The sequence below is a fragment of the Gobio gobio genome (genome assembly GCF_949357685.1).
Source record: "Gobio gobio genome assembly, chromosome: 6".
NCBI classification, from domain to species: Eukaryota; Metazoa; Chordata; class Actinopteri; order Cypriniformes; family Gobionidae; genus Gobio; species Gobio gobio.
The window spans coordinates 54,824,824-54,892,945 of record NC_137102.1 but is presented as its reverse complement, the minus strand read 5'-3'; the positions used below and the strand labels follow the sequence as shown (position 1 = coordinate 54,892,945).

At 38.5% G+C, this 68,122-nt stretch overlaps 2 protein-coding genes and 1 long non-coding RNA gene across 3 annotated transcripts; all 3 read left to right on the top strand.

The window, feature by feature from the left end:
• Positions 1 to 8,579: 8,579 nt before the first annotated feature.
• On the top strand, positions 8,580 to 15,540 carry LOC307127861 (polymeric immunoglobulin receptor-like). Its single transcript, XM_079819332.1, has 7 exons — positions 8,580 to 8,656; positions 8,854 to 9,189; positions 11,390 to 11,698; positions 11,774 to 11,822; positions 12,956 to 13,023; positions 13,688 to 13,737; positions 14,953 to 15,540. The coding sequence occupies exons 1-6, from the start codon at positions 8,620 to 8,622 to the stop codon at positions 13,726 to 13,728; spliced, it is 840 nt and encodes a 279-aa protein (XP_079675458.1). The 5' UTR covers positions 8,580 to 8,619; the 3' UTR covers positions 13,729 to 13,737; positions 14,953 to 15,540.
• Positions 15,541 to 21,850: 6,310 nt separating this feature from the next.
• LOC307127435 (uncharacterized protein) lies at positions 21,851 to 50,137 on the top strand. The gene is made up of 13 exons (XM_079818654.1): positions 21,851 to 21,946; positions 24,817 to 25,140; positions 27,645 to 27,947; positions 28,023 to 28,071; positions 31,172 to 31,239; positions 33,015 to 33,048; positions 33,132 to 33,227; positions 33,356 to 33,456; positions 42,491 to 42,540; positions 42,610 to 42,657; positions 42,737 to 42,796; positions 44,223 to 44,288; positions 48,054 to 50,137. Exons 1-13 carry the CDS (start codon positions 21,877 to 21,879, stop codon positions 48,063 to 48,065), a joined length of 1,281 nt encoding a protein of 426 aa, XP_079674780.1. The 5' UTR covers positions 21,851 to 21,876; the 3' UTR covers positions 48,066 to 50,137.
• On the top strand, positions 38,590 to 39,246 carry LOC307127438. Its single transcript, XR_013816637.1, has 3 exons — positions 38,590 to 38,872; positions 38,993 to 39,047; positions 39,152 to 39,246. It is a non-coding gene; the product is annotated as an uncharacterized lncRNA (long non-coding RNA).
• Positions 50,138 to 68,122: the final 17,985 nt, after the last annotated feature.

Here is a 68,122-nt window from a genome sequence, read left to right as displayed (position 1 = left end):
ATCTATCTATCTATCTATCTATCTATCTATCTATCTATCTATCTATCTATCTATCTATCTATCTATCTATCTATCTATCTATCTATCTATCTATCTATCTATCTATCTATCTATCTATCTATCTATCTATCTATCTATCTATCTATCTATCTATCTATCTATCTATCTATCTATCTATCTATCTATCTATCTATCTATCTATCTATCTATCTATCTATCTATCTATCTATCTATCTATCTATCTATCTATCTATCTATCTATCTATCTATCTATCTATCTATCTATCTATCTATCTATCTATCTATCTATCTATCTATCTATCTATCTATCTATCTATCTATCTATCTATCTATCTATCTATCTATCTATCTATCTATCTATCTATCTATCTATCTATCTATCTATCTATCTATCTATCTATCTATCTATCTATCTATCTATCTATCTATCTATCTATCTATCTATCTATCTATCTATCTATCTATCTATCTATCTATCTATCTATCTATCTATCTATCTATCTATCTATCTATCTATCTATCTATCTATCTATCTATCTATCTATCTATCTATCTATCTATCTATCTATCTATCTATCTATCTATCTATCTATCTATCTATCTATCTATCTATCTATCTATCTATCTATCTATCTATCTATCTATCTATCTATCTATCTATCTATCTATCTATCTATCTATCTATCTATCTATCTATCTATCTATCTATCTATCTATCTATCTATCTATCTATCTATCTATCTATCTATCTATCTATCTATCTATCTATCTATCTATCTATCTATCTATCTATCTATCTATCTATCTATCTATCTATCTATCTATCTATCTATCTATCTATCTATCTATCTATCTATCTATCTATCTATCTATCTATCTATCTATCTATCTATCTATCTATCTATCTATCTATCTATCTATCTATCTATCTATCTATCTATCTATCTATCTATCTATCTATCTATCTATCTATCTATCTATCTATCTATCTATCTATCTATCTATCTATCTATCTATCTATCTATCTATCTATCTATCTATCTATCTATCTATCTATCTATCTATCTATCTATCTATCTATCTATCTATCTATCTATACACAGGTGTCAAATTGTCCAGTTCTCCAACAACCAGTCTCATTGCAAAAAAGGTGATTCATTCAGAAAGTAAAAAAAAGAAGTAGGAACAAACTTTTGGCACTTGAACTAGCACCTGAACTTGAACTTGTGTCTGAACTTGAACTTGTGTAACTGTTACCTGCACCATGTATGGGGCATCGTTTTTTCGCATTGAGCGAAATGCCCTTGCCCTCACAACACAGCCTGACTCACTTTTCCTGACTGTAAACATTAAAAAAAATATTCGAAATGCATTCTAACATAAAATGTCATGCTGATGTTTACTAAAAACAAAATAACATGAGCAAACATACTGCATTTCGATTGTGTTCCAATACTTTTGACAATACAGTGTAACGTTAGTTGTTTGCACTACATAAATTATTATTAATTGTTAACCTTACCTTCAATATCAGTGATGTAACCCTCAATCCAGTTGCTGTATCCTTTTAACAACACAGCTCGTGGGATTCGGCATCCATCCTCTGCCCATTTTTCCACATCAAATAGAGTAAATCGCGGCAGCAGCTTCAGGTTTGTAGTCCAAGTCATTGTTGTTAATCACTACTTCCGGTTTTCTTCCCACCGGAGCCTCGCTTTCGCTTTCAAAATGGCGGCTGCGTGAAATCAGCGTATAATGCAAATCTGATACTTGCATTTCTTGACCGATTGCATGAGATTGTCACAGCATTACACCAAGTGGACCAGATGTGGTACATTGTCGTTTGGGACAATGTCTCATTTCATCGGGCTGCTCTGGTCCAGAACTGGTTCCATGATCACCCTGATTTTGAAGTTTTATACCTTCCCCCATACTCCCCCTTCCTGAATCCTATAGAATAATTTTTTTCAGCGTGGCGGTGGAAGGTATATGACCTGCGGCCTTATGACCGTTTGCCCCTCATTCAGGCCATGGAACTGGCATGTGATCTTATTGAAGCAGCTTCAGTGCAGGGGTGGATTCGTCACACAAGGCGATTCTTCCAACGGTGCCTTGCCAATGAAGACATAGCCTGTGATGTTGATGAAATCTTATGGCCTGATCCAGCCAGACGGAGAGATGATAGTTGCAGTATTCTTGTTGCTTTGAGTTTTCTTTCATTTCTGTTTACTTTTACTTTACTTTTCTTCAGAGTCAAAGTGTATGTACTGTAATTCATGCAGTAATTTATTTGTCTATAGATTTTATTTGTTTACAGTAATTGATATCATTGTTGGTTGATTACTGTAACTTACAATACTGTAAGTATTGAAATAAATACTTGAAATATTCAGTCTGCAGCATCAAGTGTTGTGCAGTGCAGTAAGGTTATAGTAGGCCTACAGTATTTGTCTACATTCTCCTATCTCAAAACAAATCATGAATAATGTTGTGAGTTTCTCACTATTTTTTGTCACCTAAATTATCTCTTACATACAGTAAGAATGTCTGGCTAAAAATCAATTTTTTTTTTTTTTACAAATGTGTTTTTTATTTATCACAGCAGTGTGAAACTGGCTGCAATAGTGTTTGATCATTGATGACTGTGTTGGTTAAATGAAAACAAATAGCATTTTCACATATGTGTATATGTTTTGACTGAAGTGTGTCATTTTGCAAACAATCTAGAAATTTTGCTAATTGAGTGTGGTGTTTGGATAATTGTGATTATATTTTGACAAAAAGAACTGTTTTCAAAATTGCGTGTAAACAATTGAGAAAACTGTAATACCTGACAATTGTAACTAGTTTGAATCACATTTTGAACGCACTAGCTTAAAGGAACTCCAAGGTACAGACAAATGTTACAATGTAAACATTTTACAACCATCCCCGGTCTCTCGCTGGTGCAAATAGCATGTTGCCATTTAATCAGGATATACACAACTTTTTACTTTTGAATGGCTGTCAACAGAGAAGGATGTTTTTGTCTGTCCATAACACACTGTGGTCTGTTGCTGATGCCCATGTGGTTAACACTATAAATGGGTGGAGCAGAAGTCAGTCTCTGCTTGTATGTTTAAGTGTTGCTTCTTTACTTACTCTTGTGTTTTTGTGGGTGAATTCTGTCCAACTGCAGCAGTGCACATTCACACATTATTTTATTTTTTTGCTCAGAGGCACGCTCATTACCGGAACCAATGCAGCCACAAAACATTTACAGCTGTACATGAAATATTCTTAAATACGTTTTTAATATACATAGTTGGGAATTATTTTAAGGCAATATGAGAGACTGGGCATGGTTTTTTTTTTTTTTTTCAAAATTTGATATAATTTCCCATATGTTTATGCTATGAATTGTGTTTTGAAATCTTTCGAATTGTAACATTTGTAAACATGGACAGTTTAGATTTTGTACATGCATTTTTTTTTTTTAATCAAAATTGCTTGATAAATTTTTTTTAAAACCAACGTCCATGAACTCCTTCCAACAAGGAAGTATCAACAAGTTTGTTCATACAAACCCTGATTAAGGTTATTAATTAAGTGTAATCTGTATTTGACTAAAAATGCATGTGTGTATTCAGTTAAATAAGTCAACACGCTATCAGTTTGGTTTTACTGTCAGAAATTGTATTTTCATCACAGAAGAAGGTACAATGCATTCATCACCTGACCCATATAAACACTGCAGATCGAAAGGCCTATAGAACTTTAAGCTGTTGGCTTTTAAATGTTCACCCAACTCACAGTATCTCTGTACTTTAAACGTATGAAGTTCTGAAAAATGTTCTGTGAAAAATTTGTTGACAATAAAAAACAGTGCTGTCAATTTTTTTTGACATTTTCTGAATCTGACTGAAAACAGGAATTGCATAGCATACAATCCCATCTATTTTGACCCAGTTCATGAAATGCATGCTTGTCTGTATATGATTCTGTAGCATTCCTGCCAACTTTTCACCATTGACAACATCATTTCAACAAAATGTTCATTGTTCCACAGTCTACTACTCAACGGTGTTGTTTCCCAAAACTAACCTATTGACATCTGATGACTTTTTGCCAGAGATTTGGTGATGTTTTTTTGGTAAAAGTTCAAAAGCACTCAAAGAGCTGGTTCCAGCGCAAGGGATGAGGTGCTTGTCCACAACGACATAAAAGTGGTCGATCCTACCCTTGATCCTTCCTTGATCCAGTAAGAAAGGCTGGTTGGCCCCTTCCTCCCTATGAGATGGCCTTCAATACTGGTGCAGGACTGAAAAAAAGACAAGAAAAAAACACACCTATATATCAAATGGTACATTTGGACAGTCACATTATGCCAGCGATTTTCAATCCCGGTCCTGTTGACCCACCGCTCTGCACATGTATGTCTCCCTTATTCAACAAACCTGATTCAGATCTTCACCTCATTAGGAAAGAGCTCCATGAACTAATGGGTTAGTTCACTTCAATGAAAATTCTGTTCCAAACCTGTATACATTTCTTTGTTCTGCTGAACACAAAGGAAGAGATTTTGAAGAAAGTTTAACAGGCCGCTATGGGCAGCCATTGACTTCCATGGTAGGAAAAAAAGAAAATACTATGATAGTCAATGGCTGCCCAAAGCGGCCTGTTAAACTTTCTTTAAAATATCTTCCTTTGTGTTCAGCAGTACAAAGAAATGTATACAGGTTTGAAACAACTATCCCTTAACCCTCATGTGCTGTTGGGGATGTTTTCATACTATGGGGGGTTTTTGAGTCTTAATTTGGCTATAACTTTCTCTGTGTTTCAGCAAATGGAATGATTTTTGGTGACAAATCTTATTTTGACATTTTGGGAAAATGTTTTGAAATTTTTCAAAAACTCAACAGTACACTGTGGGCAAATTCACTACCCTTTCGTTATGTTTGTGGATTAAACTGCTGTAATTTTTTAATCCTATTAATAAACCTCAGTCCTGATCAAAGCTACTAAATATTTTTTAAAAACTCAGGTTTTTAACTCCTTAATTGCCAAATTCATAAATGTCACTGATTTGGGGAAAAACACACAAAATGACTTATTTTCAATATAAAATGTGATTGTGGACTGGATTTTTTTTAACCTTTTATCACAGTCTTGGACATGTCAAAGATTAGAAACAATATTGGCTTTGATGCATTGTTCGTTTTTTTGCAGCATCAGATTAAATTTTTTTCTCGCTGCTTGCAGCTGCAGTCAGTGTTCGTAGCTCTGTACAGCTTCGTAGTTCGTAGCTCTGCTTTTGAATCTCTATTTGATATATTTTCTTTGTTTTACTGCTAAATATAACTTACTCATCACCATATATTGTTTAATATTGCCTATCACGTTACATTTTTTGATTTGATTTGATTTGATATCTTTATTTCGAACATGAGAGAAGAAAAAAATAAAAATAAAATAAAATACAATAATGTTCCAACATTTTAAAAGGAAAAAAAGAAAAAAAAAGTAAAGAAGAAAAATAATTTTACAAAGAAAACAGCAAAGTATCTTACTTTCCTGTATAAACATGCTTCTATCTCATGTACGAAAAGGAGTAGGAAGAAGTAAAACTTATGTACTCCTACCCCTTTAATTCTTGCTTTCCTTTAAATAACATACATATGCCTACACCTACGCATATACATATACACATCTACATATACATACACATACACATACACATACACATATACACATCTCTATATATACACATACATATCTATACCCCTATAGCCACATAACACGTACCTACATATAATCATACATACATACATACATACTTTACAATGACCACTAACAAGTATTTCAAGTCATAACAGAGGAGCTCTCCTATTTTCCTACAGTACTTCTTGATACTTCTTACAAATATTTTCTGTATAATTTTTTTAAAAGAGGAATATGTTAGGGCATTGCTTTAATTTTTCATCTAGTTTATTCCACAATTTAACTCCACAAATTGATAAACATAATATTTTCCTTGTTGTTCTAAATCTATTAGTCTTAAAGCTTCCCCTTCTCCTTAAGTTGTACCCTCCCTCCCTCTCAGAGAACATCTTTTGTATATTCCCAGGCAATAACCTATTTCTTACTTAAACATAAATACTGCAGTTTGATATTCAATTTGATCGTAGTATTTTAATAATCTCGACTGCAAAAATAATGAATTTATGCTCACAGAATCCTGCATTATGAATGATTCTCATAGCTCTTTTTTGCATTATGACTAACGGCTGTAGTGAATGTCGGTAAGTGCTTCCCCAAACTTCTAGAATATAAAATGTTTTGTAACTTCTGGATAATGATTTCATTTAAGCGCTTTACTCCATTAATGAGAATGCCATGTTTAATCTAAATGTGTATAGCAGATGTAAAACAGAGTTTACTCATTCTTTTTATTCATTTAAACTGTTATTGTGAACATACACTGTGTTTATGATTAGAATTTAAAGTGGTTTTCCTTCATCTGCCGTCAGTCCCTAAAGTCACCATCGGTGTCGCCAAACAGCTCAGTTTCAAAAATGTTCGTACGCATGGTTTAGAGTTTGCGTACAAGTGCGCAGATTTTCCCGTCAAGTTTGTTATTATAAATCACAATTTATGCATATGAACATGGGCGTGGTAGTGGGGGGGGAAAGTGGACCTGACTACCCAGGGCCCCGTCTAGGGAGAGGGCCCTTTGAAAAGTCTGGAATATATTTTAACATGGAACATGGGGGCCCATCAGGACTGCCTATGCATAGGGCCCAGGATTTTGTGCTACACCCCTGCATATGAACTAGGGGTGTAACGGTACACAAAACTGACGGTTTGGTACAAACTGTCATGATCCTGTCTCTTTCTCTTTTCCCCCCCTGCTGGTCATTTTCATACTCACGCTCTCCTCTGGGCACTTGCTCACTTTCACTTTGTCGCAGCTGTTCCTCGTTACTACTGAGAGGCTCGTTCATTCTGCACCTGTCCCTCCTTTCCCCTCTGATTAGTGTCTCTATTTCTAGTTCTTGTCTTTCCTTTGTTTTCTGCCAGAGTATTATTTCTGTGTGCAGATGTGTTACCAGTACTATTTTCTGTTTAGTCTTGTCCTGTCTAGGTACACGCTGTTCGTACCGATCTAACCAGTTGCTGGTGCTTATGCTGAATCTATGCTCTACCCAGCTCGCCTGCCGCTGACTGCTCCTGACGGGACGTCCACCTGTGTTACTTTTTGAGAAAGACTTTATGTTTGACGGCTCAGCGGCCGACTTGCCAATGTATAATTAAAGAACTGTTGACTTGCCTTCGCCTTTGGATCCTTTCTCTCACCTCCTGACACAAACCTCGGTTTTGAAGTTATGGTTCGGTACGGGTTCTGTACAACACTTTTAGAAAATTGCTTTTTATTTATTTTTATTAAACAGTGGTTTATTGAACAAATTGTGTCTGTCCTTAAATGAATCCAATTATAACTAAAAGTTTCCTTAAAAATTATGCAGTAAACTTTATAGGGAGCCCTTACTTACACATTACTAAAATATTATAGGTTAACAACAGAGCCCAAACTATTAGCCTAAATCAGTGAGTCGAATGAGCAGTTTGGATTGCCAAATTTCAGCAGTTTGGCGGTTTGACACGCGATCCGAATCATGATTCGACTCACTGATTCATAACGCTTCGAAGCTTCATGAGGCCGTGTTTTGAAATCGTCATCACTATATAAGTCGTTATTTAGGGGTTTTTTTTGCGCACAAAAACTATTCTCGTCGATTCATAAAGTTATTGTAGAACCACTGTAGTGAGATGGACTTTGTAACGACGTCTTTAGTACCTTTTAAGGGTCTTGAGAGTGAACCGTGCATTGTGCCAATGGAGGCCTTTCAGAGCCATCAGATTTCAACTAAAATATCTTCATTTGTGTTCCGAAGATGAAACGGAGGTCTTACGGGTGTCGAACGACATGAGGGTAAGTAATTAATGACAGAATTTTCATTTTTGGGTGAAATAACCCTTTAACTCCAAGTCTTCCGGAGTCGCGGCCAAAGCCATTTCAAAAGACAGCTGTTCGCCAGCTTCTTTGTTTACGAGAAGAACAGAGAACTTCTGCAACTCTGCCGTTACGTGCCGTCATTATGTTAAGCCCGCCCACCGACTTTACACACGCTGTGATTGGCCTTACCAGAGTTTGGGTTTTCCAGCTCTCAGGTCTACCGAGAGTTGCTAGACTACAAAATAAATTTTCTGCCCCTAGGGTGCGTCTAGATTTCTAGGCTACATGTAGGGCTTGTTACACTTGCATTAACATGCGACCTGTATCCAGACGTTGCACACGTACACATTGACAAGACAAGTGTAAACGCACTTCTAATTGGAATGTTATCCAATCAGCGTGTCCTGGTCCGGAGGTAGTCAAGGACGCATTGTGATCAGATCTCAGTGTAATGTAAACACAATCCAGTGTCAGAATCAGTCTGCTCAGACCATTTCCTCTCCTCTGTATAGTGAAGAACTGAGAAAACAAGAGGAAGTTGATTATTTTAGACTTCAGAGATGTGTAGAGAACAAACATTTTACAAGTGGATCCTCACCGTCATGCAGTCCATTTGGATTTTTCTTTTGCTCATAAGAGGCAAGTGTTCTGTCTTTCTGTTTTTAATTTATTCATATTCTTCATGAATGTGTAGGTTCTTAAAAATATAAACATAAATGTTAGAGGCATGCAAACATAATCTCAGCATCATCCATTCGTAAGCTTTGACAAAAAGTAAAACTTGCAATGCCTCTATATTGTGTTTAGTCATGATTGTTGATCTTTTCTTCGCTCAGGTCCTGAATGCACATCAGGATCAGTGAGCAGATTGTTAACGGTTCAGACTGGAGGATCTGTCGTTATTCCATGTTATTATGAGAGGAAATACACAGAACACAAGAAATACTGGTGCTTTGATGACTCGGCAGCGTTCAATTTCTGCTCTATTCTGGCGTATGCTAATGAAACCAAAGGAAAAGTGTCAGTAATCGATCATCAAGATCAGAGTTTCTTTACTGTGACTATGAGAAACCTGCAGAATGATGACACTGGATCTTACTGGTGTGCCGTTGAGATTGAAGGAATACTTCAAAAAGATGAAACAGAGCAGCTTCATCTCACAGTTCAATCAGGTATGAGATGAGTTTCAAATAAACTTTCAATTAAAAATGAAAAATTCTCATAATTAGGGCCCGAGCACCGATGGTGTGAGGACCCTATAGTATTTGCTCAGCCTATTATTCTTCTTCTTCCAAATGAATTGCATTTTTGGGGGCCTAAACATGCTCAAAAACTCATGAAACTTTGCACACGCGTCAGAAGTGGCGAAAATTTACGTCTGATATGGTTTTCAGAATTAGGTGTGGCAAAATGGCTTGATAGCGCCACCTACAAAATTTCAATTAAGTGCCATTCAAGCTATGTTTCACGTACGAGTATGAAATTCGGTAGACACATGTAACAGCCCAATAACTACAAAAAAGACCCCGGGTGCAAAATCTAGGAACCCAACAGGAAGTCAGATATTTTGAATTTTCTCTGCAAAATTTGTGCAGTTTTTGCCATTTCCAGACGTTGTACTTTAACGAACTCCTAGAGATTTGATCTTATCAACATCATATTAGGTCAGTCTAATCTAGAGGCCTTAGCGATGTTAAATTGCGAAGATCTTGAGTTTTCCCTGGAGGGCGTGTCCGTGGCGACCTCACAAAGTTCGATGTTTCGCTATAAAACAGGAAGTTATTGTAACTCGGACATACAATGTCCGATCTGCCCCAAACGTCACATGTTTTATTAGAGTTCTGATATGAAGACATCTACATGCCAATATTCAGTTACAGTCATAGCGCCACCTGTGGGCAACAGGAAATGCCATGTTTTACACTGGGATTAACTCCTCATTGAGATGTAACCAGAACAACATCATATTTGGTCAGTCTAATCTAAAGGCCTTGGTGATGTTAAATTATGAAGATCTGGAGTTTTCACTGAAGGGCGTGTCCGTGGCGGCCTCACAAAGTCTGATGTTTGGCCATGACACAGGAAGCTGTTGTAACTCAGGCATACAATGTCCGACCTGCCCCAAACTTCACATGTGTGATAAGAGTCCTGGTCTGAAGACATCCACATGCCAATATTCAGTTAGTCATAGCGCCACCTGCTGGCAGAAGGAAGTGTGGCACATTGAAGTGAGTTTGCCATATTTCTCCTATATTTACCCACTTAAATGCATGTCGCCCACTATTCCCAGTTTTCCTGAGGCCACCGGGTGGCGGTGCATGTGCGAGGGCCCTTTCATCGCTGCTTGCAGCTTTAATTTCTATTAAATTGCAATCTCAGATGACTCATGTCTGTGTGTTCAGCTCCTGGTGTGTCTGTGGTGAGCAGCAGTGTATCTGGACATGAAGGTGGTAATGTCAGAGTCCAGTGTTTGAATATCTGAAGAAACTCAAACAGTGGTGCAGATATAAAGATCAGAGCTGTTACACAGTGGGGAGGACTGACACATCCCATAATCCATCAGTCCAGATCAGTGATGATGGGAGAAGCTCCTTCACTGTGCTGATGACTGGACTGAGACTCAGTGATTCTGGATGGTACTGGTGCTCTGCTGGAGATCTGCAGGTTCCTGTTCAACTCACTGAACCAAAGCCAGGTAATACAGACTCTTGTTGGTGGTTATGGCAAACTCATGAATTATTTGAATCTTTCCCTCTTTGACAGCAGTTGTGACCACATAGGTATTTGAGAAAAACAGGTTAGCTAAGTAAAATATTAATCAGGATTAATATTTTCTGTCATGGGCTTGGTTAGATGTTAATAAATTGGTTACACTTTTCGACATTCTACTCTAACTTTGCAACTCCATGTCAACTAGCAGTAAAGTTTGCAAGTACTTTATTTTCTCACTCTAACCCTAATCATAACCCTAACCTTAAAAAGTTAATGTATGATATGTATACAGGTTTGTATTGAAGCTATTTCATGTAATAAAAACTTATTTGAAAAAATATTGAAATAATATAAACATAACGCATCCCATTAACTGGTATCAGTACAAGAGACATTTTTTTTTATTATACAGAAATGGAAATTATGTTATTTTTTATTTAGCTGCGGTCAGAATATTTGTTCCCTGTGCATCATTGAAAGAATGTTCGATATAATGTAATCTTTATTCATAACTGTTTAAAACAAGAAACGGTTTTGAATAAAGTGTTACCGACCGTAACAGTAAACACTTTATAATATCAAGGAAATTTAGATATTTACATTATATAGCCAATAAGACAATTGACTGACAAATCTGATTGTCTTTTTGACTGTGTTCAGCTCCTGATGTGTCTGTGGTGAGCAGCAGTGTATCTGGACATGAAGGTGGTAATGTCAGAGTCCAGTGTTTCTACAGTTCTGGATATCAGAATAAAACCAAACAGTGGTGCAGATATAAAGATCAGGGCTGTTACACTGAGAAGAGGACTGACACATCCCAGAATCCATCAGTCCAGATCAGTGATGATGGGAGAAGCTCCTTCACTGTGCTGATGACTGGACTGAGACTCAGTGATTCTGGATGGTACTGGTGCTCTGCTGGAGATCTGCAGGTTCCTGTTCAACTCATGGTCAATGAACCCAAACATGGTAAGATCACAAATCAATTCAGCAATAAAAAGGGTGACACTCTTAAAACTAACCTCATGTTTTTCTCCTTTCAAGCAGTGACAAATGTCCCAACAGCGACACCATCTGACGCTGAGACAGACATGTCGGTGTAATTTGACATTTTTTTTGACCATTTAATAGAATCAAACACATTTGAGTTAACCCTAGAGTTGTAATAGGGTTCAGTTTTTGCTGGGACATTATTACTGTATGATTCTCAAATGATGTACGGTATTATTGATTAATAATTAATTAAAACATGCAATTCATGGCCTTTTATTTGATGTAATCACTGTTCAAAGGCATTAATACTGGATCTGGCTGCAACATATTAATGTCTGTATGTGAGAGAATAACTCAGTCAGATTTTAGTTTGATTAAATTTAACATATGACTTTCCTTTACTGTTCTGTCTTTTACACACAATAACAATAAATGGGATCTACTTTCAAGCATCAACAAATGTCACAAAACCACCATAAAGGTTTTATAGAATGACATGACTGGAGTGTTCTTTATTTTCTGAGTTATCATGTTTGTCTGTAAGATGTCGGTGTATCAGGCAACACACACAAGAAGGGAATAATCAAAATTGACTTTAATGGCAAACGAATGAGAATAGACTGGAGATAAACACATTACAATAACCGTCAGAGGACTGAACAGAACAGGGAGTATATATGAATGAGATTGCAATGAACTAAATAAGACACAGATGATAATTATAAGCAACCATAGAAACTAACAGGGACTTGTTCAGAAACCAAAACTAAACAGCAGGGAAACAGGAACTTAAAGGGATAGTTCAAAAATATCCGGGGCTCTTCCAAGCTGTAAAATGGCAGCCCAAAATTTGAAGCCCAAAAAAGTGCATACGTCCATTATAAAAGTGCTCCACACAGCTCGGGGGGTCAATAAAGGCCTTCTGAAGCAAATCGATGGGTTTTTGTAAGAAAAATATCCATATTTAAAACTCCGGCGGACAACTTACTGAAAAACTGGCGCAAAGATGACATAGGATGTGGTGTAAGCATTTTTAACTTTGAGAGACGCTACACTTTCTTCACGGAAGGTGGTCCGCCGGACTCTATATATTTTAGTTTATAACGTGTTGAGAGTGAGTAAATTATGGGATCATTTAAATTTTTGGGTGAACTATCCCTTTAAGAGAAAACACAATATCAAAATAAGAGTCTGAGACGTGACATTTTGTCTTTCTCTTTTTACATTTTGCAGGTACACAACTCCGACATCTGCTGAGGATTTCAACAGGAATCCTACAAGTATGAATAAAATAATACACAGTAAGGAGCAGCTGAACTGGGTTGATCAGATTATTAATTTTTTTCTTCTTCAGAATTACTCAGGAACAATGATAATGTGTTTTAATAACTAATTATGATATAAAATGTGTAAAATCATTTATGCATCAGAAAAGACAACGCAGAATAATTTGGAGACAATTGTTGATAAAATGGAAGCCCATTTCAGACTATAATAATTTTTCTTTTTTGAAGATAAAAAGTCAAAATTGTTACATAAAAAGTTGAAATTATGACATAAAAGTCAAACATCATAACATAAAATGTCAATTGTGACAAAAAGTTTACATTTTGAGATAAAAGTCATAATTATGACATAAAAAGCTGAGACTGACAAGTCAAAATTATAATATAAAAAGTGAATTATAAAATTGAAATTTCATACTTTTTAATATTTTTTAAAAGTATGAAAAAGTATCAAATTTTGTAAATCATAATTATGACCAAAAATATATATATAAAATATAAACTCATATAAAAACATAACATAAAAAGTCAGTTATGACAAAAAAAATCAAGATTATTAGATTAAAGTCATAACTATGACAATAATTGAAATTATGACATATATGAAAAAGTATATAATATAAAAAAATAATGACACTCTTGCACTAAAACTAACCTTATTTTTTCTCCTTTCATGCAGTGACAGCAGCAAATATTTCAACAGCTACACCATCTGACTGAGACAGACAAGTAGGTGTCATTTTTGACCATTTAAAAGAATCAAACGCAAACTTTTGTAGCCAGAAAATTTGGACTGAGGGCTGTAAAAAGGTCAAAACTGTATGATATTAGTAAATGTAAGGTCCACCCAATGGCCCAATGATGGAATCCAAAAGCATGGGCGAAAGTGGGCAACCAGATGTCACACAGATTCTCCCGTCATAAAGTTCAGGCCGATCATGGAAAAAGTGTTGAAAGTGCCTCTGCAGTTCAAAATGCTTACGCTACCAGTTACGCTTGTCAGACAAGCATTTTGAACTGCAAGAGGTACTTTCAACACCTTTTCTATTAGCTGAATACGGAAGGCGATCGGCCAGAACTTTACTTTATAAAGTCTTAAATATGGATATTTTTTCTTACACAAACACATCACTTCACTTCAGAAGGCTTTTATTAACCCCCGGAGCCGTGTGGAGCAGTTATATGACGGACAGATGCATTTTTATGGACTTCAAAAACATAACAACAATTACTGCCAATATAAAGCTTGGATTAGTCAGGACTTTTTTTTAATATAACTCTGATTGTGTTCGTCTGAAAGAAGAATGTCATTTACACCTAGGATGGCTGGAGGGTGAGTAAATCATGGGCCAATTTTCACTTTTGGGTGAACTAGGTTAAAGGTTTAGTTCACCCAAAAATGAAAATTCTGTCATTAATTACTTACCCTTCATTCATCTTTGAAACACAGATGAAGATATTATTTAATGAAATCTGAGCGATTTCTGTCCCTCCATTGACAGCTATGCAACTGACACTTTGATGCTTCAAAAAGTTCATAAAGAGATCGTAAAACAAATCCATATGAATTGAGCGTTTTAGTCAAAAGTTTCTGTAGATGAGGTTCATTCTTGTGTTACACACCACGTTTGAGCTTCAGCAAGAACCAATGAGGTAGTTGCGTAGCTGTCAATGGAGGGACAGAAATCACTCAGATTTCATCAAAAAGATCTTAATTTGTGTTCCGAAGATGAACCAAAGTCTTACAGGTTTTAGAACTTTGTCTTTAACACATACTCATTATTGTGATTTATTCTTTAGCAACATCTAAACTTAACATGTCTTTAATGTTGCATAATATATTTCCTCTAGTCTTTCTTCTGACAATATATGTGAATATAAATATTGTGTCAGAGAAACATGTTCAGTTGTAATATTTGATATGTATTATCTTTTATCTTTCAGATTCCATGTCTGTCTGTCACAGAACTAGTTTTCTCCACATCGACCAGGAAGATCAGCTGATTAGAACATTTCTGATTCTGCTTTACACTCAGTCAGCAGACTAAAGATCTGTGTGTAGAAGGTATTAGACATCTACGCAGAGGACGTCTAACCAATTTTCTTCAAATGATAATTTTTTCTTTTATCCAAAATGACAACATACTAAATAAAACTACATAATTTAAAAAGTGTTCATTATGCATCTTAAAGATTTTTTTTATTGCCCCTGGCCTCACAGAATAGTGCCAGTTATGTTTAGTTTGTTTTAGTGTTCATGGACATTCAGTTTGTTTTCATTGGTCACATGTCTTCCTTTGTTCCGTTTACCCGCCACCTTTTAGTTGTCATGGTAATTCATTTGATCATCACCATAATGTTCACCATTATCTCCCTCATTTACCATGCATTTAAGTTTCTGTCTGTTAACACTTCCATTGTCTGTGCACGAGCACACTGTTTTGTATGTCGGCTGTTATTTTTGGAGTTATCTATTACTCTTTGTAGTATGTTCTCATCTTCGTCTTCATTGAATTAAAGGGGCTACATGTCAATTCTTTCATGTGAAGTCATATATAGTGAACCGAAGAATTTCCACAAAATGACATTCAAAGGAAGCTCCAAGCATATGCTTCTGAACTTGACTATTTGATTGGTAAAACAGAATCCCATTTTATTAAAACTATGTAGTTTAAAATGTTAAATAGTTGTGAATACTATTTGACTGAGAATCAAGCAAGCTTAAGCATTCTGTTGTTGTGCAAATTACTTAGGCCTATAGGCCTACTCTTTTGCACACATTTGCCAAAACATGTTAAATTCTGGTTAACATTGGTTAGCAAATTATACGATCCACACGTGTCATTAAAGGGGTACTTCAGCGCTGGGAAGATGAATGTGTATAAACTGTCATTTATGTAGTAGAAATGTGAAATTATTTTTTTAATTTGGTGCCTTTTAGACGAAGAAATGACAGAACAAAAAGAGAGGGAAAGGATTAAAGAGTTCACCGTACACCATCTCATGGGACCAGGTCATCTGAGTCATCTGTTCTCATGGCAGACACAATAAAGGCGATCTGTGAAAGGCATCAGTTGGTGGTGTCATCTGAAAACCCAAGTTTCTCTCATTCCCCTCTTACCTTAGTTGAATCCCTCACTCACCATGAGGATGCTCTGCCAAATGAGTTCCAACATGAAGATAAACATGGTCTTCCAGATCTTCTCTTAGAAGCTTCCTTGGCAGACCTGCAGAGGAAAGATCAAGAAATAAGAATTGTTATTGAATGGTTTGAAAAAGGCGTGACAACCTCATAACCTGAGTGACCAGCCACCTACAATGAGTCTGTGGTTTAACCCTTTGCGTGCCCCCCCCCACACCCTCTTTGGCAAGTGTGGCATTTTGCCATACCCATAGTAAAAGGGCTGCTGCTCACAAGTTATTCTGAATAGACACATGAACAATATATTTCTAGAAAGCCAGCACTTGAGAGTTTATAGCTGAATACTCAGAATTACTCAGTTATTAATATGGAGATATATAGGCTCAAACATAAAAACAAAAAATAAAAATATTAAGAATATATTTTTAAATGTTTAAAAATATTATGTGAATGAAGTATAACAACTTTTATACTACGGGGCTGTTGAATGATTGAATATGATTGGCTGATGAATGTTCTGAGGTGTGCAATTATTCTGGGAAACGCACAGCGAACGTAGTTCCAGGCAGCTCTCTTGACCGCATTACAGTTCCATATCACTTCGCATATGTGAAGGACTGGAAATGTGATGGTGAAAGATAAAAGTGTCGGGTAATAATAGGTACCCCAAAATTATTATTAATTTTCAGTCTTCAGTTTTAAGTCATTAAGAGAGTCTCTTAAAAAATGGTGTTCTAATGTTACATGGAGTGTAATTTAAGTGTCTTCTGTAAAATGCCTGTAGAGGGCGCATTGCGCAGGGGTGTCCAACCCTGGTCCTGGAGGGCTACCACCCTGCATATTTTAGCTCCAACCCCAATCAAACACACCTGAACCAGCTAATCATGGTGTTCAGGGCTGCTTGATAATTACCGACAGGTGTGTTGGAGCAGGGTTGGAACTGAAATCTGCAGGACGGTAGCCCTCCAGGAGCAGCGTTGGACACCCCTGCACTAAAGTGATGAGGGATTTACGTTCTGGGCAAAGGGCAAAGTCATTAAAGAAAGCGCCAGAATGCTGCAGACTTTAATCTGTGTTTCTCATCATTTCCTACAGGTTTGTTTATATGGGGCAATATTCATCAATAGTGAGACTTGAGAGATTCATAAATGTTTCAAGATAATGTTTGTTCAGTTTAAAAGTGATTGTCGAGTTTTCAAATGAATATATTATTTGCGATGTAAACAGTTCAAAATTGATGATGCTCTTAAAAGTGTAATGTTTTAGTAAGAGATGTGAAACAATCAACTAAATTTCCTCTGTAATCTTGATAGATTTCTCAGATTGAGCTGTATAGTGTGATGTATTATATATACTCACTCCATTTTGTTTATGTGGAAAAGTTGAACGTAACATGGTGGTCTTCTCTTAAAATGTACATTCATAAGGGTTAAAACGTACTCAGTTACTTATGTAACCTCGGTTCCCTGAGATAAGGGAAGGAGTACTGCGTCGAAGACGCATTATGATATATAGGTTTTCCTATTCTCGAATACTGAAGCATTTATAAAATCATGCAGTGCTACTGCACAGTCAAAACTGAGTCGAGACTTCTCGCGCGCTATTGGCTGGCCAGTGGTAACTGCATGAACCAATGGCAGAACAGCGTATCTGAGCGTACCTATGGGCGCTGCCCGTGGCGCTGAACACAGAAGCCCGCGAACTGAACGTAAAAGGCGAAGGGCTCCCTTAAAATACATTGTAATGCCCCAAAAACGTCAGGTTAATTCGACTGAAGCGAAGGTCACCCGTTGTTTTAGCGCCATTGCACGCAGTACTCCTTCCCTTATCTCAGGGAGCCGAGGTTACATAAGTAACCGAGTACGTTCCCTTTCGAACGGTCAGTCATACTGCGTCGAAGACGCATAATGGGAGCCTATTTAATCCCGCCGTGCTATGAAGCGCAATGGTATGTACTCCCTCAGCTTGAGCACTATAAGGGGGCCCAAGACTAGAGTTATTGACAGAAAATGATATGAGAACAGGGCTGTATGTTTTTTTGCACATAGCACTGGTGCTACAGAGGTTGAAAGTTTTTTAGCACAGCCCACAGAATTGTAGCACATGTATTAAATGTCTGTTACCATGTCTGAAAAATGCAAATAGTGCTATACAATAAAAATATTTAAGAATAAAAATAATAATAATAACAATTATTATTATTATATTTTACAGAAAACATAAATCATTAGAAAGGTCTAAGGTTTTATAATAAAATATTAAATTATGATAAAAAAAAGGTGTGACTGTAATGTCTTAATTTTTGTCTTATTTTATCTTATGTATTCACTGAGAAAGAAAAAAAGTACTGTACACGTTTCAACACAGCGAATCTATCACTGTACTACCGAATATTATAAAATAATATAATTTCTGCCTCATTCTGTGATGTGAAGCCTGTCAGATTACAAAAGAAGGTTATTTCAAACACTCGATTAAATGTTCTCTTTTGTTGGACAACAGGTTTGTAAACGCTTCTCATTACAAGTTTGGAGAGAGGTTGTTGCTTTTTTCTAATGCACATTAATGGAGCTTTAACACTGGGCATGTTTGCTGTGGTCATGTCCAAACGCGATTGTTCCCGGCGCCCCCCGCAGCGCTGGTCTGGTTTCACACTCAACTTGATTCTATCGAAACCCTTGTGCACTTATTCATCTTACGTCAACAAAAATGTGCACGGCGGATGATAGAAACACAGTGCTGTAAATATATTGTGTTTTTATTAATATGGTGCTATTATGCGCAGCTGAGTAAACGACACTTAGGTTTACTGTATGTGGGTCGCATGAAGTTAATTTGTTGCCCTGATTACACGCATATGCGCGAATACACTCGTATCCAAGGTAAATCATCAACACCATCATCCCTTACATGTGTTTTATTGAACTAAATATTCAATATGCTAAACTAATATGCTAAAACACATATGCAGGTTACGTTTCTTCCTGAACAAATATGCACCAGAGTCTGTGTTGCTTTCACATTCACGGGATTCGCGGGACAGTTCGAGTGCCACCTCCTTCAGAGTCTCGGGTTCGGTACCCCGGTGTGCACCGAGCCCGCGATTGACAGCTTTTACATTAGCATTTTTTCATGCAAACCGTGCCCCTTTTCCTAAAATGCCAATGACTCCATCTCAGTGCATGCAGAGATAGAGCAGCATTTATTGCGAACCTAATCGCCCTGAACAGTGCTGCACATCATCTACAGATATATTGATTTATTTAAAAATGTAAGCGATTTTCATAATTTCACAAAGACAAATCTCGATTTTGGTTTAATTTCAGTCAATCGTGCAGCCCTAGATTAACCTCACACGAGCACAAAACAAATTCTCCCTTCACTCAAACGAGCTCTGTCTCACATGCTAAACTGTATCGCACATGTGCTACTGGGGTAAATATATTCATCGCACAGACCGATTTTTTTGTAGCACGTGCGACATATATGTTGCACTGTACAGCCCTGGAGAATGTCGTCAATGTATATGATGACCCACTTGTTGAGCATATCCCGGAAGACGACGTTGATGAAAGCCTGAAAGACGGAGGGACTATTGACCAGCCCGAACGGCATGACCCGGTATTTATAGTGCCCTGTAGTGGTAGAGAAAGCGATCTTCCATTCGTCTCCCTCTCGAATGCGGATCAGGTTGTAAGCACTTTGAAGGTGTAGCTTGGTAAAATATTTGGCTGTACGAGTTGTTCAAAGGCGGCAGGGACCAATGGTAGTGGGTAATGAAACTTTACCGTGATCTCGTTGAGGGCCCGGTAGTCAATGCAGGGCCTTAGACCTCCATCTTTTTTCTTTACAAAGAAGAAACCAGCAGATGCAGGCTGCCCTAGATTATGGCTTGAACATTCACAGGCTTATTCTTTACTTTGAGTCTGGCAGGAATAGCAATATTGAGAGAGGTAGGTGGGGAACTCACCGCAGCGCCATTTCTGCTTGTGGGTTGTGTGGGGCATGAAGCTCTCAGATGGCCGGGTTGGCCTCAATAAAGGCAAAGATGGTGCTGAATACGTCTAGATGTTTAGGTCAGGACTATTATCCAACATGTGAAGTTTGGGGCAGATCGGACATTGTATGTCTGAGTTACAACAACTTCCTGTTTCGTGGTGTAAATCACATACATTATCACTTAGCCAAGTTTTGCTTGATTTAATGTTTCTAGCATGTTTGGGACTTTCTGGGAGTTTCTGGGAGTGAATTACAGTGTAAAGCATGCCATTTCAACAACTTTCTGTTTCATGGCGAAACATCGAACTTCGCCAGGCCCCCACGGACACGCCCTTCAGGGAAAACTCAAGATCTTCACATGCAATTTAACATCGCAAAGGCCTTTAGATTAGACTGTGCAAATATTATGTTGATCTGATTAAATCTCTAGGAGGAGTTTGTTAAAGTACAACGTCTGTAAATGGCAGAGAAAATTCGAAATATCTCTCTTCCTGTTGGGTTTTCTGATTTTGCAGCCAGGATGTTTTTTGTAGGTATTGAGCTTTTACATGTGTGTACCGAATTTCATACCTGTACGTGAAACGTAGCTCGAACAGCGCTTGATTGAAATTTTATATGTGGCGCTATTGAGCCATTTTGCCACGCCTAATTCTGAAACCCATTTCAGGCATAAATTTTCACCCCTTTTGACACGTGTGCAAAGTTTCATAAGTTTTCGAGCGTAATTAGGCCCTCAAAAATGCCATTCATTTGGGAGAAGAAGAAGAATAGGCTGAGCAATTACAATAGGGTCCTCACACCATCGGTGCTCGGGCCCTAATTACCAAAATGGTCAAAGTCATGCATTTCAACTTACAGTTGTCTGCTTTAATTAATCATTAGCTGATGATTTGCAAAGGTGTCATTATGTTATGACTTTACTTGTTGAGGCACATGACTAAACTATGGGGGGGTAAACATATACACTTACATGTTTATCTCTTTTAGTAGTGGTTTATGAAATTTCAAAGGGTTCCTGTAAAATGACACCAACATTTGGAATTTAGACCACTGTATGTGGGTATGGGAAGCTTTTCAATTTGGGTAGGCCAAATCCAGGCAGAAATCCCAAAAATGGTCCCAGAGCTTAAGCAGTTAAATAATTGTTAAGTAATATGCCATTGTGGTTATGGGTTTTGAATTAATTTTGAAAGAGTTAATAGTCATGTGCCTCAACAAGTAAAGTCATAACATAATAATACCTTTGCAAATCATCAGCTAATGATTAATTAAAGAGGACAACTGGAAGCTGAACTGCAACTTCGACCCGTTGTGGTAATTAACACATTAATTTACACTATTGGTTAATAAAATGTTATTATAGAATTACCACATTATGACACATTTAACTAATACAAATTCATATATTATTTAATCTATTAATCATATAGAATCTGCATTGGTTGCTGATGCAGTAATCATTAATAAATGGTTTAGTTCTTCATGAGTCATACATTAACTATTGATTATCTGTGCATTAGTTAAGCATGAATTAATGCATATTAGTGCAGCCGTATTGTAAAGTGTTACCAGTAAAATGTTAATTTGTGTGGTGTTGTGGCTAGTTTGAGCTGCTGCTGAAAATAGACTACTCTCCTCACTTGCTGATGATTGTGTGGTTTCAGGTGATATTTAAAGCTCGAAACAGAAGGAAACAGAGACACTGCAAGAAGTGAGCAGCTTCTCTCATGCACACGCACTGCACTACAGTCATGATTTACCCTCTGATTCTCTCTGGGATTTTACTTTACATCTCAGGTAAAACAAAATTATAATTCTGTTTAAAAAGCATTATTAAATCGTAAGGGTGGTTTGCCTACAGTGCTTCAGGCTACAGGGTGGCCGAATGACTAAAGAAACGTTATCAGCAAGATGGTATAGAAACCTGTACATTTCCTGTCTCCTACCACCCACTGCTACTTATACCAACAATGGAAATAAGCGATAGTTACAATAGAAATTTGAATACAAAATATGTGAGAGAGTGTTGCTATAGTGCTGTAGCAACTATGAGTCAGATAAAATAATAACTCAATGGGGAATTTGAATTAAAATGAAAGAGACTCGAATGACACTATAATTTATAAATAATTCAAAATTAATGTTTACACCTTAACTTATTCGTCCACCGATATGTAAGAACTTAAAGGGGACTCTGTTAAAGGGAAACAGGTCTATTCAGCTCAAATGAATGAATTAATGAATTCATAGGGAATTTTGAGAGTCTATTTTACAGTCGAGCAAATGACTCGTCCAGCGTTCATTTGAACGGGCCGTAAATACCAACTCTGCAGCGGATATTAATATCGAACAATAGTGAAACACTATTTAACAGCCAGGTAACTTAGATCGGCAGTTCAAGACATTAAATTCATAAGCACATAACACAAGAACAGTTATCTTTGAATACAAACGGAACTTTACTGATTACTCTAACACATCAAACTAATATCTAACATAAACACACGCACTCGCACATTCACACACGTTGCAGAAAGAAGGTAAGGAAAAGAATACGTTTTAAGAGAGAGAAAATATGAAATCCCAAGCAATATATGCATTTATGACACATGACCTGAAGAAACCATTGATCAGTAATTTAACCTCCTATCGTTTCTTAGGCAGGGTTATTGCATTTGATCTAATGCACCAGTTCAGCTCGGAATCTAGATGTATTACTTGCGTTTGTGTGTCGTCTCAGACAGGGGATTCTCTTTCCCCGCTGGGGAGGGGTTTTCCCGGGTCTTTGATTCACTGAAGGACTGTTCATGTCTTTTGATAGTCGTCTTGGGAAGCCAATCACGTGGCGTGTTGGCGGCTGGATGAAGTCTTGTGGGCCTTGTTTGAAGTTGAAACGCGCTTTTGGAGACTCGTCGTTGAGAAACTTTTGCAGCGGAACTTAACAGAACCCGAGACTTAACGGAAAGAAAATAAACTTTAAGTAAAAGAAAGGAAAGTGAGAGAAGAGCAGATCGCCTGAATTAAATCGTTGTTTAACCCATTTTCTCTGATCTTGGTCCGCCACGACTGTCAGATCGTCTCCTGGGAGCTCCCCGTTCAGAACTCAACTCTGGTCAAACTGCTAGGACTCAACTCATCTCTGAATGAACAGGCCTTGAACCAGCTCGAACTGCTGGCTCTGAACAGGCTGTGAACAGGCGTGAACAGAACTGTGAACTGAATTCTTTGTTCGTGTTCTGAGATTAAATTCAAATATTTGCCCATCCCCTGGATGGGTTCTGGCCAATTAGGGTTCAGGGGTGACTGTGTCTCCACCCCTCCCATAAAATTGGGTTATCTATAGTAATTTAGTTTCCTGCTCTTAAGCATAGAGTAAATTTAGACCTAATTTCTAACTATAAGGACATGATCAATTCTATAAAGATTTCATTCAGCTCATCTGTTGGATTATACCCATACGAACACAAAGGTATCAAACACGATGCCTTTTCATCCACTCATTCAATAGTTACATAATTGTATGCATTGGGAGTGATACACATGCATAATAGTCACGTGTATCAGGTGTAAACACACTAACAAGCTATGTCGAAGGCTATTTGAATGAAAGTCCAATAATCAGTGATTTGATGCACTCCATATGTAACAGTTTCTGTGAGTTTGCTTGGAGTTTTAGCTGTGTCACGTGGAGTTCATTTACCGGTCATTGAAAAGACAGAGATCTGGTTTGTTTCTTTGTCTTGTGATCACAACGAGTCCTCTGTCCTCTTTGTCTAAGTTTTGGACAAAAGTCCATAGGAAGTCGGTTAATTATTATCTACAACTAGTAGCTCCGGGCAGAATCGAGCCTCCGTCTCTCTGGTGATAAATGGTCGATTTCCTGGGGTCTGGAGCTGAATTTGGGCTTTGTGAAAGGGATGTTCATTTGATCGAATCATTTGGAAGATTCATTCATCTATATGTCTGCGCCCACAATCACTACAGTGTGATGATATTGTACTGCAATAGGTAGCACTTCAAAGTTAATACCGAATCAAAACTCGTTACTGTAGCACATTATTTGTAATTGATAGGGTTTAATGACAATATCTGGTTATGGTTACATTTAAACAGAAATGGATGTATGAGATGATAAAAACTTATACCATTAATCACACCCAGAATGTATGTAAAGTTACCTGAGGGATAGAAAGAGAGAGCGAGAAAGTGTAGAGAGAAAGAGACAAAGAAAAGAGGAGGCAAAGAAAAAGTGCCCAAAGAACAGGGCACAGAGTCTTCTTCTATCCCTTCCTTGGCCATGTGACTGAAACCCAAAGTGAGACATTCAAACTGACCAATCAGATAATTACAACTTCCCCCACTATACTAAAGGTGTGACAATTAGACCCCTGATGTACACACATCTTGACCTACAGGCCTTGATCACTATTAGGGTTAGGGTTAGGCCCTTGTGCCAAGAAAGAGAGGGTTGAAACAGTAAAGCAAATGTCTTTGTTCATTTTTGAATATCTTTGATAATCTTCAATCCTACACAATCATTGTACGGTTTGTTGTTAAATTGTTAAAATGTTTTGACTTGAATATTAAGCTATAATTTTACTAAATCAGTACATGTGCAGTTTGTGAGTGTTTTCTGTTTTCTCCCCTACATTTATACTTGTCTACAGGTGGTGCTGGAGTTAATACACTGTCACTTAATATAGCAGTGAAATCTGGATCATCTGGAATTATGCCATGTGTGTATGATAAACAACATAAAGAAAACCGCAAATATTTGTGTCAGGGGAGATATTGGAGCACTTGCAGTATATTGACAGATGCAAATAAGACAGGAAAATATTCCATCACTGATTATCCAGACCAGAGTATTTTTACAGTGCATTGGGACAATCTGCAGACCTCAGACTATGGATATTACTGGTGCGCTGTGGAGATTGGTGAATATGGCACCACAGATGCTGGTTATTATTGGTATCTGACGGTACAATCAGGTAAAGAACTTCTTTCCAAATTACCTTTTTTTCTGAGAAACATGATATATTATATAATATAAATATGAATTAATGAAGCTATAAGTAACGTTATATATGATTTAAAAGGTTAGAGTTGTTGTTGGGTTAGATGTGATAGATATTTATTTCTGTACACACAAGTAAAACGAACTGAAAAGGAAGAATGTGTTAACTGAAGGCGGTGACTAATGAAGAACCCATGTGACAGCAACTATTTTTAATTGCTAAGATATCATGATTGTTCTTCATTTACTGACGAATCAACACTAATTCTGTTACGCTAGTTCTGATTCTGATTCCTGTTTAAGATTCCGGTTCCTTGGAGTTTAGAAAGTGAATCTGATCAGAAACTGCTGCGAATGGTGTTTTGATTCATTAAAATATGGGCTGGCTCTTAATATTTCATTTGGAAATTGGAAAAGTCTCACAGCGCTGAATGGTTTAGACTCATAAAAAATAACCGACTTATAGGAGACATTTGTTTGGGAATCAGACTACTGGGGTGTGTTTCTCAAAAATACTTTTAGAAAAAATATCTTTATCGATATGCGCCCTCAATGAACACTTGCTGATCCCGCACTGGTGAGAGCTCCACTGCAGACTTCTTCCCGACAGTCAAAGCACTGTTATGTCACGAAAGTGCGGACTCGTAGGAAGACAGCAAGTGTTAAAGGTGACATTTGTGACGGGGCCTATTTTTTAATGCACTGAAAAGAACCGTTTTATAAGAGTAATTTGTTCTGTATTTGGATCACTCTCATCGCTGAATGTAGATTAAAAAAGCAGTTAACCCTCTATAGTGCACCATTGCCATATGGCAACAATTATTTACTCATTTCATTGTTATTCAGAAGAAAATACAATAAATTGCACTATGGGAATTAAAAGGGCAGGCCTTAAAGTATTAGTTCACCCAAAAATGAAAATTAGCCCATGATTTACTCACCCTCAAGTCATCCTAGGTGAAAATGACATTCTTCTTTCAGACGAATAAAATCTGAGTTATATAAAAAATGTCCTGGCTCTTCCAAGCTTTATAATAGCAGTGAATAGTTGGGTCATTTTTGAAGTCCATAAAAGTGCATATATCCATCATAACTGCTCGATATAAGAGCTCTTCATCATATGACTGCTCTACTCTGGGGAGTTCTGAAGAGAAGTGGCACGTTTGTGTATGAAAAATATCCATATTTAAAACTTTATAGACTAAAATAACTAGCTTCCTGCGGTCAGCGGTGCGCTTCTGTATTCGTCAATACGCATGCGTCAAGGGTTCAAGGGTCAAGGGTTACTCTTTCACCGTAACTTTTTACTCTTTCACTTGTGTACCGCTGACCCTTTAAGGCAGCCAAAGATGTGCTGTTTTTAAGTGAAATTACATTTGAATGTTCCTCCAAAACTCTCTTTTCCCCGGTCACCCTCACATGGAAGACACCGGTTGAAGTGCTACAGAAATTGCTCTGTTAACCTCATTTGTAAACAACTCTTCTCAAGGGGGATTTTTTTGCAGCATCTTTGATAAGTAAATTAGCTATATTTATTCACAAAACTTTGTCTAACATAGTTTTACTGTAAATTGAGAAAATGTCAATGTTGCCAGATGGCAACGCTGTACCAAGTGGAGTTGCAGTAATGTATTTCCCCATTGGGATTTTTTTGTAGCATCAACAATACAATTGCAGTTATTTATTTAAAGTGTTTATTGCAGTATAGTTGTGTTTATGTATAAGTAACAAAATAATTTCTTCTTTTCAGAAAATTAATACAGCAATATTTTAAAGAAAGGGCAATAGGAAGTGGTGGAAGTAGTGCAGAGTTAGCTCTTCATGTGATGAGAGTGAGGATGAGTTAGCCAAATTATAGGGATGAAATTATGAGGATCTACTTATTTTTGGTTTCCATGAGTCCCAAGTATATACATCTATCAAATTCTAAAATAAATGTGCATTTAAATATTTAAAAAATCATAATTTTATAGAAAAACTACTTTTTTGACCATTTACAGCAGTGCCATTTGGCAACTTTGACATTTTCTTAATTTACAGTAAAACTATGTTAGACAAAGTTGATTTGGCAACGTTTCCCTATTTTTCTTTTTCAAAAATCTTATTTGGTTTGTATTGAAGCCATTTCATGTAATAAAAACTTATTTTAAAAAATATTGAAACAATATTAACATAACGCATCCCATTAACTGGTATCAGTACAAGATACATTTTTTTTAAATCCAGAAATGGAAATTGTTATTTTTTATTTAGCTGCAGTCAGAGTATTTGTTCCCTGTGCATCAGTGAAAGAATACATGTTCGATAAAATGTCATCTTTATTCCTAACTGTTTAAAACAAGAAACGGTTTTGAATAAAGTGTTACCGACCGGAGAAGTATAAACACTTTATAATATCAAGGTAATTTAGATATTTACATTATATAGCCAATAAGACAATTGACTGACAAATCTGATTGTCTTTTTGACTGTGTTCAGCTCCTGATGTGTCTGTGGTGAACAGCAGTGTATCTGGACATGAAGGTGGTAATGTCAGTGTCCAGTGTTTCTACAGTTCTGGATATCAGAAGAAACTCAAACAGTGGTGCAGATATAAAGATCAGAGCTGTTACACAGTGACTGACACATCCCAGAATCCATCAGTCCGGATCAGTGATGATGGGAGAAGCTCCTTCACTGTGCTGATGACTGGACTGAGACTCAGTGATTCTGGATGGTACCTGTGCTCTGCTGGAGATCGGCAGGTTCCTGTTCAAATCATTGTCAATAAACCCAAACATGGTAAGATCACAAATCAATTCAGCTATAAAAATGGTGACACTCTTAAAACTAACCTCATGTTTTTCTCCTTTCAAGCAGTGACAAATGTCCCAACAGCCACACCATCTGAGGCTGAGACAGACATGTAGGTGTAATTTGACATTTTTTTTTGACCATTTAACCCTCAAAAGACCTTCATATTACAGCCCTTAATTGGTCCTTCGTGGACACTTTTGGGCACAGGGTCTGAGGTGTGACCTCAATTTTTTTTTTAAATAAATGTTATATCAATATCTTCAATAATATAAAAACTATCAATTTATGCAGATTTTTTTGTTGTTGTTGAATTTGTTGTTTGTTGAATTTATTTACCACTAAAAGTACCATATTTTTATGTAAAATATGTATATTTTATATATATTTTTTATATATATTTAATATTAATTTAACTTAAGTTGAAAAAAAAAATTCAGGTATATTCAGAGAGCCAAAACCTAAAAATGTGATGACTTTGGTGACATCTGGTGACCTATGTTGGTATAAAATTACATCTTTTCAGTAGCCACTAGATGGCAATAATAGTACCCAATGGCAACATTAAGCATAGCTGCATAAAGGCTGAACTTTATAAATGTTTTTATGAATTTTAACCTCTTAAGTTTTACATTTTATCACAAGTTAAAATTGTAAATAAAAATAAAAAAAACATCTTTGTTGTTTTAGACTATACAAACATGCCAAAACATGCTTTGACAAATCTGACCGTGCAATGAGAAAAAGACAAAGTAATTAATAATAATAATTTGTTACATTTATATAGCGCTTTTCTAGGCACTCAAAGCGCTTTACATAGAAGGGGGGAATCTCCTCAACCACCACCAATGTGCAGCATCCACCTGGATGATGCGACGGCAGCCATATTGCGCCAGTACGCCCACCACACACCAGCTGATTGGTGGAGAGGAGACTGAGGGATGATACCAATCGTATATATACATATGGGGATGATTAGGAGGCCATGATGGACAGGGGCCAATGGGCAGATTTGGCCAGGATGCCGGGGTTACAGCCCTACTCTTTATCGAAGGACATCCTGGGATTTTTAATGACCACAGAGAGTCAGGACCTCGGTTTAACGTCTCATCCGAAGGACGGTGCTTGTTACAGTATAGTGTCCCGATCACTATACTGGGGTGTTAGGACCCACACAGACTACAGGGTGAGCGCCCCCTGCTGGCCTCACTAACACCTCTACCAGCAGCTACCTAGTTTTCCCAGTTGGTCTCCCATCCAGGTACTAACCAGGCTCAGCCCTGCTTGGCTTCAGTGGGAAACCAGTCTTGAAGTAGGAAAGTAGGAAATCATGTATAATTTTTTTTTTTTTAACAAAATCATTACATTTAAATAACTCAAAATTAACAATAAACCTAACAATAACAACAAAAAAAGTAAGCGTTAACTTTCTGGTAAGTGTAAACAATGTGAACCTGACAAATATGCTTACATGCACTTGTGGCAGCAGGTAATTGTAACAGAGTGTTCTTTGCAAATAAATTCTTTGCATTTTTTGAAGACAATGCTGTTTTTTTTCTTGTGCTGTACTAAAACTCTTTGCCATTGTGCTGCTTCAGAATGAACTGAAAAAGCAACTGCCACTGAGGTTTAGGCAGCATGCAGCAGACATGTTTTGTTTGTAAGCAACAACAAATCTTGCAGCAGTGCTTTGATCTGACTTTGAAGTGTGTGTGTATGTGTGTGTGGGCATGTTTTTGTGAAATATCAGGACACAAATGTGTATAATGACCTGGGTATTACAAAAAGAGGGTGAAATATGAGGACGTTCCCCATGTCCTCACTTTTCAAAATGCTTATAAATCATACAAGGTTTTTTTCACAGAAAGTAAACTGTGCAGTTTCCTGTGATGGGTAGGTTTAGGGGCAGGGGCAGTGTAAGGGGATAGAAAATACGGTTTGTACGGTATAAAAACCATTACGCCTATGGAATGTCCTCACATTTCACAAAAACAAACGTGTGTGTGTGTGTGTGTGTGTGTGTGTGTGTGTGTGTGTGTGTGTGTGCGCGCACGCTCGCAGTGGCTAATTGGCACATTAAAAAAATGCTCTCTGTCATTCGCTCATTCAATTCTTTGTTTTTGAATGTGTGAGTGACACAGTGGATAAAAAAAAGCCTTGTTATAGGCTCATTGAATGCTTTGTGTGTGTGTGTGTGTGTGTGTGTGTGTGTGTGTGTGTGTGTGCATGTGTGAGTGTTTGCCACATTCAGAATGTTATACAGACTTGCCTCATCATTTATGTGTATGTATGATCTGCATTGTGTTGGATTTATTAAATTTTTTTGGACAAATGGAAAAAAAAAGCTCTGAAATCTATTAAATTCCCATTAATTCCTATGGGTGCCCATTTTTGTCCACAAAGGCCCAATTAAGGAGTTTTTTTTTTCAACCACTTAACATTATAAAATCGAGTCAATTTAGTGTGTTCAGGTGGCAAACTTGGAACAAGTAGCCAAGTCTTGTACCGCTCAGATTAAGGGAAGTATTTTTAAAATTAAATAAAAAAAAGATTTTGCCCACTTTTGTCCCGAAGGTCTTTTGAGAGTTAAAAGAACCAAACACATACAAATTGTGTAGCCAGAAAATTTGAGTTAACCCTAGAGTTGTAAAAAGGTCAGAGCGTCCAGTTTTTGCTGTGACATTATTACTGTATGATTCTCTAGTTAAAGTGATGTACTGTATTATTGATTATAATTATTTATTAATTAAAACATGCAATTCATGGCCTTTTATTTGATGAAACTTTCCTTTACTGTTCGCTCTTTTACACACAATAGCAATTAATGGGATCTACTTTCAAGCATCAACAAAGGTCACAGATAATAAATAAATAATAAAGGCCTTCTGAAGCAAACTGATGGGTTTTTGTAAGAAAAATATCCATATTTAAAACCTTCCGTATTCAACTTACGAAAAAAGCGTAACTGGCGCGACGATGACATGTGCGTAAGCATTTTGAACTGTGAGAGGCGCTACACTTTCTTCAAAAGTTGAATACGGAAGGTGGTCCACCGGACTCTAGATGTTTCACTTTATAACGTGTTGAGGGTGAGTAAATTATGGGATAATTTTCATCTTTGGGTGAACTATCCCTTTAAGAGAAAACACAACACAATATCAAAGAGTCCGAAACGTGACATTTTGTCTTTCTCTTTTTACATTGTTTTGCAGGCTCACAACTCAGACATCTGCTGAGGATTTCAACAGGAATCCTACAAGTATAAATAAAATAATACACAGTAAGGAGCAGCTGAACTGGGTTGATCAGATTAAAAAAAAAAAATCTTCAAAATTACTCAGGAACAATAATGTGTTTTAATAACTAATTATGATATGAAATGTGTAAAATCATTTATCCATCAGAAAAGACAATGTAGAATAATTTGGAGACAATTGTTGATTAGATGCACCTCATAAAATGGAAGCCCATTTCAGACACATAAGATCGATTTTTTATTTTTTTACTTTAATAATTATTATTTACTAAAGAATGATTTATGAGATAAAAAGTCATTATTGTAACATAAAAATTGAAATTAGGACATAAAAGTCAATTGTGACAAAAGTTTCAATTTTGAGATAAAAGTCATAATTATGAGTTTTATGACATAAAAAAAGCTGCAGATTGACATAAATCAAAATTAAAGCATAAAAAGTCTTATTTATGCCAAAAATTTAAATTTCATAAGTATCAAATTTAGTAAATCATAATTATGACCAAAAAACTGACATGAAATATAAACTCAAATAATAAAGATTATTAGATTAAAGTCATAACTATGACTAGCCTGGCGTGGCCATACTCAATTCTAGTCAGAATTTGAGTCTGGTACCGCTCCATTGAGCTTTGATTATGGGGCGTGTTTCAACCGAGCCAGGAAAGACCTCAATTGGATAGACCCACAACCAATCAGAGCAACGGAGCGACGCGTAACGTTAGTTGTCAAATGTCAACAGAACTCAACTGCACTGTTACCAAGTCCGTGTTTTTCTCCATGTCTGCGGGTTGAAGCGACCCCAATTATGTGATTATATAAACCCAGGAATGCGAATTTTAGCAGGCAACCTTGCCAAAATAACATATTTTGCCAACCAAACGTTTTGAGTAGCAATTGTGCGCGACATTGCAAAAACACTTGGAAACCCTGTCTGCACGCACGCATGATTAAGTAACGTTACAAGAAAAACATGAGTGTAAACGATCTTTGGCAGTAATAAAATAATTTAAGGATACACAGAATACTTACCAACACGATCATCGTTTCTGAGAGAAATAGTAAAGGTGAACGCATATACGAACAAGTTCTCCGTTTAGGATAAGAGCAAATTCAACCCAAGAGCCTTCGATGACGTGGATGATTACGTTACTGTTGATCATCTGTCCATCATCGTCTAAAGCCCGCCCTGACAATTTATTTGGTCCGAACAGTTTCTGTTCGGGCATAATTCCTCCTCTATGGAGCGAGTCCAGACCGAATTGCCCGAGCAAAACATTTTGTGGGCGGGGCTAAATTCGGCTGGCATCCAGGCTAAACTATGACAATAATTGAAATGACATATATGAAAAAGTATAAAATCTTCCTTTAGTATATTATAATTATGACATAAAACGTCTAAATTATAAGATAAAAAGTCATAATTATGACAGTCAAATTTTTGGCCCGGTTTATCAGACAAGGCTTAGACTAAGCCAGGATTAGGCCTTAGTTCAATTAAGGACATTTAAGTATCTTTTATAAACATGCCTTAGAAAAAAACATTACTGGTGTGCATCTTGAGACAAAAATTGCACTGACATTTTAAGATTGCTTTCAATAAAAACAGCTCAAACTTTCACTTTATTCTGGGACTAGTTTAAGCCTGGTCTGTGAAACCGGGGGTATATGTCATAATTATGATTTACCAAAGCATTTTTTTTTCTTGTGTGGTGGAAATGGGCTTTTATAACAAACAGCTTCTTTCATTAATGATAACATTTTGATCAAACTAATAAACTTGTTTCTGTTTTTGGCAGCAATGATTACTGATTTAAGATCTGAGACACACATGTAAGTGTGAATATTGTTATTCAGTCATTCATAACAACTGATATCAAACTATTACATGTCACCAATTATATTTTTAATTGCAGTTATGAAACCAACCCATCTCTAACAGAAACTTCAGGGACTATTAAAGCAGAAACACACAGCAAGGATGAGCAAAACAAGGATGTAAGGCATGTAAAGTAAGGCATTTGCTTTTATTGTTTCTCTAAATTAGAAATGAAGCTTAAACATATTAATTTGCTAGTACACATTAAAAGTGAGACCAGTTCTGTATGATAAACACAAATATGTCTCTCTGTCACTACAGGCATGATGTGACTCTGCTCGTGTTTCTTGTAGCGACGCTTGTGCTGTCCCTGTTTCTTTCTCTTGTTGTAATAGTAACCTGGAGGCTGGGAAAGAAGCCAGGTGAGTTTTCTATTGTTTCATTTACAGCTACTTAACAAATAAATTGAGTAAATGGACATATATATATATATATATAGATTTGAGTTGAATTTATTTCATTACAGTATGTGAGACGAAAGAGACTGTAAAGTGACTCGAGGGTATGAAACTAGCACAATTACAAAAACAGGGACAAAAACTGCATCATGACACAAATACATTTGACAACAGAATGATACGACTGACCAATCAGAATCAAGTATATCAAGTAAATGATTTTTTATACCTTTTGTATATTTCACTCATAAACCCCTGTCAACTTTAATTGTATCATCTTAAAAATAAAAGTTCCAAAAGGGGGTTTTCGCAATGATACCATAGAAGTACTTCAGTCACAGTGCATCCGGTAGTATTCTCAGCACTTCACTTTTTCCACATTTTGTTATGTTACTTACAGCCTTATTCCAAAATAGATTAAATTCATTATTGTTTTCCTCAATTCTACAAACAATACCCCATAATGACAACGTGAAAGAAGTTTGTTTGAATTCTTTGCAAGTTTATAAAAAATAAAAAACGAAAAAGTATTCACAGCCTTTGCCATGACACTCAAAATTGAGCTCAGGTGCGTGTTTGAGTAAACTCCACAAACAGCGATTGAAGTTCACCCAACTCAAAAATGTACGTTAAAATCATAAGTTGTCACAACATAAATAGTCGTGTTTACTTAATGAATTACAGAACAAAGTATTTTTTGTTTGCAAAATTATCTATAGGCCTATATTGATTCATTATACATTATTAAAATAATCTAATTAAATAAAAGACACATTTTTTAAAATTTATTTATTGAAAAAGTTTGTGTCCGATGCACAACAATGACAACATAGCACCAAGTCTCATAATTTAATAAATGCCAAATTAATTAACATACCAATGTATATTAAAGAAAAAAAGCCTGCAGGTTTAGTTCATAAAAAAATGAAAAGTCAGTCATCATTTATTTACCCTTATAGGTTGAATGCAAAGAACATTTTTGAAGAATGCTGGCAACTAAAACAGTTGAAGGTAGCCATAAAATACTATGGCAGTTCTTTTTTGTTCAGCAGAAGAAAGAAACAGTTTTGGAACAACTTGAGGTTAGATGTAGTAGATGACAGAATTTTCATTTTTGGGTGAATTAAACTTTTAAAGCAAAGGTTGAAACCAATAAATACTTAACATGAATCTAAACATTGACATAAAACAGTATTATTTTAGTCATTAACTATGAAAGTATATTATAAACAGTTTCCAGTGGAAGAATGTCATTAAAATGTTGCCATGACATTTGCAAAAAGGCTTTGTCCATTTAACAAAATTTAGACTTTAGTGACTGCACTCTTGCAGAAACAGTACCACCAAGATCCATGAAAATCTTCTGAATCAATTTGAAAGTTCAGTTCTCCTGGATATTCCATATTCAGTGCATACATTAGTCTGAACAAGTAAGCGAATGCTGCTGGTTGATTAGTAATGTCCTCAAGAACAATGGCCTCTTCCAGGATTATGGCTAAATTGGTCACAGTTGGTAGTGATGTAACAGGCAACATCATCTTCGACCAGTTTCTGATCTTTACACCTTTACACCGTTCCTGCATGTCTTGAGACACCATTTTGAATGAATGCAAAAAGGCCTTGAACACATGTCAAATCTCACTGCATGTACATGACTGAAAGGTCCCTAAAGGCCAAGTCCAAGTCAAGTCTCAATATTTGTGTTTATTTTTAACAAGAATTCTTTCAGCTAGTTATTGTAATTAACACATGTCTTGAAATATCAAAACTGATTTCTACTTTTAAAAAAATGTCTAATAAGGCAAGGCATTTTATTTCTTAAGCACATTTAAAACAGCTACTGCTGACCAAAGTGCTGTACAATCTACCACTTTGGACAATGAAGTACATAAACGTCATCTTCCATAAAAAAGATAATATAATATAATAAAATACATAAAACTGACAGGAAGACAAATTAATAAGCTTAAATCAATTACTTAAATAATTAATTATTCGCTATAAAAACTATTACTTATTACTTTTAAAATATATAACATTATACCATTTGGAATGCAGAGTCACTACGAGAAAAAAAACGCGCTGTGTTTTTTGAGCTTTGAGTTACCATAGTTTGCTGTAGTTCTTAAGCCGTGATGGGTAATGTAGTCTTCCAGTGAGCGCCGGCGGTAAAATATCTGTGTATAGACAAGCGTTACAGTAAACAATACAAATAACATTCCCGTCAGTGTGTCGTTAATACATACCAGTGACTCTGCAGAAACGCTGGATTGACTAGGCAGGATGCCGCTCGTCAGCATTGGAAAGCAATCAAAAGTGCACGAAATCGGCAACACTGGTAAATTAGATCAGGCCATCAGTTTGGGAAGAGCACAATATACATCATATATGACAAATAACATACAGTCAAATATAGAAATGATTAATGCATAACAGTGATTCTGCAGAAGCATTGTGAGCACACCACCACCGACCAGCATCAACCCTCCTTCTTCTTCTTCTTCCTTATTTTGGCGATTCCTATCAATTTAGCGCATTACCGCCACCTACTGTGAACTTGATCTAGAGAATGTGTTCAAACTGCGCATGCGTTCTGGGTTCAAACTGCGCATGCGCTCTGGGTTCAAACTGCGCATGTGCTAACAAACTTCTTTGAAAACTAAAATTAACACTGCATGAAAAGTGGGATTTTCGTCAGTATGTGGCACTGTAGATTGCCGTGGAACTTCAGGTTTACGACTGTGCACGGCAATTTGCAGGCAACACCGAAAACTGCCGTAAATTGTTGGAAATTGACGTGGACCTTGCTTGGCAGTTGTCCCCCCATGACCCCCCCTCCCCTTCATTCTAGGGGAGGCTTTATCATGTAAATGAACATGCTGTGAGCTACACAAATGCAAATCAGAGTAGCAGCAGGGGGAGTTTTATCTAGGTTCTGAATTTTTTTAACTAAAACAAGTTTAAAGTTTAAGTTAAAATGTTAACTTAAATTTAAGTTAAATGTACTCGTTTTAGTTCACATTACTACATTTTTAGGGCAACCAGTTTGCTCCAATTTTTTAAGTAGATTCAACTTGTCCGGGCTCACAGTGTAGATTTAATTACTCTGTATGTCATTAGCAATAACCAATGTTATGTAAAAAAAAAAAAAAAAATACAGGACAGCAGTTCATGTCTTCAACCTTTAGAGAGGTTATTTGATGCAACAAGACAATGAACCAAAGCACACAAATAAATCAAGTAAAGCATACAGTTTACATACCAAAATAAAATTTTCCACCCTGCACTGTGAATAATTTTTTAAATGGCTATTAATCATAAATGTGAAAAGTACAAGTTTGTGTGTTTTTCTGTAATTGTCATTTAAATTGAGCTCACACCACATTTTATGAATTATCAATGCAGATTTTCAAGAGGTGGTTTCCTGGACAGGGTTTAAATTATGCCAAGAGTAGGCCTTAATCTAGTTAATCGCGAGTTAAAAAATTGTTGCCTGGAGCAAAGATTAAGCACAGATTACTAATGCTGCCTTCACGTGCTATCGGAATTATCGTAAATACGAGTTTACTAGGTAAAAATTGCACATGAACACCCTCTGATGTCGTGTTTACCACTGGGAAGTTCGGAAATAATTTTGATACCCCAATTCCTGAGATGGCCGTGTCATAAGCTTTAAACATGGTGGCGGGGAGAACTAGACTGCTGTGGCAGGTGTGGTTTTATTGTTTTTTTTCCAAAACAGCTTGGTCGTCTTGTCTTGACATTAACGTAGTACATATTTACATGTAAGAGTAATCATATGAAGTGTATTGTATGTTTGGTACACAGCGAAAATAGCCTGCATTTGACTGAAATTACAGAATCAGCAGAAAGCGGACTATGTGGAATGTTTATGGTTGTCGGTGCATGGGAGACTACAAATGATGATGGTTTTAATAAGATTTTCCCAATAAGGCAAGAATAACCTGGTGTCCACCATGATTCCTGTTCACTCCGACAACAAAGCACTTGAATGCAACAAGCTCGTAATCACGACTTCTAAAGTGGGAATTAGGAAATTTCCGATAGCACGTGAAGGCAGCATAACACCTGGACTATGAGTCCTGAACTAAAATAAACTGGATTCATTTACAGTTTTATCTAATTGCTTACACACAATTTCTGAAAATATGGCTCCATTTCTTGTAACTCTACACACAAAACACACAACATGCAAAACATCAGACATCGCTTGCAAAAGCAACACTTTGTGCAAAACTATTTTAACTCTTCCAGAAATGTTGTTTTTGCATATATCTAACTACACACAAATATGCACAACTGAGGAATTTTCAGTTGAACTGAATCAACACTGAAGTCACTTGAGCTGAATATTGACACTATTTTGGCTTGTTAGAGCCGGTTTACAGCAGAATTTGTTTTGAACTTGTTACTGAAGCTGCTATGAAACAATATATTTTGTTGTATGCATATTCTTTCTTTCTCAAACCTTAGTTTTGATTTCTAAGTGATCAATTTATGTATGTGTTTTCACACATGATCATTGGCTGTATGGGTCCTCAGTAAATTAATGTGGCATTTAAATGGCAAAAGTTATTCTTGTCTCTATAACTTATGGCTTCCTAAAGACACGTTTATGGGTAAATAAAATATTAATAATATAAATAAAATGTATATCAAAACATATTTTAAATATAATGAAGTCATTTTATTATAGCACTCATCAGATGTTCCTGGAAACAAAACAGAGACAGAACAGTATAAACAAACTATACAACAAACTAAAGACCAAATTACAAAAACATTATTATGTGAAAGTGAATAAAGTTGTGTGTGTGTGTGTGTCACACCGTGTTGATATCACAGAGTTTATGCACACCGCTTGCTCATTTGTATGCGCGCACATCTCGCGAGATATTCCTCATAACAATGACCTCGCATGTGATTGGAGGAGCCCGACGAGCTTCTCGCCCTCGTCCAATCACGTGCGAGTTCAAGGCCATGATGCGTACAAGACGTGTTTTAAACAGACGTGTTTTGGACTTTTTTTTTTTACATTTTCTGTGTTTTTGCTGCTTTGCGTGATCAACATGACAGGACGCCGCCTCGCCTTCAGCTCTCCTTCAACTCCTCTGAATGGACGCGACCAACCCCTTTCAGCCAGTCCGCTGACCGATGAGAAGAAACTGCTGAATACTATGAGTGGCCTGTCTCGTCAGCTTACTCTACTTACGAACAACTGAATGAGAAGTTTGATGTAATAAACTCCAGGTTGCTGTCCATGGAGGATAAGTGGGCTGCTTTTGAGTCGAAAAACCGCTGTGCTGTGGAAGAAAATAACTCCAAGAAGAGAAGACGAGTGCACAATCCCAAGATTGCGGTAAGAATATTTTTATGTATAACGGTAATATTATTTTTAAAGTACCCCACGCTAAAAGTAACGTTTGCAGAACCAGTTTGCGTTTTTATATATAAGCGTATTTTGTCTTGTATTTTTCAGGAGGCTGTCCGGCGTCTACACAACTCTGAGGCAAACTTTAGGCGCCAGAGCATGGGTTATGTAACGTTACGATTGAAAGAATATGCTTTTATTCAGCTGTATAAGGAAATGGATGCGTTAATAGATCCGAGCTTATAACTGCACATTTTGTTTACACAGACTATCCTCGCCTCATAACGAAGCCGTGAGCTCTTATCTGCTTGGAGCGATTTCCGCGAGTCCAGATTTAACCGCTGAACATGAGGACATTGTGTGTAAGTATGACTAATGTTTTTCTCATTCCTTGTTTAATTTTACCGTGACTGTTTTTATTAATACCAGTCTCATGTAATTGTTTTCCAGCTGCCTGTAAGACGTATTATGAATCGACACGCCGGAGCTTCAGATACAAACAACCTGAACTTACATCGCAGGCGGAAACTGCGAAGAGTTTAGCTCGGAGTCGATCAAGAAGAAAAAGGGTAAGATTTATTATATTAGATCCGTTTTTTGTCAATGTGAGTATTTTTCAGGTTGCTTATTGTCTTTATGGATTGTATTACAGTTGCTGGAAGCAAGACGAAGTGTGCTGGCTCCGGATGAGGTGGACATTTGGAAGTCCGCGACCATTGAACTCATGTCTGACGAGGAAGACGGCGTTGTTGACGGTGTGTCTGGATGGATTGTGCGGCCACCGCCCTCTCGCAGCCCGGAGCTCACCGAATTTTGTAACACTTTGCAATCCAGATTAGAGGCCACACCGAAGTACAGGGCGACTCACCATATACGCCTGTGTTCCCCTAATGTGTTGGGCGCTTCTTTTTGACGTTTTTGGAGGACAACATAAAAGCTGCACTGTACTATTTGTGTTTGACAATAAAGCTCTTTCTTTGAATGAACAGCTGTGTGTGTTTATATATTAAGCTCTTTCATTGAATAAACGGCACGGTCCGTATAATTGTCCCATATATTCTTTGATGGTATGAATAGTGTACTTCATAGCACTAATATAAAACATAAATTATATATTTATTTTATATTATTATTATTATTGGGGTTTACATTTATAATGAGCCAGGGGGGCCAATCATGATTGGTTTGCAGTGATCTGCCAACCAATCACGAGGGTTTATTCTTGTTTAAAAGTTGTGGCCTCAGCCAATACTGAGTGAGTAAATTCAAGTCTGGCCGTTGACTCTCTGGTTTCGCTGCTATTCATATGCAAATTAGAGGCGTCGCACCTCTGCGCGGTCTCTCAGCGGGGGCTCTCCACCTTCCGCGCGGTCTCAGCGGGGGGCTCTCCACCTACGTCATGGTTCGTTTACGACAATTTGTGGCACAGACAAACGCGACGTTCGCTGCCTCTAAATTGTCGAAAACTGCCGAAAATTAGGGAGATTTCCGGGAGTATACAGGCGTTTATGGGGTCGAAAATCCCACTTTTCATGCAGTGTAATTAGTAGGATCAACAAAACATTGCACGTTTTTAACATTTAAGAGACGAATTTGTTGAATGAACTTAATATCAGGGCATGAACACTTCCAATCAAAATATCTCAGTTCAATGTACTGTTTTATGTTTATTTGGCTTTTTTACAGTGCACACAAGCACGGTTTAAAAAAAATCTCACACAAAACAAAACCGCGCTATGATTGGCTGCCTGGTTTCCACATGGGTCCCATCCACGGCACCAATGCACTGAAGGATGCCATGGGTTCAGACCCTGGGTTCAGACCCAAACCCTTCTGCAAGTTTACTTTGGACTCAGTGACAGGTAACTGTACACAGGGGCAGGGCCCAAGTTGACTGAAGCTTCACACATTTGCCTTACTATGTTGTATTATTGCATTCTGGCGCCTCTGTTCTGCAATACAATGAGATAACTGTGCATGTATCTGTATACATGTCATAAGCTCTGCAGAGTTATTAAAAGCTACGTCCGCCATTGCATAGACTCCACTCATGTAAACAAAAGCGATAACAGCACACAATCTGACGTCAAACAAAGGAGAGAACGGCGCACACTTCGACTTAACAAGCCGAAAGTTTTAAAAAAAGTCCGGTTTCAGTAACCGGATACTGCGTTTGCGTGTGGACGAAAAAGCTGCGGTTGTGAAAATACCCATGTTTCGGTGGACAGGGCCTCAGAGAAAGGATTGTAGGCACCTGAGCTCAATCTGTGGAAGGGTACAGAAACATTTCTGCAGCATTGAAGGTCCCATTGAGCACAGTGGCCTCCATCATCCGTAAATGGAAGAAGTTTGGAACCACCAGGACTCTTCATAGAGCTGGCCACCGGCCAAACTGAGCGATCGAGGGAGAAGGTGACCTAAAACCTAATGGTCAAACTGACCTCAGTGTTTCTCTGTGGAGAGAGGAGAACCTTCCAGAAGAACAACCATCTCTGCAGCACTCCACCAATCAGGCCTGTATGGTAGAGTGGCAGACGGCACATGACAGCCTGCCTGGAGTTTGCCAAAAGGCACCTAAAGGACTCTCAGACCATGAGAAATAACATTTTCTGGTCCGATGAAACAAAGATTGAACTTTTTGGCCTGAATGGCAAGCGCCATGTCTGGAGGAAACCAGGCATCACCTGGCCAATACCATCCGTACAGTGAAACATGGTGGTGGCAGCATCATGCTGTGGGGATGTTTTTCAGCGACAGGAACTGGGACACTCGACAGGATTGAGGGAAAGATGAATGCAGCAATGTACAGAGACATTCTTGATGAAAACCTGCTCCAGATTGCTCTGGACCTCAGACTGGTGCGAAGGTTCATCTTTCAACAGGACAACGACCCTAAGCACACAGACAAGATAACAAAGGAGTGGCTACGGGACAACTCTGTGAATGTCCTTGAGTGGCCCAGCCAGAGCCCAGACTTGAATCCGATTGAACATCTCTGGGGAGATCTGAAAATGGCTGTGCACCAACGCTCCCCATCCAACCTGATGACACTTGAGGTCCTGCAAAGAAGAATGGGAGAAACTGCCCAAAAATAGGTTGGCCAAGCTTGTAGCATCATACACAAAAAGACTTTAGGCTGTAATTGGCGCCAAAGGTGGTTCAACAAAGTATTGAGCAAATGCTGTTAATACTTATGTACTTTATGTGATTTTTGTTTTGTTTTTATTTTTTATAAATTTGCAAGATTTCAAACAAACTACTTTCACGTTGTCATTATGGGGTATTGTTTGTACTGTAGAATTGAAGAAATTAATAATGAATTTAATACATTCTGGAATAAGGCTGTAACATAACAAAATGTGGAAAAAGGGAAGCGCTGTGAATACTTTCCGGATGCACTGTATATTTGGTTCCTCAAAGAACCTTTCAGTGATCATTTCTTTAAATAATCATTTTGTGTACTTAGTGTAAAGAACATTTTTCAAAATCTAAAGAACCCTTTTCCACTATAAAGAACCTTTTGTGCAATGGAAAGATTCCATAAAGATTTTTTAAGAGTGTCTATGGAAAATATTATGTGATTTAATCTTCATATCTCGCTGACAGAGAGGGGTCATATTGGAGAAGAAGAACATATTAACACCACCAGTAATACAGTAAGTATTTAACATACTGATGGAATTCAGAAATCATCCGAAAAGAATCTAAATCTATGTTTGATGCAGACGTCCTCTGAAAACCAAATGACGTCCAGCAGTCCAGCAGCTGCTACTGTAAGTCATCGGTCCTCTGTAGACATTTAATGAGATGCTGATTAAAGCAAATTAATGATCATCAGTTGTTTATTTACAGTCTTCTGCCTCAGTGGATGACGCTTCAGTGATTTACAGTTCTGTGATCTTCCAGAAGGCAGTAAGTGTCGTCTTTGAATGATTTGAATATGTCACACAGTCTTTTTTGTCCAATTCAAAAGGGAAACTCGTAAATGATCACACTTTTTTTTTTCTGTTATGTGACATCGAAAAACAGACTTGAGATTCTCAGCGCTGCAGGCGGTCGATCCTTTTCCTATTTAGCACCTAAACTCTGGAACTCCTATCATTGTTTGGGAAGCAGACACACTCTTGTCAGTTTAAATCTAGACTAAAAACACATCTCTTTACTATGGTATGCACATAAAACATTTTTTATTTATATTATTCAAATCAGTTAAATGATTGTTTTAGGCTGCATTAACTAGGTCAGCCGGAACCAGAAACACTTCTCATTACACCTGATGTACTCGTTACATCATAAAAAGAATGGCATCTACGCTAATGTTAGTCTCTCTGTTTATCCCGAGGTTTACTACAGTTAGCGGGATCCGGGCTGTATACAGATCAGATGGTGGACCTGCGCCTAGACATGACCAACAAATCAATTTGAAAAATGTCAATTTGATTCCCCCTGAAATTGCTTCATCGACACGGCATCCTCAATAAACCCGTCCCCGGCATGATGACTCTGATCTTTCGAATATTCCTATCTAATAATTGCCTTACCGACACGACATCTTCAATAAACCCGTCTCCGGGCATGATAACTCCGATCTTTCGAATATTCCTATCTAATAATTGCCTCATTGACACGACATCCTCAATAAACCCGTCTCCGGTGTGATGACTCTGATCTTTCGAATATTCCTATCTAATAATTGCCTCATTGACACGACATCCTCAATAAACCCGTCTCCGGTGTGATGACTCTGATCTTTCGAATATTCCTATCTAATAATTGCCTCATCGACACGAAATCCCCAATAAACCCTACTCCGGTGTGATGACTCCGATCTTTTTGATTATTCCTATCTAATAATTGCCTCATCGACACGACATCCTCAATAAACACGTCTCCGGTGTGATGACGCCGATCTTTAGAATATTCCCGTCTAATAATTGCCTCACCGACACGACATGATGGAGAGAGGAGAACTGGCACCCCGGCTGAGCCTGGTTTCACCCAAGGTTTATTTGTCTCCATTATGCCACCTGATGGAGTTTTGGTTCCTTGCCACTTTCGCCTTTGGTTTGGCTTGCTCAGTTGGGGACACTAAATTTTCAACTAAATATTCAAATCAATTTTCAACTAAATTACGGATCTGCTTGCATTGTCACTATATGATAATTGAAATGAGCTGGATAACATCACCGTTTTCCCAGAGCGGCTGTACAGCCGAATCAAATTTTATTGCATTATTTTCCTGTTTAACTCTGTGAAGCTGCTTTGAAACAATCGGTGTTGTAAAAAGCGCTATATAAATAAAGGTGACCTGACTTGACTTGATCATGTTTGTTCACAGGGTTTATCGTCAGTGGATCCCGAGGGTGACGTGATCTACAGCTCTGTAAAAAAAACCTGCAAGCCTGTGAGTTCATGACATACACACCCTGCTTCTTAATGACGTTATGAGCAAATGACAGTAAATCATTGTAAATTAATAATAATTAATAATACATCTATTTCTACCATTTCAGTTTTAGTTTGTGTAAACCTGTTAACTGTCACCCCCTTTTTGAACATAGACATGTACCATCCAAACTCAATGAAAAAAAAGTTTAAATTTACTGTAAAGCAAATGTACTGTACTAAAAAAATTTTTTTTAATTTTGTACAAAATATATATTTTACAAAACAAGATTGCTACAAAATCAAAGTCACAATTCTAACCAAGTTGTGTTCCAAATTTGAATAATATCACAAAAATGGAGGTTCTTGAGAATGTGTTTAGGTGCTCATACAAAATAGCCACAAGTGACACCACATTCCATTGAATATTTTGTATGCTTTCTCCTGTCACAAATTAATATTAACATATTTCACTTTTATTACAAAACAGTCGGCAATATGAACATTGAGTCTCAGACCTTTCCAACAATGTTTTGACACCGCTCATTAGGGGGAGGAGCTTGCTAAAAGGATAGTTCACCCAAAAATGAAAATTCTGTCTTCATTTACTCACCATCAAATCCTGTATAAGTTTCTTACTTCTGTTGAACACAAAAGCAGATATTTTGAAGAATGTTTGTAACCAAACAGTTGTGGGACACCATTAACTTGCACAGTATTTTTTTCTTCTTCTCCATATACTATGGAAGACAATGGGACCCATCAACTGTTTGGTTACAAACATTCTTCAAAATATCATCTTTTGTGTTGTCTTGACCAGAAGAAATAAACTTATACAGGTTTGGAACAACTTGAGGGTGAGTTAATGATGACAAAATTTTCATTTTTGGGTGAACTATCCCTTTAAAGTCCCGTATTCATTGTAACGGAATGTCCGTTATGAACAAGGTGAATACTGAGGGTTAAGCTTTCGAATGATACCTAATTTATGATGATTAATTAAAGTCAAGAGGAACCAAAATGGTTCTATTACAGTTTTTTTCAACTGCTTAGACACAAAATCTGTTCATTTCACACGATTTTTGAAACCCCTCACTCAAAGTGCAAAACTACACACCAAATCTCCAAAACCATAAGCTATTTCTCAGCCTTTGAGTCAGTTTTCAATTGCATGAAACACTTTTTTCAAAACGATACATACAATTCTCTACCTAAAACACAAAAATCTAACAGGAAATTACTTGCTTTCCTTTTCCAAACACAAGCAATCAAAATGATACACTTATTCACCAGGTCACACACACAATTGTGTTCTTTATTGCATTCTAAAGAATATATTTTTGGTTTACGTATGTATATGGTTTTGTTGTATGCTACTGTATACAACAGTAATGTTTGACCTAATAAATATTTTCTGTTTCTACATCGCATTGGTGTTTACAGTGTACTTGTTACCCCTCTCAGCAGATTACTTTCACTGTAGAACATTGTATTGAAATTTTGATATAAGCCTATGAAAGACCAAAGATGTGTTTACATGGTATATCCAAAAATACTATTATGAAAGAAGTGTTTGCCATTTGATACAAAAGTTTAATTCTGACATGCGTTCATGGCATTTTGAATGCAGTGTTACATTTTGAAGGAGATGTGAGGCATTTTGCATTTTGTGTGTGTAAGAGTCGGTTTTGGTGCTAAGACAAAAGCTGAGATACACACCTCAGTAATTGAACAATAAAAGTCACTAATCTTGAGGAAAAGATCTCACAGAAACTGTGACAACACCCTGACAAACATTCCTCCCCCCTCCCCATTTTGCCCTCTCCTTGTCCTGGTTTCAAGTCACCAAATGCAGATATATCAGTGATGATGTATTTTGTAAATCTATTGTTTTATCCCTTTCATGTTTGATGTCTTTTTAAAGGTCTCAGTGCGAATGGTAAAATGGTCTCAGTTTCACTGCAGTCACTGGTAGTATTAGAAAGATTGGAAAACTAATGAGAATTCAGTTCTCCTTTGAGTAGTCTCTTCAAAGATATGTGATCCACTCCCCCAAAACCAGGTGGGGGTGTTGCAAATATTTACAGCCCTTTTGTTCTAGTTGGAGTATTTAAGGCTGGATGTTCTAACTCTCTGGGGGAATATTCTGCAATCAGACCCCCCGTGCAAACTGCATGTAGATGTGCCAGACATGATGACTCTTTTAAATTATTTTCATATTGCTTTGCAATTGTGTTTTATGTTTTTACGCTGATCAGTTGTGTACCATGGATTCTTGTTTACGTATTTACTTTTCCTGTCTGGCCAAAATAAATGTTAACCTTGATTTCTCTTGTATGGTTCCGAAATCGTTATTCTAGTATGGATCGATGTAGAGTCCTTTATTACCGCAAAATCTAGGGTTATGATAGATCAAACCGATGACGCCACGACTGAAGCATGGAGCGCAGCGTGCGCGATATTCCGATTTCTGACTATCGCTGGGTTAGCAAGTTGTAGTCCGTGAATATTGCTAAAATTACACTTTTTGTTGAGTGAGCATGTGCAACCACTTAAAGGTAAAATATTCACTCTGCACCCTCTGACTAATCACAAAAGTAACCGTTTTGTGCCCGTGAGCGCGCGAAATCCGGACGCGTCATGTCTCTGTGCGATTTAGGGTCTCTCGATGAACGAATATAAAAACTAGGAAGATATAAAGAAAATCAACGATCTAAATTAAATCGCAACTAATCGTAAAATCAGCTGATAAACTCTAAATGTAGCACACTTTATGGAGTCACTTAGAATTGGAGTCAGATAAAATTATTAATGGAGTCAGATTTAAAATGAGATATCAATAAATTAAAAGAACTTCACCGAAAGGCTGAAAAGGCTTACACGCAGAATTCCTTTTGACCACGTCATTAGTTTTCGGTTTTTGGGCTAATGGATGGAGATTTACATGTGTGCAGTTTTGGGTATTGTGTGTAGAGTTTTAAAAAAGGAGACATGGTTTTGAAAACGTGTGTAAGCAGTTGGAAAAAACTGTAATATATTCAAAAATATCTATCATTATTTGTTCCTGTCTTAGCCCTATTTAATCATTTATTTTTAATTTAAGGCCCTAACCCTAGCAAAAACATTCCCAGGAGAATGCCCATTGTGGGCCGCATGGGCTGGATTTATCCAGAGCAGAATTGTAGCCACAGTCCTGTATGTGTGTGTGTGTGTGTGTGTGTGTGTGTGTGTGTGTGTGTGTGTGTGTGTGTGTGTGTGTGTGTGTGTGTGTGTGTGTGTGTGTGTGTGTGTGTGTGTGTGTGTGTGTGTGTGTGTGTGTGTGTGTGTGTGTGTGTGTGTGTGTGTGGGCATGTTTTCGTGAAATATCAGGACACAAATGTGTATAATGACATGGGTATGACATAGGTATTACAAAAAGAGGGTGAAATATGAGGACGTTCCCCATGTCCTCACTTTTCAAAATGCTTATAAATCACACAGAATGAGGTTTTTTTTACAGAAAGTGAACTGCACAGTCTCCTGTGAGGGTTAGGTTTAGGGACAGGGGCAGTGTAAGGGGATAGAAAATACGGTTTGTACGGTATAAAAACCATTACGCCTATGGAATGTCCTCACATTTCACAAAAACAAACGTGTGTGTGTGTGTGTGTGTGTGTGTGTGTGTGTGTGTGTGTGTGTGTGTGTGTGTGTGTGTGTGTGTGTGTGTATAGTTGCCATTATAGTTGAAACATAATGAGTAATTCCAGTCTTGCATAACTTCATTTCTCTGCATCTTGCATCACAGAAACATTCCTAAATGGATTCTTGACCAAATGGAGGACAAAGGCGACACATCAACAATTTAGAAAGAGCTGAAACCTTCATTTTTCTTTTCATGCAAGTCCAAATTATGCCTATACTACATTTTGTTAGTTGTAATTACAGTTTTTTACAATCGCTATGACAATTTTTTCAATACTTTTAACAATTATCACTCTTAACGCAGTTAGCACAACATCTGTTTGTGTAGGCTATACTATTAACACATTTATTGTTGCTTTTAAACAAAATGCATACAGTTTACACAAATTTAAAATGCTTGAACTAATTTTACACACAAGCTCAACCAAGACCAAAACACTGGATTTTTACTGCCAAATTTACCAATGCTTTAACACTGTATGTCAGAACAGATAACATCATGTTCTAAACATATCCTTATAGGCTAAAGTCAAGGTAAACAGTGGTTTATATTGTGAAGTGAAACATAAATATATCCCCTGTATTTTATTCCATTGGTACTGAGAAACAGCTGATTGAAGGTATGAAGTTATGGAAATATATAAATCCCAGCTGATTCCCATCTAGGAATTGTTCAGGTGTTGATGTTCTTTCAATCACATGACCATATGGTATACAGTAAAAGAGGACATCTTTGGGCTTATCTTGTGTGAAAAAGGAACAATGTAGAGCAACACAAAGAAAGTAAGAAAAATGCCTGCAAGAGGGAGAGGAACAGGGTACCAGGACAAGGGAGAGGGAGAATTTCTGCAGCAAAAGAAAAACTAAACCCAACAAAACAACAATGTGGAGGGTCTTCAAAAGACACACAATCTATGATCAATAAAATATACTGTCTATTGTATAAGGGCAGACCTGACACATACAATAATGCAGTTTCTGTAATTCCATCTTGTGTTAGTGTTTTTATGACATTGTGCTATGATTGACTAAACGTTCCTGTTGGAAGAGAACGTGTTAGTGTTTTGGTAGAAATAGTGTGTTAGTGTATTATTGTATTTTGAAAATTAGTGTTGGAGTTTAGTTTACAATGTGTGATTTTGAGCATGAAATTAACCGTTTTGGCAATTGTGTGATGTAGGTGTGTTAAGAGTTTAGGAAAATTGTTAAAAGTATTTCAAAAATTGTCATAGCGATTGTAAAAAAACTGTAAGTTACAGTTTATTCAAAAAGCGGTGTTATTTTACTTTTTTTTAAATGAATTTTATTTTACAATAAATAAGGACATTATATTCTCTGCATTAAATTGCTCATATTATACACATTTGTCCTGTATTTGTGATGCCATCTGCTGGCAAATTGTATCAGTTTTACCATGTACCTCTTCATCTGCTCAAATTCATACCAACAATTTTTTTTGTAAGCATTTTTTTGTTCTTTTAGTTCTCATGTAAAATTTCCTGAACTTTTTAAAGGAATAGTTCACCCAAAAATGAATTGTAATGAATTACCCTCATGTCGTTCCAAACCCGTAAGACATTCCTTCATCTTTGGAACACAAATGAAGATCTTTTTAATGAAATCTGAGAGCTTTCTCTCCCTCCATTGACAGCTATGTAACTATCAAAGCCCCTTTAAAGCCCATTCATAAAATCGAGGTTAAAGATCCACATGGGTTACTTTAAAGATGTCTTTACTACTGTAAGATTACAAATTTAAGAAAGTACATTGTATTTAGCATTTAAGGTAAAAATGATGATATCAGATGAATTAGTCTGGTATGCAAATCTTCCAAGCCAGTTCCTGTTCTCTTCATTGTAAGTAAAATGAGCACCATTTGTCTTTAATGGCTCTTGGAGCCCCTGAGTGATTGAATTATCATCTATGCATTTGAATGACACTGTTATGCTGATTGAATCTGGACGGGTGACACCGTTATGTCTGAGGTGTGTCCTTTTACCTATACAATCACCTATACAATGTTTGCATTCTTTTGCATGAATGTCTCCTCCCCTGCGGTATAATCCCTCCCCCTGAAATGTAGATAAAATACAATGTACAACTCCTTTAGTTAGACTTGTTGGAAGACTTGATAACCTCAGCCGAAAGACAGCACATTTTCTCAATAAAGAATCCTGCTGAAGAACCTATCTAACGTCTCCTGGTCTCTTCTTCAAACGAGGAAAAGGAAGTTCCCAACACTACCTTGCTGGGGCTTGAAAGTGGTAGTTGTGCAATGGAGGGACAGAAAGCTCTCAAAGAGCTTCATTTGTGCTCCGAAGATGAACAAAAGTCTTAAAGGTTTGGAATTACATGAGAGTGAGTAATTCATGACCAAATTTCAATTTTGGGTTAACTATTAAATATGTGTCATTAGTTGCTATAGTGACCATTCAATGCAAGTTCTCTGTAAATTCATACACTTATGTACATTAAATAGGTTAAATGGTCCGATGAGTTCAGTCTTGTGCATATAATATGATCTTTATCTTTATATTGTTACAGACCAGCATAGTTTAGCAGTTTAATGATGGGTTAGTGGGTATACTTGTAATTCAGGCATTTTTGGAGTGTTTTGTTCTAGGGCTGTATTCAATTTCTCTGTAGAGTCTCTGTCTCCCTCATCTGGTGATGTTCGGCACCTACAGGCCTCTAATGGGTCAATGATGTGGGTTGAGATCATTAGTGGAGGCAGGTGTTTCAGGTTAATGAGAAGCCTTAAAAACCCTCAGATTGTGCCGTTCCGGGGAAGAGAAGGAGGTGGTGAAGAGATTTGATGTGTTTAGTTGACCTTGTGTGGCTGTTGAAGGAATGAGTGTGATTTTGTTGAAAGGTGTGTTGCCAAGAAAAGAAAAAAAAGGGCTGGAAAAATGCTTCCCTCTGGGCATTATTTTATTTTCAAAGAATAAGTAAAGAATGACTCTTTAGAGTTACGTCTTTTTGCTCATCTTAAAGGCACAATGTGTAAGCTATTTTGATAAAAATATCCAAAAACCGTTAGAACAATGTTATATATTTTGTTTGTGTACTTACATTATCCCAAATGTTTCCAAACAGTGCTTAAATCCAGGGAAATAATAATAAAAATTAATTTGCTACATTTACAGTTTTCAAATTATGGTGGAAAATAAGTATTTGGTCACCTACAGAAAAGCAAGATTTCTGGCTCTCACAGACCTGTTACTTCTTCTTTAAGAGGCTCCTCTGTCGTTACCTGTATTACAGTTTTTTACTATCGCTATGACAATCTTTTCAATACTTTTAACACATTTCCTAAATTTTTGATACAGTTTGCACAACATCTGTCTGTGTAGGCTATACAATTAACACAATTTGTGTTGCTTTTATACAAAATGCATATAGTAACACAAATTTAAAATGCGTGAACTTTACACACAAGCTCAACCAAGACCAAAACAATGGATTTTTACTGCCAAATTTACCAATGCTTGAACACCGTATGTCAGAACAGATAACATCATGTTCTAAACCTAACCTTATAGGCTAAAGTCAAGGTAAACTGTGGTTTATATTGAGAATTGAAACACAAATATATACCCTGTATTTTATTCCATTGGTACTGATAAATAGCTGATTGAATTTGTGCAAATATATAAATCACAGCTGATTCCCTTCTAGGAATTGTTCAGGTGTTGATGTTCTTTCAATCACATGACCATATACAGTAAAAGAGGGCCTATTTGGGCTGCTCTTGTGTGAAAAAGGAACAATATAGAGCAACAAAAAGAAAATCAGAAAAAGGCCTGCATGAGGGAGAGGAAGATGATTACCAGGACAAGGGAGAGGAGTGGGACAAGGGCAAGGGAGAGATTGAGGAGTTAGAATGCATGGTGGTGCTCAAAAAAGGGCCAGAATTAGGGTAACTGATGAAATAAGAGCTACTATCATAGACCATGCTGTAGACCATGGGTTATCATACAGATAGGCTGGTGAACGAGTACAGCCAAATCTCAGCCGGGACACATTGGCATCCATTATCTAGATTTTTTAAGAAACCAACAGGTAGGATATTGTATAAGGGCTTCTCCTACTATATGCATCTGGGGCCAGTTGCATAAACTAAGCAATTATGTTAAGACAGTGTCTTAAGATCTAGTATGAGCCACTAGCACTTAAGTTTGGAACATACTCTGCAAGAATAAAAAAATTTGTTCGTTTTCTCGAGGTGGCAAGAGCAAGAACAAAGTTCTTTCTGGCCAGGACATTCCATACCTCACGAGAAAAGCAGGTGCCGAACATCTCCGTTTCTCCGCATTAACCCCGCTCACTATAAAATTCTGACCAATCACACAATAGTTCTCGGACACCCACAAGAAAAAAGTTCTGCTCAGACGATGTGTCGAGAACGAGCTGCAAGAACTCCCAAACCAGGGCTCCGAGAACAAAATGACGTCATTTTGTTCTCGCAGCCCAGGGAGCGAGAACTTTTTTCTCTGTTCTCGCGGAGTATGTTGCAGCCTTTAGGCAAGTGGCATTCAGTCTTACTTTTCGTATCAAATTAGGCCAGTCTATGTTTTTATGTAACTGATTTTAAAAAGTTATGAACAGTCTTTAAGGAAAAAAGATGTATGTCTAACTTGTAAGACTAGTCTTAACGGTTTATGCAACCGCCCCAAAAATATGTCTCTAATATGTATAACTGTATTTTGTCTATCTAAGGGTTCCACATCTAGGGAGGCCTCAGGGGACAGAGGAAAGCTCCTAAATGAAGAACAGGAACTTGCTATTGTCAACATGGTGATTGCTGATAATGAAATAAAACTGAAGGGCATTCTATAAAGCTACTCTGAGATGTGTCATTAATTTTTTGTTTCGAATTTCTGCAGCAAAAGAAACAAAATGCATGCATTTACTAAACCCAACAAAACACAAATGTGGAGAGGCTTCAAAAGACACACAATCTATAATCAATAAAATATACTGTCTATTGTATAAGGGCAGACCTGACACAAAAAATAATGCAGTTTCTGTAATTCGATCTAGTGTTAGTGTTTTTATGACATTGTGCTATGATTGACTAAATGTTCCTGTTGGAAGACAACATGTGTTAGTGTTTCGGTAGACATAGTGTGTTGTGTTAGTGTATTATTGTATTTTGAAAATTAGTTTTGGAGTTTAGTTTACAATGTGTGATTTTTAGCATGAAATTAAACTTTTTGGCAATTGCGTGATGTAGGTGTGTTGGTGCGTTAAGAGTTTAGGAAATTTGTTAAAAGTATTGAAAAAATTGTCATTGCGATTGTAAAAAAAACTGTAATGGCACCTGTTTGAACTCGTTATCAGTATAAAAGACACCTGTCCACAACCTCAAACAGTCAGACTCCAAACTCTCATAGTTGAATTGTACCTATGATGAACATGACAGGCCTCTCTCATCTTTTTAAGTGGGAGAACTTGCACAATTGGTGGCTGACTAAATACTTTTTTGCCCCACTGTACGTGGCCTGGTGCACCAAGGCAGAAAAACGGTCCATCTTGTTTGGAAGGACCGGCTTAAGGGGGGCGAGCAGTCCTCCCTGGACTGGGTTGAGGTGCCTGGCGATCGAGGGCTCAATGGCAGGCGGTTCACCAATGCCGAGAACCGCCATATCCTTAACCTCCAGACCCGCGAGACCATGTTTAAAGTCGAGCGGGTTGCTCCAGTAGTGCCTCATGTGCACGCAGGAAGGACGGGAAAGAGTTGTTTCCTCAGGCCGGGGGGAGCTCCCAGCACTTTCCCATCATAAATATCCCTCTCCTGGTCGGTGGCGCTCTGTGGAACCAGCCACTCGATGTTGAGATGAGCGGCCGCTTGCTCGCACACATCCAGGAGGATGGATTGAGGCAAGACCGCGAGTGCGCTAGCCTGGGGAATAACAGAGGGCGGGATGGCCTCCTCGTCCTCTAAGACCCCAAGGAGGCCAGCGTCGTTGTCGTCACCAGACCCGGCCGGATCGTCGGCAAGCGGGGAGTTGCCCGGAAAAGATGTCCTCTTTGGGGAACTCAGGTTTGGGCTGGTCAGCCCAGAAAAAAGCAGTCGCACCCCGGAAGATCCCTGGTGTCAGTCGAGCCAGTCGAGCTCGCCACACTGGGTAGCAGCAACTTTAAGGCGGCGTCGCAGGAGTTTCTTAGGCAGCACTAGACAGTGACTGCAGTTCTCCGGATTCTCTATGGCTTCTTATGCGTGCTTGAGGCCCAAGCAAACCACGCAGAAAGGGTGAAGATCCTTAGTGCCAGAAGAATAAAACCGTCACACCCGGCGGAGGCTGATCTTTAAGATATTTCCTCCTGCAGACAATAAGTGAGCAGCACTAATTCGACGGAACTGTGTTAGTGCAGAGATCGCGAGGAGAGAATGTCAACTGATGTACAGTAGCGCATGCAGGCTATATATGCCCGGTGGGTAAGAGCCTTACCGGGCATTGGCTGCGCGCTTCTGCCTGTCTTGTCAGACTTGGTGCAATTGGATGCTTCTACAGAGGTCAGGTACGGATGCCCTTCCCATAGGTGGATCCGAATACGAGATGATGGAAGAGAACCTAACGTGCGTGCGTGTGTGTGTGTGTGTGTTTTGTTTTGTCTTGTCAGCATTTGGTTTCATGTTCTATTGTCCTGTCTTGTTTTCTAATGAGTAGGAGAGACCAGTGATGGTTGTAACACAGTTTCATTGTAACATTTCCAATTTTTCCAATCAGGAACAAGTTATAAATCACCTGATTCACTTCACACATGCTCGTTTTAGTTCTTATTCCACATAATTCAGAAAGTATATTTTAGAGCAGAAAAACGAATTCTGATGTAAAAAATTCAAGGAACACTCCACTTTTTTTGAAAATAGGCTCATTTTACAAGTCCCCTAGAGTTAAATAGTTGAGTTTTACCGTTTTTGAATCCATTCAGCCGATCTTTGTATCTGGCGGTAGCACTTTTAGCATAGCTTAGCATACATCATTGATTCTGATCAGTCCATTAGCATCTCATTCAAAAAATGACCAAAGACACTTTCAATATTTTTCCTATTTAAAACTTGACTCTTCTACAGTTACATCGTGTGCTAAGACCAACTGAAAATGAAAAGTTGCGATTTTCTACACCTATATGGCTAAGAACTACGTTCTCAGTCCTGCGTAATAGTCGCGGATCTTCGCGGCCGTACCATGGCTGCAGCGGCGCAATGATTCGTTGGTATTCTTTAAAAAACATGGTGGTAGTATACACCTTCGACTTACTATCACAGCCCTTTACAACACACAGAACCATGGCTAATCACACAGGTAAATCCACAACACAATTTGTCGGCTGCAAGCCTGAAACTTTCTCTGCAACTACACGAACTTAGTGCCGGTCACAGTGAAAGTTACCAAGCTGGGGGCTACTTTCAGGCGCTGTGTAATATCTGAATGTGCTGCTGAAGCCATGGTACGGCCGCGAAGATCCGCGACTATTACGCAGGAATGAGAAAGTAGTTGCTAGCCATATAGGTGTAGAAAATCGCAACTTTTGCACACGATGTAACTGTAGAAGAGTCAAGTTTTCAATAGGAAAAGTATTGAAAGTGTCTTTGGTCATTTTTTGAATGAGATGCTAATGGACTGATCAGAATCAATGATGTATGCTAAGTGTTGTATTTTTATACCGCTGTAACTCCCTAATACTCTACACCCGATAAGCCCTTTATTTCATATATTAATAAGAGGGCGATCTCACCGGTTTCCTGGACATATCTGATGGAGTATCAAAAGTCCTCAGCGGTGTCCTGAGCTCACTCAGTCTCGGAATCCGTTGCACTAGACAGGTTACTAATATTCTTTTCAATGTATATTTATTCTATTGATTTATCATGGATAGATATACAAATACTTAGAAAATAGGAAAAATGAATACTCTGAGTCAGGTCAAAGATTAATAAGGTTCACCACATTGGTTCCCCCATTTTACTTAATGAAAGTTTCAAAATAATACAAACTACAATAAACTCAAAAGATTAACAAAGTTCCAACAAAAAGAAATAACAGCGTAAAAATCTTCACCCGGGGTACGGCCCCGATCTTCTCTCAGCACCCTGCTTTATCCTCCGTTTGCGTGGGGCAGTTACAATCATAAAGCAATTCCTAATATGGTAAGCATGATCCCTGGACAGTTTGCACACACTTGATATATTTGTCCGAGAATAAGATTATATTTTAGTACACACAGTATACGCGTGAGGTCTTTCAGAGTTTAGAGGTTGCTGATGGAAATGTCACGTCACAGACAAGGAAAACTGGTGCGAGGACTCAAATGCAGTGAAAAGGTATTTATTTACAAAAAGAACATAAACACAAAAAAAACCCACAATGGGGCAAAACACATAATCAAGAACACATATAAACTCAAAACAGGAATCACGGGGGAAACAGGAGACGTAGACAAGACAACGATCTCACAAAGACTGAACACACAAAAGGAACTTATAAAGGGCAAGAAATAAGGAGGGAACAGGTGGGAGAAATCAAACGCTAATCAGATAACAAGGGGGAGGGATCAGACAGAGACACAAGCAATTAGCCCAAAATAACAAACACCACATGTGCTCACTGAGACAGGACAGACATGTGACAGGAAACTGCAGCTTTGTGTGGTTTACAGTTGCCTGTGTCATGGCCTTATCTTGATTAACACCTTTAACTTCAGCCAACCCTCTCAATCATGTCTGCAAATAGTTTAACTGTTAAACAGACTACCCTGCATTTGACCTCATCCTCTAAGCACAAATATACTTCTAAAATTCAAAGAAATATAATAATTTCTTTATTAAAATATATCCACTTCTAAGATCTAAAGAAAAATAATAATAGCATGTTTTATTTACGAGGCAAGTTTAGATGGTCCTGGGTGTCCAGAGATCCAAACTTCTCTCGTAACTTCACCATTTCACAATGTGAGCATTCAAAGTCACTATCAAACACAATATGTTTAATATCATCCATCATACGTTTGTTCATTTTCTCCATTTGCCTAATTAACCTAGTCAATTGTTTCCGTCTGGAAGCTCGTCCTTCTTTGAGTGACTCCATCCTTTCGGATGGCCTTGAATGTACGTTTGACTTTCTTTTCTTCTCTCCGACAATGTCTGTCATGTTCTCTTCTGCATCGTTCTGTTAGCAAATCAGCCATACATAGTTCACTTGTATTCATCAATTTTAACTAGTGCTGTCAGTTAAACGCGTTATTAACGGCGTTAACGCAAACCTATTTTAACGGCGTCAATTTTTTTATCGCGAGATTAACGTTCTTTTTGGTCTAACAAACTTTGTAGTTTTTTCACATGCTGTTGCAACAACTAGTAACGTTAGAAAAACTACAACACCACTCCGGATGTAGCTAGACCGGAAACAAAACATCAGGCACGCTGCGGCTGCCCGCACTCGTTTGGGCCATTAAAAGAGTAGACGTGGATGGCAAGCGTGAGACGCCGAAATGAGAAACGTATTAAGCCATGGTTTAACTCAGGGGTCTTCAACTAAAAGTGCTTGTCTTGAGCGCTGCTTTCTGCTCTGATGGTGCGTAGCCTACACACCAGACGCGAATGAAGCGTTTTGCGCGAGTGATTTAAGTCAATGCAAAGACGCAAATAGACATTCTGCGGCGCGGATTAAGCGGTGTGCATGTCGCGTCATTCGCGTCCGGTTTGAGCGCACCATCAGTCTCTTCTTCACTGCATGCTTGACCGCGCGTCTGGGTTTGAACGTAGTAACAGTGAGCATTGCAACGTTAACTGTTTCATTATGTCAAAAGGCTTCGCGGTCCGGATGGACGCATCTCGCGGTCCGGATTCGGACCGGAGTTCACTAGTTGGCGACCCCTGGTTTAACTGCACTATAGGCGGAGTCCTAGTTTACCTTGCATGTGCACTTTGTAATTTTATTTTGTATCACCCTGTTTTGATCCCTTAGAAAGGGCTGTTGAAGGGGCTGTTTGTGCAACAAAGTATTTGTTTCACCCTTTTATTGATGGGCAGTGTTACATTGTGTGAGATTATTTGCTCCAAGTGAGAATGTTGGTGTGAAATCGAACACTAAAGTATGCCAATGTTGTTTTCAATAAAACAAACATTTGAACAAAGCAAGCCGATCCACTTTTCTATGTTGATAAGAGCATTAAAATAAGAAAAAATAATGGGACAAAAAGAAATCAAGGGACATTTAGAATAAATAAAAATGTGTGATTAATTGTGAGTTAACTATGACATTAATGCGATTAATCGCGATTAAATATTTTAATCGTTTGACAGCACTAATTTTAACATACCTTTATCATTTCTGAGAAAACGTGTGACCTGAGATTCTTGGGAATTCGTAAATTGGAATTGTCCATTTCTGGCCAATTCAACATAAGCTATGCTAAAAGTGCTACCACCAGATACAAAGATCGGCTGAATGGATTCAAAAACGGTAAAACTCAACTATTTAACTCTGGGGGACTTGTAAAATGAGCCTACTTTCAAAAAAGTGGAGTGTTCCTTTAAAGGTCCCATATTGTCAAAACTGAAATTTCCAGGCTTTTTTCATGATAACTCAGGTCTAGGGGCTATGTCTACCATATGCATACATCCGGATTCAAATGCCTATAGGCTGAACACGTAACACTTGCGTACATGCCGTCGCCGTTATCATGGATTTGCCTTTTTAGGGGTTTGCGGGGGGATGGTGATGGTATAGTTTCAAAACTATTTAAAACCTATTTCTTGGTTTGCGTTCTCAGGCCACTATAGGTGCTGTTGCCGTGCGGATGGGGGTCCGGAACGCATTGGGGGTTTCTGTTTTAGCTGAGGATTGTGTTGCTTAAGTGGCACCAAATTAAATAACTAATCAGATTGTACAACAGAAATTAATCAATCAGAAACTTACTTTAGCTTTTCTTCTAAAACATAATTAATTTCCTATTATCACTGTAAAGCTACTTTGAAGCAATCTGTGTTGTAAAAAGCGCTATATAAATAAAGGTGACTTGACGATTCATAGCATGAAGGGACACAAACTGCTAATCAAGTTACAATACCATGCTTGAAGACAAAGGATTATAAATTCCCCCTTCAAAAGTTTTAACTTCCTGTTAGCTCACTGGTCGCCTGGAGGTGGCACCTCAACAGGAGTGAAAGGCCAAGTTCAGAGGGATCTCTCCTCTTCTCTGCGCCGCCTTGTTGCTGTTCGTGTGTGACCTTATCCGGCCACAGACACCAAGGCCTCAACAAATCAAGCAATGTGAAACTTCCTCAACCATATAACAGAGTCAAAATAACACTGCAAGTTCATCATCATTTCTTCATTCAACGCGAAAGAAATTGATTGCAACTTCAACACCATCAAGACTGTCTTCTGAGACTGCATCCGGATGCTCTTCAACAGCTAAGACATTGCAAGTATTGTACAATTAAATAACTAAACAGAAGTTTAGTTTAAGCTGCAGACCTCTTTAACAAGGTGCTTTGAACTAAGAAACTGATGGTTCTGTTCAGATGGTTAAATGACTCTTTTCTATTTCTCTTTTCCCGTTTCATTCACTTTCCATTTTCCCCATTTCTGTAGGATTGTTTGTATGTGTTTGTTTAGATTATTTGTTCGTGATTTAGTTAAATAAAACATTTGTGCACATTTCACACAAGTTTTGATTCTGGCCCTTACTTTTAAATCAATGTCCCTTTAATGACGCGATCACAGCTAAGAAAGAAATATTTTTTCTGTGGCCATGAAAAATATCCTTTGATAGAGTTGATAGACGATCAATACTGAGTGTTTGCTGCACAAACAGATTAATTGATTGGGTAATAATTTACAATAAGGTTTCATTAGTTAACATTAGTTAATGTATTAACTAACATGAACTAACCATAAGCAGTACATTTGTTACTGTATTTGTTACTCTTTGTTAACGCTAGTTAAAAAAAACCCAGCTGTTCATGGTTTGTTCATGTTAGTTCACAGTGCATTAACTAATGTTAACAAGATTTGAATAAAGTATTAGTAAATGTTGAAATTAAAATTAACAAAGATAGATAAATGGTTTATAATTGCAGTTTATTGTTAGTTCATGTTACCTAATGTAGTTAACTAATGTTAAAGGTGGGGTTAGTGGTATTTCAAAACTGCTTTAGAAAAGTGTCTCGGGGCCGAGTACCGAAACAAACTTGTAGCCAATCAGCAGTAAGGGGCGTGTCTACTAATGATGGGGAGAAGAGAGCACTGCACGTCATTATTCAAAAGACACGACACAGGGCGGACATTAGCCGAGCGACAACAGAAAGAGAAAGATGGCAGATAAAAAAACACACGTGGAAGATGTCTGTGGAACAAAAGAAGGCTTACGATCAGGCAAGAAGTATCAGCTTTCCTGTCTTGTTTTGAGTAGAAGATATCAGGGATGGTTGTAACATGGGTTAATAGTAACACTTCTAATTTCTCCAATCAGGAACAAGTTACAAATCACCTGATTCACTTCACACATGCTTGGTTTAGTTATTATTCCACATAATTCAGACATAGCATGTTTTAGAGAAATACTAATTCTGATGTAAGAATATAACTTTTTTTTACTTCATTTATTTGTGTTGCGGCAATTCCTGCTTTGTAGTTAAACTCATCAAAGTTAAATTATGTTTATTGTGTGTCTGTGTAGATATTATGCATGCAGTTGCAAGATGCTAATGTTTTCTGGCTATTAGCCATAAGGTCTAGTTCATGGCTACAAGACTCTGGGAAGGTTGTAACATCAATGAACAACCTACCCCAAGTAATTTTGTAGTCGTATTTGTATGTTTTCTTTGAATTTTAAATTCAGTATGTCTAGAGCCTGGTGTATCCAAACTCTATCCTGGAGGGCCACTCTCCTGCAAAGTTTAGCTCCAACTTGCCACATTATTAGTTCAAAAATGAAAATTAGCCCATGAATTTACTCACCCTCAAGTCATCATAGATGTATATGACTTTCTTCTTTCAGACAAATACAATCAGAGTTATATTAAAAAATCTCCTGGCTCTTTCAAGCTTTATAATGGCATTCACGGCTGTTTCTGTTTTGAAGTCCATAAAAGTGCATCTATCCATCATAAAACTGCTCCACGCGGCTCCGGGGGGTTAATAAATGCCTTCTGAAGTGAAGTGTTTGTGTAACTTGTTTGTGCAAGTTGACTTACGGCAAAAGAATAAGCCCTGATGGGATGTATGGCATAGGATGTAGGATATCTCTCGGTTCAAACTAATAATACGTCAGGTCAGGGGTCACACTTTCATGGTAAAAATCTATGTGTATGGCCGTCTGTCGGAGGCTAGTTATTTTAAGTTTATAACGTTTTAAATAAGGGTATTTTTCTCACACAAATGGATTGCTTCGATTCAGAAGGCCTTTATTAACCCCCCGAAGCCGTGTGGAGCAGTTTTATGATGGATAGATGCACTTTTATGGACTTCAAAAAAGAAACAGCATTTCACTGCCATTATAAAGCTTGGAAGAGCCAGGAATTTTTTTTTATATAACTTTAATATAATTTTGTCTGAAAGAAGAATGTCATATACGCCTAAGATTTCTTGAGGGTGAGTAAATCATGGGCTAATTTCACTATCCCTTTAAGTATTAATTAAGTTTACTTAAGTAAAGTTCAAGTATATTTTAAGTATACTTTATGTAGTAACTATACTGATATCAATGTACTAGATGCATACTTGTAAGTAAACTGTTTCAATACTACTTGGGACTAAATTGGCCCTCTTTTAGTGTATAAAAGTTTACTTTTAAGTATAATTTAAGTAGTAAAATATTGAGTATGCAACTAGTTTACAACTAAGTTTTTTGTTTGTACTGCAACTATGCTACAAGTGAACTTATAGGTAAGTTGATAATATATAGGAATGTGGTTGTGAACCACTGTGCTAATGTAATCCACACACACACACACACACACACACACAAAAAATTGTGTTTGATTGTTGAAGCTGGTGCACATTTGCTCATTTATTAATTTTTGTTACGCACACACACCAATTATGTTAAAAAGCTTTCAAAATCCATGTTTAGCATGATCCTTATTTCATAATATTACAGTACATAGGCTATCACCCTGGTGGATATCATAATATGCTTGCGTACATGCCGTCGCCGTTATCACGGATTTGCCTTTTTAGGGGTTTGCGGGGGGATGGTAATGGTATAGTTTCAAAACTATTTAAAACCTATTTCTTGGTTTGCGTTCTCAGGCCACTATAGGTGCTGTTGCCGTGGGGATGGGGGTCCGGAAAATGTTTCTCACCCCTATGTTGCAACTAACCCGGACTATGTAATCTTTCACTCCTCGTGTTTGAAACTAAGCCTATACTTTCTGTTTTTGCTGCAAAGATGGCAGTTATTTAATACCTGACACTTGTAACTAGTTTGAATCACATTTTGAACGCACTGGCTTAAAAGAACTCCAAGATACAGACAGAAATGTTACAATGTAAACATTTTACAACCATCCCACGGTCTCTCGCTGGTGCAAATAGCATGTTGCCATTTATTCAGGATATACACAACTTTTTACTTTTGAATGGCTGTCAACAGAGAAGGATGTTTTTGTCTGCCCATATAGGAATCTCACTGTAGTTTTTGCTGATGCCCATGTGGTTAACACTATAAGTGGAGCAGAAGTCAGTCTCTGCTTGTAAGTTTAAGTGTTGCTTCTTTACTTACTCGTGTGTTTTTGTGGTTGAATTCTGTCCAACTGCCACATTGCACATTCACACATTATTTTATTTTTTTGCTCAGAGGCACGCTCATTACCGGAACCAATGCAGCCACAAAACATTTACAGCTGTACATGAAATATTCTTAAATACATTTTTAATATACATAGTTGGGAATTATTTTAAGGCAACATGAGACTGGGCATAATTACATGGTTAAATATCTGCAACCCCTTGCCCATCCCCCACACACCTCAAATTTGTAAGTGTTAAATTAACTCAGTGTGAAAAATAACACTTTAGAGTCTACACTAGAGTTAAACTAGCACATTAAATAGTGTTACTTCTTTTAACACTTGCATAGAGTAAAAACAACACTGTAAGTGTTTTCCACGCAAATATAGTGTTCATACAAATCCTGATTAAGGTTATTAATTAAGTGTAATCTGTATTTGACTAAAAATGCAAGTGTGCATTCAGTTAAATAAGTCACCATGCTATCAGTTTGGTTTTACTGTCAGAAATTTTATTTTCATCACAGAAGAAGGTACAATGCATTCATCACCTGACCCATATAAACTCACCTGAAGGATTATTAGGAACACCATACTAATACTGTGTTTGACCCCCTTTCGCCTTCAGAACTGCCTTAATTCTATGTGGCATTGATTCAACAAGGTGCTGAAAGCATTCTTTAGAATGTTGGCCCATATTGACAGGATAGCATCTTGCAGTTGATAGAGATTTGTGGGATGCACATCCAGGGCACAAAGCTCCCGTTCCACCACATCCCAAAGATGCTCTATTGGGTTGAGATCTGGTGACTGTGGGGGCCATTTTAGTACAGTGAACTCATTGTCATGTTCAAGAAACCATTTTGAAATGATTCAAGCTTTGTGACATGGTGCATTATCCTGCTGGAAGTAGCCATCAGAGGATGGGTACATGGTGGTCATAAAGGGATGGACATGGTCAGAAACCATCCTCAGGTAGGCCGTGGCAATTAAACGATGCCCAATTGGCCCTAAAGGGCCGAAAGTGTGCCAAGAAAACATCCCCCACACCATTACACCACCACCACCAGCCTGCACAGTGGTAACAAGGCATGATGGATCCATGTTCTCATTCTGTTTACGCCAAATTCTGACTCTACCATCTGAATGTCTCAACAGAAATCGAGACTCATCAGATCAGGCAACATTTTTCCAGTCTTCAACTGTCTAATTATGGTGAGCTCGTGCACATTGTAGCCTCTTTTTCCTATTTGTAGTGGAGATGAGTGGTACCCGGTGGGGTCTTCTGCTGTTGTAGCCCATCCGCCTCAAGGTTGTGCATGTTGTGGCTTCACAAATGCTTTGCTGCATACCTCGGTTGTAACGAGTGGTTATTTCAGTCAAAGTTGCTCTTCTATCAGCTTGAATCAGTCGCCCCATTCTCCTGTGACCTCTAGCATCAACAAGGCATTTTCACCCACAGGACTGCCGCATACTGGATGTTTTTCCCTTTTCACACCATTCTTTGTAAACCCTAGAAATGGTTGTGGGTGAAAATCCCAGTAACTGAGCAGATTGTGAAATACTCAGACCGGCCCGTCTGGCACCAACAACCATGCCACGCTCAAAATTGCTTAAATCACCTTTCTTTCCCATTCTGACATTCAGTTTGGAGTTCAGGAGATTGTCTTGACTAGGACCACACCCCTAAATGCATTGAAGCAACTGCCATGTGATTGGTTGATTAGATAATTGCATTAATTAGAAATTGAACAGGTGTTCCTAATAATCCTTTAGGTGAGTGTAAACACTGCAGATCAAAAGGCCTGTAGAACTTTAGGCTGTTGCTTTTAAATGTTCACCCAACTCACAGCATCTCTGTACTTTAAACGTATGAAGTTCTGAAAAATGTTCTGTAAAAAATTTGTCGACAATAAAATACACAGTGCTGTCAATTTTTTGACATTTTCTGAATCTGACTGAAAACGGGAATTGCATTGCATACAGTCCCATCATCCACCTTCCCGTGGGCTCACCACTCACGGGAGGGACCAAAAGGGGCCGGTGCAAAGCGAATCAGGCAGCAGTCGAAGGCAGGGGCCTAGACGACCCGATCCCTGGACACGGAAACTGGCTCTTGGGACATGGAATGTCACCTCGCTGGCGGGGAAAGAGCCTGAGATTGTGCGTGAGGTTGAGAGGTTCCGACTAGAGATAGTTGGAATCACCTCAACGCACGGCTTGGGCTCTGGAACGTGTTGGAGTTTACCCCGGTGAACGAGAGGGTCGTTTCCCTGCGGCTTCGGCTCGGGGATAGGTCTCTCACTGTTGTGTGTGCCTACGGGCCAAACAGCAGTGCAGAGTACCCGACCTTCTTGGTGTCCCTGGGAGGGGTGCTGGAGAGTGCTCCGACCGGGGACTCCATCGTTCTACTGGGGGACTTCAACGCCCACGTGGGCAATGACAGTGAAACCTGGAGGGGCGTGATTGGGAGGAACGGCCCCCCTGATCTGAACCCGAGTGGTGTTCAGTTATTGGACTTCTGTGCTAGTTACAGTTTGTCCATAACGAACACCATGTTCAAGCATAAGGGTGTCCATCAGTGCACATGGCACCAGGACACCCTAGGTCGTAGGTCAATGATCGACTTTGTGGTCGTTTCATCTGACCTGCGGCCGTATGTCTTGGACACTCGGGTGAAGAGAGGGGCGGAGCTGTCAACTGATCACCACCTGGTGGTGAGTTGGATCCGATGGCGGGGGAGGAAGCTGGATAGACTCGGTAGACCCAAACGTACTGTGAGGGTCTGCTGGGAACGTTTGGCCGAGTCTCCTGTCAGAGAGATCTTCAACTCCTGCCTCCGGCAGAGCTTCGACCAGATCCCGAGGGAGGCTGGAGATATTGAGTCCGAGTGGACCATGTTCTCCACCTCCATTGTCAAAGCGGCTGCTCGGAGCTGTGGACGCAAGGTCTCCGGTGCCTGTCGAGGCGGCAATCCCCGAACCCGGTGGTGGACACCGGAAGTAAGGGATGCCGTCAAGCTGAAGAAGGAGTCCTATCGGGCCTGGCTGGCTTGTGGGACTCCTGAGGCAGCTGACAGGTACCGGCAGGCTAAACGGACTGCAGCCCGGGTGGTTGTGGAGGCAAAAACTCGGGCCTGGGAGGAGTTCGGTGAGGCCATGGAAAAGGACTATCGGCTGGCCTCGAAGAGATTCTGGCAAACCGTCCGGCGCCTCAAGAGGGGGAAGCAGTGCCCTACCAACGCTGTTTACAGTGGCGATGGGCGGCTGTTGACCTCGACTGGGGATGTTGTCGGACGGTGGAAGGAATACTTCGAGGATCTCCTCAATCCCGCCGTCACGTCTTCCATTGAAGAAGCAGAGGCTGGGGGCTCAGAGGAGGACTCGTCCATCACCCAAGCTGAAGTCACCGAGGTGGTCAAGAAACTCCTCGGTGGCAAGGCACCGGGGGTGGATGAGATCCGCCCTGAGTAACTCAAGTCTCTGGATGTTGTGGGGCTGTCTTGGCTGACACGCCTCTGCAGCATCGCGTGGCGGTCGGGGACAGTGCCTCTGGGATGGCAGACCGGGGTGGTGGTCCCTCTTTTTAAGAAGGGGGACCGGAGGGTGTGTTCCAACTATAGGGGGATCACACTTCTCAGCCTCCCCGGGAAAGTCTATGCCAGGGTACTGGAGAGGAGAATTCGGCCGATAGTGGAACCTCGGATTCAGGAGGAACAGTGTGGTTTTCGTCCTGGTCGTGGAACACTGGACCAGCTCTATACCCTTTACAGGGTGCTGGAGGTTTCATGGGAGTTTGCCCAACCAGTCCACATTTGTTTTGTGGATTTGGAGAAGGCATTCGACTGTGTCCCTCGCGGCGTCCTGTGGAGGGTGCTGGGGGAATATGGGGTCCGGGGTCCTTTGCTGAGGGCTGTCCGGTCCCTGTATGACCGAAGCAGGAGTTTGGTCCGCATTGCCGGCAGTAAGTCAGACTTGTTCCCGGTGCATGTTGGACTCCGGCAGGGCTGCCCTTTGTCGCCGGATCTGTTCATAATTTTTATGGACAGAATTTCTATGCGCAGCCAAGGGCCGGAGGGTGTCAGGTTTGGGGACCACACGGTTTCATCTCTGCTCTTTGCGGATGACGTTGTCGTGTTGGCCCCTTCTAACCAGGACCTTCAGCATGCACTGGGACGGTTTGCAGCCGAGTGTGAAGCGGCTGGGATGGGGATCAGCACCTCCAAATCCGAGGCCATGGTCCTCAGTCGGAAAAGGGTGGCTTGCCCACTTCAGGTTGGTGGAGAGTTCCTGCCCCAAGTGGAGGAGTTCAAGTATCTAGGGGTCTTGTTCACGAGTGAGGGGAGGATGGAACGGGAGATTGACAGACGGATCGGTGCAGCTTCTGCAGTAATGCGGTCGATGTACCGGTCTGTCGTGGTGAAGAAAGAGCTAAGCCGTAAGGCGAAGCTCTCGATTTACCGGTCAATCTACGTTCCTACTCTCACCTATGGTCATGAGCTTTGGGTCATGACCGAAAGGACAAGATCCCGGATACAGGCGGCCGAAATGAGCTTTCTCCGCAGGGTGGCTGGGCGCTCCCTTAGAGATAGGGTGAGAAGCTCAGTCACCCGGGAGGAACTCGGAGTAGAGCCGCTGCTCCTCCACATCGAGAGGGGACAGCTGAGGTGGCTCGGGCATCTGTTCCGGATGCCTCCCGAACGCCTTCCAGGGAAGGTGTTTCGGGCATGTCCAACCGGGAGGAGGCCCCGGGGAAGACCAAGGACACGCTGGAGGGACTATGTCTCCCGGCTGGCCTTGGAACGCCTCGGTGTCCCCCCGGAAGAGCTAGAGGAAGTGTCTAGGGAGAGGGAAGTCTGGGCATCTCTGCTTAGACTGCTGCCCCCGCGACCCGGCCTCGGATAAGCGGAAGAAGATGGATGGATGGATGGACAGTCCCATCTATTTTGACCCAGTTCATGAAATGCATGCTTGTCTGTGTGTGATTCTGTAGCATTCCTGCCAACTTTTCACCAATGACAACATCATTCCAACAAAATGTTCATCGGTCCACAGTCTACTTGACTCAACGGTGTCGTTTCCCAAAAATAACCTATTGACATCTGATTACTTTTTGCTAGAGATTTGGTGATGTTTTTTTGGTGAAAGTTCAAAGGCAGTCAAAGAGCTGGTTCCAGCGCAAGGGATGAGGTGCTTGTCCACAACGACATAAAAGTGGTCAATCCTACCCTTGATCCTTCCTGATCCAGTAAGAATGGCTGGTTGGCTCCTTCCTCCCTATGAGATGGCCTTCAATACTAGTGCAGGAATGAAAAAAGCAAAAACAAATTAGATTAAATTAAATAAACAGGGGGAAAAAATAATCATAACGTGAAACGATAATTGCATTAAACCTGTTACTGGTAACTTGCTCACATTTACATGATT

Excerpts from the sequence above, each read along its gene's own strand:
- LOC307127861 (XM_079819332.1), top strand. The coding sequence starts at position 8,620 with ATGCAGTCCATTTGGATTTTTCTTTTGCTCATAAGAG. Across the intron at positions 8,657-8,853 it reads TTTTCTTTTGCTCATAAGAG|GTCCTGAATGCACATCAGGA; the intron begins GCAAGTGTTCTG and ends TTCTTCGCTCAG. Across the intron at positions 13,024-13,687 it reads TATGAATAAAATAATACACA|TGACAGCAGCAAATATTTCA; the intron begins GTAAGGAGCAGC and ends CCTTTCATGCAG.
- LOC307127435 (XM_079818654.1), top strand. The coding sequence starts at position 21,877 with ATGCACACGCACTGCACTACAGTCATGATTTACCCTCTGATTCTCTCT. Across the intron at positions 31,240-33,014 it reads TATAAATAAAATAATACACA|CAATGATTACTGATTTAAGA; the intron begins GTAAGGAGCAGC and ends TGTTTTTGGCAG. Across the intron at positions 33,228-33,355 it reads AAGGATGTAAGGCATGTAAA|GCATGATGTGACTCTGCTCG; the intron begins GTAAGGCATTTG and ends CTGTCACTACAG.